General features: G+C 40.4%; 1 protein-coding gene across 1 annotated transcript; it reads right to left on the bottom strand.

Annotated features, from left to right (window-relative positions):
• Positions 1–3275: 3275 nt before the first annotated feature.
• LOC126457093 (thioredoxin reductase-like selenoprotein T homolog CG3887) lies at positions 3276–33434 on the bottom strand. The gene is given in 4 exon segments (XM_050093123.1): positions 3276–4049; positions 20783–20978; positions 32723–32852; positions 33025–33434. Coding segments are annotated over 4 exon segments (561 nt in total). The 5' UTR covers positions 33159–33434; the 3' UTR covers positions 3276–3948.
• Between the last annotated feature and the right edge of the window lie 27514 nt (positions 33435–60948).

Genomic DNA, 60948 nt, shown 5'->3' with positions numbered 1-60948 from the left:
GGTTAGAAGTCCTTCCTAAAGTGTATAATCCAGGAGAAAATGCGACTGCTGATGAGCAGCTGGTAACATTTAGAGGCCGCTCTTCATTCATGCAGTACATCCCAAGCAAACCGGCAAAATATGAGATCAAGATGAGGACTCTGTGTGACAGCAAATCTTCATATGTGCTGAAAGCCCAAATTTATACAGGAAAAGACAGTGGACTGCAGAGAAAAAAAAAAAAAAAAAAAAACACGGAATGAGAATAGTTGCTGATTTGCAAGGTCGGAATGTAACGTGACCTTTTTTTTTTGTTTTACATCATACAATGTGACAATGTTAGGAACCATACATAAAAATAAGCCGGAGCTTCCACAAAATATGACCAACAAGGAGGTTCATAGCTCTTTATTTTACTTCACAAATGACACTACAGTGGTCAGTTATATTTGTAAGAGAAATAATTATGTTGTACTAATGAGCACTCTCAACGATGGTGGGGAAATAAGTGACAGGGCTGATAAGAAGCCAAGAATTATTTTAAATTGTAATTCAACCGAAGGGGCTGTAGACACACTACACTATCAGTTAACAGGTACTAGTACATATACAAGCAAATGTAAAATCAATAGATGGCCCATGATAGTTTTCTACAATATTCTTGACGTTGCTGCTGCTGATGATGTGTGTCTAGTTGACTTTGACCTTAACTGGAATGCAAGAAAATTGACTAGAAGGAGAATATTTGTGGAAGAACTTGGAAAGTCGCTGGTTGCAGTGCACATTGCATCAAGGGAGCATTTTCCAAGAATAGAAGATTCTTTGAAAATGGTCAGAAGCATCCAAGACACTGAAGGAGTGGCAGGTGTGGCCAAGTCAGTAACAAGACAAACATGGAATGTGGAAAAGTAATAAACATTTATGCAAAACACACGTCACCTAATTGTGTCCAAACTGCAGACTGAGAAGGAAAGAAAGTGATAGGGGCAGGCAGTTAGGTGTTAAGAATGACTTTGGTGGAAATGTCTGCTGTTCCTAATATACCCTGCATGAATATTAAAATAATAAATTTTCTTCAGTGAAGTGTGTATTATTACTACTGCTACTACGATTGCTATGATGATTAACAACATACTGCAATATAACTACAATGTCGGTTTACAACGGTAAGAAGAATAAGTGTGAGTAGTTTTTCTCTACATTTTATTATGGCGGGTTGTATTTACCCGAACAGTACATTTGTACAGTAAAAGTGAACAGAACAACAGGGTCAAATATCTCGGCATAACATTACAATGCGATATGAGGTGGAACGAGCACGTGAGAACTGTAGTAGGGAAGGTGAGTGGTTGACTTCAGTTTATTGGGAAAGTTTTGGAAAGAGTCGCATGTGAAGGAGACTGCACCTAGGACATTGTTGCAACCTATCCTTGAGTACTGCTAGAGTGTTTTGGATCCACACTAGGTCAGTTAGCGAAACGATTTAGAGGTGGACTGCTAGATTTGTAACTGGTAGGTTCGAACACCATGCAAGTGTTACGGAAATGCTTCAGGAACTCAAATAGGAATCTCTACATGAAATGTGATGTTCTTTTCAAAAAACACTATTTAGAGATCTGGCATTTGAAGCTGACTGCCGAACAATTCTGCTGCCAATATATATTGTGTGTACGGACCAAGAAGTACAAGAACTTAAGGCTCATATGGAGGCATATATAGTCTCTTTTTCCCTCGCCTGTAACAGGAAAGGAAATGACAAGTAGGGGTATAGGACACCCTCTGCCATGCACTGTACAGTGGCTTGTGGAGTATCTATGTAGGTGTAGATGTATTACCTCATTACACATTTACCACTACTCACAGTCTTAAATCCCCTCAATGAGACACAAACACTCCTGTGCCACACACCACGTAATTGCAAAATCAGAGCAATGTTGAGGTTGTGGAGTAATGAGTGTAGTGTATCTTGGGCTGAGACCAAATCATGAATATATCAATGAACCTGAAACAGAGCATGGGTTTGGTGAGGCTATGACAATTTCCTCTAGTTGGCCCATGAAAAAATTGGCACAGGAGAGTGCCACACCAGTGCCCATGGCTGTGTATATTATGATCAAATTTTTTGCTGACAAGTGATTTCTTCTTTTTCCAAGACATTTGTGTGGCATTATGTTCCAGCTGAAACAGTTGGCACAAATAGTTGTCCACTTTACCATCAAATCTAACAAAATTATAATTCTTAATGTGAAAATATTTCTACTGAAGCATTTTTAAGTTTTTAATGAGTTATTTTTTGTTTATAGTAGTGGTTCAGTATAAATTCAAATCCAAAGCACCACTTTTCCTAATGCAGAAACTGATGTGCCAGTTTTGACAAAAAATCTTCTATTTGTAAAAATGAATATTATAAATTGTGGTTTCTTGCGGCAATCCATTTTCTTCCACTCATACGAGGTTTACCTCGCAGGTGCAAATATCATTCCTGTGCGCCACTTTTCAATGGAAACAAGACAAAAAATATAGTGCTCTGATTAGTTGATAGCAACAGAAAATGACAGCATGAAGTATGTCCCAAACCCCAAGCAGCAACATATGACATGTGATCAAACAGTACTGGGAATTTTTGTTTTCTTAAAGAATATATTTATACATCAGCATCAACTTTGTTCCCTTCAAAGTAACCCTCCTGAGATACAATACACTTGTGCCAGCACTTCCTTCAATTTTGGAAGCATTTATGGAACTCGCTTTAAGTTATGGTGTTCAACTCATTCATCAATTTCATTTTTATCTCATCAATTTTGGCAAAACGACGTCCTCACCAGCGGTGCCAAAACAATGTCCTGTCATGGTTCTCTTCAGCCTCAGGAATAGAAAGATGCAAGGTACCATGTCTGGTGAATAGGGTGACTGTGGCGACATAAGTTGTTTTTTTGCCAAAAAATCATGAAAAAGCATTAAGGATGAGCAGGTGCATTATGGTTAAAATTTCCTGGAGTGATTTTCCCACATTCTTGCTGTTTTCTTCGGGTTGCTTCATACAAATGGCACATAACTTCCTTATTGACTGTGCGACAATAAGGCAGGAACTCTTGAGGCTCTATCCCACTTTTGCTGAAGAAAATGGTGAGAAGAAACTCCACATCTGATAGAACTTCTAAAATTTTTTTTTTGGTCTTCTCTCTTCAGGCAGTTTCCAGTGGTAAAACTATTAAAGTACCTCACTCTGTGCTTTATGTGCTATGTTTTAAATATACTGTTCATATAAATAATGAAAATATCAACAACGAAAAATCTGTATTTTAATCCACTTTACTTTGATACGCGTGAACATCTTTCCATTTTCCCCCTCTTCCACTTCAAATCACGGGAAGTTAAGGATGGTGTGATTCTTTTTATACTTGAATGATTTTGGAGAGTGATATTGAACTTCAACTACACTGGTTTCGCCCACGTTTTTGCCTAAAAAGCAATATTTGTTAAACACTTCTTCTAAACTGAAAGTTATTGTAAAAATCCAAGTTTTATGAAGAATGAAACTGCATAAAAAGGAAAGCATACAACCTTTACACTAGTTTTTGGGAAACCAATGGTATTTCCTATACATTTCAATATACATAACATAAGATACAGAAAGTAATACTGTAAATACAGCTTTACATGAGCAACAATGGAAGTTCTCACCTTACAAATATCCAAAATAACAAATTTCCAATAAAACATAGTATTACACATTTAAAACAAGACATACTGGTAAACATTTATTCTAGCACAAGCACTAATCATTCACTTCAACAAATGTGTGTACATCTGCTTAAAAACTTCTGGCAACTTCCTGCAGGTATTTCCCACTTTATGAAGAAGCCTTCATACTGTAGCAAATGTAAACACATTTATCTCAGTGAAAAGAATAAACAAATTAACCAGACATATTGTTAAACAAATTCAAACCAATATTTTACACCTTAATTACGACTGGCGACCAAAATGGAGGTGATTATCAATGATTTGGAATAATTCTGGTGGCTGTGGTATCCTGCCCGTTTCCAGTTTTGACCAAATAGGAACATCTGTAATACAAATAAATAATATTAATTTACACGCAGAAACTCTGAAAAATAATATGGCACGATCAAAATGAGAAATTAAGTGTTATTAACAACAACTTATTCTGGAAATAACAGTATTGCACAGCTAAGGAAAGAAATTTTCCTACAAGAAGAATGGCAACAGTATATATAAAATGGACTAAAGAATTTAAATTACAGGAAACTTCTCTAATATATCCTATACAGATGAAATAATGGGACTCAATGTTGGTTCTAGAACCGTCTAAATCAAGTGATGTTTTTCTAACAGGTAGCAATTACTCTTAAGGCTGTGCCTTCAAATGCCAGTTACCTCCAGGTAGCAGAAGTTTGGAGAAGGAGGGGGGGTGTTGTGTTGGCTTCTGCAGAGAACAGCTCTTATGGACCTCCAAAAGATTCAATTCATGCAGCCTAAGGGCATCATACCAACCTCCACACGATTTTCACATTCCCCTGCTCCTAATGAAAGGGAAACAAAGGAGTGGCTGAACCTCTGCTGTCAAATCTGTCTCTGTATATGTCTGTTATGCTTTGATGCGTCATTCATTGATGTTGAATATTAATGTTTTGATAGCGTTAAATACTGATATTTATTTCTGTCATTAGCAGTTCTATCTATTGTAGGAAAGTCTGTAATGTCTTTCTACAGAGCAGTAGAATACAGAAACCTTTTATGAATGAGTAGAGAAAATATACATGTGAAACATGTCTACATGTCCTGTTACCATCAGTTGCCAAGAATTTCCTTACTTCTGACAGCATTTGTGGGATGTGCACTATACACAAATTTCTTTTTGTGCATGTATTGTGCCCAAATTCCTGTAAGCCTTATTTTCTTGTAAATAACTTTAGCATACCATGAATCAAACAGCACAATATGAATTCAGTGTACATTTTATTAGGCAAACACTTGGAAGATGAGCTTAGAGCAACAGTGGAAGCAAATTATGCACCCACTCATTAATCAATCGAGAACGAAAACAGTCCAAATTCAGGCAAGGATATGTACATAATTTCAATGGAACGATATGGCTGTATAGTAACATGTTTTGTGACTGATGTTACATTATGCAACACTTTTTCACAACAAACCATACTAAAACTGATGCTTTCTGGGAACATCTTTAATGGGGTGAATCACTTAAATTGCATATTTTTATGATAGGCACATATAAATATGTAAACTAACAAATATAGCATATTAGCCTCACAAACACTTAAGTTCACATAAGGGCTACTCTGTTTTTGTCAACCAGAACACATGAACATACATACACTATGTGATCAAAAGTATCCGGATACCTAGCTGAAAATGACAAGTTCGTGGCACCTTACATTGGTAATGCTGGAATTAAATATGGTGTTGGCGCACCCTTAACCTAGATGACAGCTTCCACTCTCACAGGCATACTTTCAGTCGCACTGAGGAGAGGTATCAATGTCTGTCTGTGAGGCCTGGCACGAAGTCAGCGTTCCAAACCATCCCAAAGGAGTTCTACAGGATTCAGGCCAGAACTCTGTGCCGGTCAGAACTCTGTGCAGGCCAGCCCATTACAGGGACGTTATTGTCATGTAACCACTCCGCCACAGGCCGTGCATTATGGACAGGTGCTCGACAGTGTTGAAAGCTGCAATCGCCATCCCTGAATTGCTCTTCAACAGTGGGGAGCAAGAAGGTGCTTACAACATTAATGAAGGTCTATGCTGTGATAGTGCCATGCAAAACAACAAGAGGTGCAAGCCCCCTCCATGAAAAACACGACCACACCGTAACACCTCTGCCTCCAAATTTTACTGTTGGCACTACACATGCTGGCAGAGGACGTTCACTGGGCATTCGCTATACCCACACCCTGCCATCTGATTGCCACATTGTATACTGTGACTCAGCACTACACGTTTTTCCACTGTTCAATCGTCCAATGTTTACACTCCTTACACCAAGCGAGGCATTGTTTGGCATTTATCAGCGTGATGTGTGGCTTACAAGCAGCTGCTTGACCATGAAATCCAAGTTTTCTCACCTCCTGCCTAACTGTCATAGTCCGTACAGTGGAACCTGATGCAGTTTGCAATTCCTGTGCGATGGTCTGGATTGATGTCTACCTACTGCACATTATGACCCTCTTCAACTGTCGACAGTCTCCATCAAGTGAACAGACGAGGCCGACCTGTACGCTTTTGTGTTGTATGCATCCCTTCACGTTTCCACTTCACTATCACATCAGTAACAGTGGACCTATAGATGTTTAAGAGTGTGGTAATCTCACGTACAGACATATGACAAGTGGCACCCAATCACCTGACCACATTCAATGTCTTTGAGTTCTGCAGAGTGCCCCATTCTGCTCTCTCAGGATGTCTAATGACTACTGAGGTCGCTGACATGGAGTACCTGGCAGCACAATGCACCTAATATGAAAAATGTATTTTTCTGGGGGTGTCCGGATACTTTTGATCACATAGTGTGTATCTCCTATCCTTACCTTTAAGTTTGATTTTCTCTTTTTCACGGTTCATTTAAAAAAAAAAAAAAAATAGAATTTGATTACTTCTGTGACATAACACCAAAGTGTTTGTTAGTTCTCATCTAACATGCGTTATAGGCCTGTATAATAACGTTCATCTACTGAATGCAACAACTGAAGTAGTTTCAATTGGGACTGCTTCGTTCACCACCTCCTGTCACTTACAATTAAATTTAACATCGAGAAGTAACCTCTCCACATCCGCACTATTGCAGGTGGCCAAATTGCAGATAAAGTAGCTCTTACAAATCCACTGTATTTAAGCTTTTCACAGAGTAGAAGCTGCACTATACCAGGCTTCTCATAATGTTCCAAACAGTTAACAAGGTGTTGATGGAATGATGAATATGCTTTAAAGCAAGTGTCAGATGGAATACTTTCTAACAGTGTAATTTTTTTACTATATTAACAGCAGCAAAATCATTCAAATACAGTGTTACATCACAAACTGCAAGGTTGGAGACATTGTGAATGCTTTTGCAAAAAATGTTAGTTGTGTCTGGTGGTGTGTGTTTACATAGCTTTTGTAAACTATTCATACCCGCAGATCTGAGATAATTTTTTGCAGATGCTTTCTATGCTAATTTCTGAGTATGCATAACAATAGTGCTTGTTGGAAAACAACCTTCAGAATTTCTTTTCAATAGTAATTTGATTAAAGTCCTTCCCATAACAAATGTACGAATGGATAAGTTGTATCGTCTAGTGTTGTAATTAAACTCACAATGCAGGCACATGTGTCACTTACAAATATGCTTTGTAAGAAGAATAAATGTGATACAGCTTCATGTATTAAATGAGCAAGAATGACCTCAACAGCAGCATTTTTGTTGTGCAATTGTCTGAAAACTTTGATGATTGCTGGTAACTGCAAATCCAAGTATTACATGGCATGGAACCAGCAATTACTTCTTTTGATTATCGGATCACAAAAATTTTTCTTCACAGATGAGGAAATTTCCTTGAAGGAACTGAAGGTATAGACTTTTCATTTTGCGAGATTAAGAAGTCTGGTCCCTTCAATCCCACAAACCAACCAACCGAAATTAAGAAATGCGACGTTCACCTTACTGACAGCAGAATTTAGTTTCTTTAGTTCTTTCACAAAGATGTCACCTGCTAATTTAATTGTGTGTGATCTCCAATCACTATCTGAAGCTGTCAGAGCCTGATACTAAATCCACAACATTTTCATATTTAATGTTTTAGTCTTTTAGGGTATCTACTGTGGCATGGGCACAAGTACTTCTGTTAGCAATATCTAAAAGTTACAGGAAGCCAGATACAGTTTCTGGTCTGATTTTGCAGTTGTCGTACAAAATAAAACTGCAAAAGTGGGTGTTCTTTGCCAAAAGTTTTGTCAGCAATAACCACAATAGGAACATCCTTCATAGCATCTTTCATTTCGTCACTACACTAACTGACATATTCTCATTTAAGTTTATCTGAACTGGGTATACAACCAGCAGCAGCGACATGTTTATTCAAAAGTGACCTAACTTCAATGTTATCTACATTTGCCAATGGGATGTCTGCCTTTAAACACATTTCAACTATATTGTGGTGCACAGATTAAGTTTCTCTCTCTCTCTCCCCATTGTGTAGAATCTCACCAATAGCAACCTGCCTTCTAGATAAAGTGGTGGAAAAAGTCTCGATAATATTTTATTCAGTCTGCTCCTGGCCATCTGGCAGCTGTACAAATGAGAATAGCACCTATCACCTCCTACTTCAGTACAGAAAAACTGAAGAAAGGAGAGTACAAACAGTACAAGGAAAGGAAGAGTACACAATAAAGTCAAGGAACCCCTTCCTGTCTTGCCGCATTATGATGACAATGTCGGTTTTATTGCTGGTTTGTTTGTCCCCCAAACCTGGAATGCAGTGACCTTTCCAGAGTATTTCGTGCAAACTCCAAAACAATTTAAGAGGTTATTGTTTCTACTGGAGAGTGGCTACTATAATTAGTGTCCTTTCCAGTGTAAACAATGAAGTGCCATATATACCCGGAGCTGCTTCCATAAAATTGATGCCGAATTTGTTGCGCCTTGATGGAATTAATTGCTTCTAGTCAAGTCATCCTTCCCAGAGTGATGATTTGTCAATGGTGGTGTTCCCCTCTACAATAGAAAACTGATCTGAATCTGTGCCACAAATGCTCCCTAATTGGGTGAATTTTGAATAGTTTTCTGCTGATAGTGCTTAGTGGCATGGTACGAGGTATCGTCAGCAAAGTGGCGGTATATCAATAAAAGATGAAACCGTTTTTCACTCAACAGCTTCCCCATTTGTCATATGATTCTCTCTTTGAAGAGTATGTCTTGTGCTCTCGTTTGTGATGAATTCATTGAAATATGAGCATTCCAGTAAGTGTTTTTTACCTCCTCTCTTGTAGTATCCCGCAAACTGCAAAGCCTGGGGCATGCCGCTAAACTGTAATGAGAAGCTATGAACTGTTGTGGATATAAATTCATCTGTTCAGCAGTATTTTGCACAAAGCATCATACACAAAACACACAAAACAATTCATCACATCATACTGTTTTAGAGGCACAGCTGTACCACTACAACCACTGAACGAATATTGATCACGAATTGAACTAGCACACACAAATGCGCTAGTTTGGTTGGTTGGATTAAAATGGAGGGGGGGGGGGGGTCATCAATCCCTTGTTCCGAATAAAACAATGCCACAAGTGTGAGAATAAAACGAACGAGACTGACAACACAAGAATGGAATAAAGGGAAAATAATCACAAGAACGATGAAGGGCAACTAATGTGTAAATGGACAAAAGGTGGACAAGAAAACCATAGAAACACAAGAAATGGGATGAAGAGAGTAAAACAACAAAGCAGATGACCATGGCTGGCTGACCATGAGAATAAAAATAAGCCAGCCACCCTGCAACACATTAAAACTTCCACCCTAAAAGCACTAGGTTAGAGGACACAGAGAGATAAAGGACATGCGCTAAAACTTAGATCAAATGATAAAACCCACCATCACAAACAAAACATAAAACTAAATCAGCCAATGAGGCATTGTCAGATAAAATTAGTGGCAGCGGGTCCGGCAACCCAAGACTCCGTCGCTGGGCAGTCAAAGTGGGGCAATGCACCAAAACATAGGCCACTGTCAATTGGGTGCCACACCAACACTGAAGCGGGTCTTCATGGTCAGGTTCAGTGATGCCCATCTCCAGAAGTTGTTTCCGCGTAGCCTGCTTGGCCAGCCTTTCGGCAAGTTCGTTGCCTGGTATTCCGATGTGACCTGAGGTTCAGACAAACACCACTAAACAATTAGACCATTCCTGGATGGTCACTACCAAAGGATGACAGGAGAAATGAGTCTTCTGGGCATGAGCGGATGTGCTCAAGAGAAAGAAATATGGCTCCCAGTTCTGCAGTGAAAACATTGCAGCCATTGGGCAAGGAGTGCTGTTCTATATGTCCTCCATGAACATAGGCAAAGTCAACGTGACCATCTGCCATCAGGCCATCCGTATAAACCACTTCATGGGCCTGGTACAAGTCGAGAATCTGGAGGAAGTGACAGCGGAGAGTCGCAGGGTTAACTGAGTCCTTAGGGCCATGTGAAATGTCCAGGCAAAGCCATGGCCTAGGTGTACTCCATGGATGTGTACGTAAATGGACCTCAAGTATAGGTGGTAAAGGGAATGACTCCAGTTCAGACAGAAGGAATTGCACGCAAACCGCAATCATTAGCCCTGACCTGGGCCGCTAATGCGGGAGACAGGCTGACACAGGTGGGAAAAGGAGACAGTAATTTGGATGCGCAAGAGAACTAGGAACGTGTGCAATGTAACTGACGAGCAGTTGTGCATGCCTAACCTTCAATGGAGGGACTCCGGCCTCCACCACGACACTGGTCACCAGACTCATTCTAAAAGAACCTGTCCCTAGGCGAACGTCACAGTGGTGCACTGCGTCAAGTAAACGCAATGCTGAGGGCACCGCCGAACCATAAACCACACTCCAGTAGTTAAGGTGGGATTGAACAAGGGCTCTGTAGAGCTGCAGAAGCGTAGAGCGATCTGCACCCCATTTGGTGTTGCTCAGGCAGCGGAGGGCATTGAGGTGCTGCCAACATTTCTGCTTAAGCTGACGAAGGTGAGGTAGCCAAGTCGATTGGGCATCGAAAACTGGTCCTAATAATCGATATGCCTCCACTACAGTGAGGGGTTCATCATTAAGATAAAGATCTGGTTCTCGATGAACGGTGCGATGCTGACAGAAATGCATGACACACGGCTTCGTGGCTGAAAACTGGAAGACGTGGGCTAGAGCCCATTACTGCGTCTTGTGAATGGCTCCCTGTAGGCACCGCTCAGCAACACTAGTACTGGAAGAGCAGCACGAAATATAGAAGTCATCCACATACAGCCCTACAGCTACTGATAGACTGTTAATAGCCACTAAAAAGAGAGAGACTCAATACATAGCCCTGTGGAATGCCATTCTCCTGAATACGCGGGTGGGGGTTGAGGGGGGGCGGGGGGCGACTATTGGAGGCACCGACTTGGACAGGGAAAGTATGGAGCAACAATAAGTTTTGGATAAAAATCAGGAGCGGCCCCGGAGACCCCACTCATACAATGTGGCAAGGATATGATGTCGCCAGGTCGTGTCATACGCTTTTTGTAAATAAAAAACTGGTGTTTGTGTCTGGAAAAGGCTGTTTGGATAACAAACTCTAAGGACGAAAGATTATCAGTAGCAGAGCAACCCTGGCGGAAGTCGCCCTGCACGAAGCCAGTAGGCCACATGACTCCACGACCCAACCCAACTGTTGACACACCATACTTTCCAGCAGCTTACAAATAACTTTGGTGAAGCTGATGGGCCGATAGCTATCCACATCAAGCAGGTTTTTACTTGGTTTGAGCACCGGAATGATAGTGCTGTCCCAACACTGTGATGGAAATATGCCATCGCACCAGATCCGGTTGAAGAGGACGACATGTCGCTTGTAGTCAGATGAGAGATGTTCTATCATCTGACTGTGGATCTGAACTGGCCCAGGAGCTGTGTTGGGGCAATGTGTCAGGGCACTGAGGAGCTCCCACTCTGTAAATGGGGCCTTATAAGATTGACTGTTGCATGTAGTGAATGAAATCACTTTCCCTTCCAGCCACCGTTTGAGCGTGCTAAAGGCAGGGGGTAATGCTGCGACACATCGATAGATAACATGCCATTTATGTAACACCTGTTGGGGTCTGGTACCCGAAAACATGTTTGATTTTGCCCAGACTTGGGAAGGTGATGTATGCCACCCAATAGTCGAGACATATCTCTTCTAACACTCCTGTTTCCGTCATTTGATAAGATGGCGAATGCAGGCACGGAGCCGTTTAAAGGCTATGAGGTGCTCCAGGGAAGGGTGCTGCTTATGCAGCTGTAGAGCTTGCCAATAATCCTTAATTGCTTCAGCGACTTCATGCGACCACCAAGGGACTGCCTTTCGCTGCAGGCACCCTAAAGAGTGAGGGATTGTGTTTTCTGCCGCAGAAACGATAGTTACAGTCACATGCTCAACCATCACATCGAAGTTACTGTGTGGGGGAGATTCAACAGTGACAACGGGTGAAAGTTTCCCAGTCTGCCTTGTTTAAAGCCCACCTGGGCAGGAGTCCGTGGGCCTGATTCCGCGGCAGTGACAGGAAGATTAGGAAGCGGTCACTACCACACAGGTCGTCATGTGCTCGTCAGTGTATAGATGGGAGAAGGCCAGGACTGCAAACCGAGAGATCAATGGCCGAATATGTGCCATGTGCCACACTGAAATGTGTGGGGGCACTCGTATTTAAGAGGCAGAGGTCGAGTTGTGACAGTAAATTTTCAATATCTCTGCCTCGGCCAGTAAGCACAGTGCCACCCCACAACAGATGGCAAGCGTTAAAATCTCCCAAAAGTAGGAAAGGTTTAGGGAGTTAATCAATCAGTGCAGCCAATGCGTTCAGGGGCACTGCGCCATCTGGAGGAATATAAATGTTGCAGTCAGTTATTTACTGCATCACCCTTCTCCTGACAGCCATAGCTTCATGAGGGGTTTGAAGGGGCACAGGTTCACTGCATACTGAGTTCAGGACATAGACGCAAACTTCACCTGACACTATTATAGTCATTAAGGTTCCTGTAATATCGCTTATAGCTGTGGAGGGCATGGTTCCACACTGCCAGAAACCAGGTTTCCTGGAAGGCAATGCAGAAAGCAGGTGTACAGCTTAACAGTTGCCGTAACTCAGCCAGGCGGTGGAAAGACCGCCACAATTCCACTGGAGGATGACATGATCGTGAGGCTGTGAAGACATGGAATATTCAATGAGGCAGTTCATGCCTCATTGCCACGGATTTATTTCCTGACCAGTCTGTATCCATGGTGTCTGAGGGTCTGGCGAGATCTAGGTCCTTAGCGGATGCCAGAATCTCCACCTCATCCTCAGAAGCAAAGCTTGTGTGGGTGCCACCCCAAGTCCCTTGGTCTTGGGGGTCTTCTTTCAGATTTCTCTCGCTGGGTTTCTCTGGCTGGGAGGGCTTGACTGACTCTCCAGAACTGAGGATGGTCGTGAAGCTCTACAACCAGCTACTTTTGGGCGCTTCAGCCACTTGCTGGAGTCATCTTTACCACTAGCAGAAGCCTGGGAAGGGAGTGACCCAAGGGACCCTTTCCTAGCGAGAGGTGCCGAAGAAGACTTATGTTTCTCCGGCTGAGAAGTGGGGAATGGTGTCCCTGATGGTTGGGGGAGGGGTGGGGGGTGGGAGGAGGAGCAGTGCTCCCAAGATAGGTGGTGTGGGAGCAACAGGGATGGAATTGCCCCCACCATCAAGGGGGCAGATGTAGTCTTCCGACTAGGAGAGCTGACCGCAATTCGCGGAACAGATGGGGCTACAACTGCTCTCGTACCGGCAGCTTGGCGGCTTAAGAGGAAATCATAACCACAGGATGTAGATGCTTAAATTTCCTCTTAGCCTCAGTGTAGGTCAGTTGGTCCAGTGTCTTGTGTTCTATAATTTTCCTTTCGCGCTGTAAAATCCTGCAGTCTGGTAAACAAGGGGAGTGATGCTCTCCGCAGCTGACACAGATGGTAGGCAGGGCATGTGGAGTATTGGGATATGACACTGGAATTACAGCGGGAAGACATATGGCCGAACTTCCAGCACTTTAAGCACTGCATAGGGTGAGAGATATATGCCTTTACATCACAGCAGTAGACCATCAATTTGACCTTCTCGGGCAATGTGTCATCCTCGAAGGCCAAGATGAAGGCACTGGTGGCAATCTTATTATCCCTCGGACCCCGAAGGACACACCAGACGGAATGGACACCTCGGCACTTTAAATTGGCACGCAGCTCGTCGTCAGATTGCAAAAGAAGGTGTCCCTGTGGAATATAATACCCTGGACCATAATTAGACTCTTATGGGGCGTGATGGTAACAAACATCCCCCAGCTTGTCGCAAGCGAGTAATTTCCGTGACTGGGCAGATGATTCTGGTTTTATCAAGATTGAGCCTGACAGCATTTTGGAAAAGCCCTCCATCTCCCCAAACTTGTCCTCCAAATGGACTGCAAAAAAACTGTGGCTTCATCGAAACAGAGGAGCCTCCATCAGTTCTTGTATGTATGAGGTACCGGGGTGAATAAGGTTCGCTGTCATCCTTAGCCTGGCATTCCTCCCATGATATGGCCAGGGAGGGGAATGGTTAGGGTCGTACTTCCTTGCACTGTACTGAGACTTAGAACACTTAGACACTGCTGGTGTTTGATCACCAGCAAGCGATGACGTGATACGTCTCATCGTGCATCATCCGCCCTGATGCTATCCACTACAACCAGGGGCCATCCCCATGGGCGCCACCCAGCCGCAGGAAAGGCCACCTGGCAGGATGGTCATTGCAGGGATTCCCGATGTTCGAGGAACACAGGTATCTACTCCTTGGCACACATGGGGAGTTAACGGTGCAGGCATCAGCAGAGTGATCCCTGTGCTGTCGGGGCTACAACCAATACGATATATGGCAGCCCCACCACAACTGGCTACTGTGCTGGATATCAGGTGCAAGCAAGTCCATGGTCATCGTCTGTGCAGAGAGCGACACTGCATAGTGCATGGTGGAAAGTGCACACAGAAACGTGTCCTCCCCAAGAGATGGAGAATGAGTGGGACTGCAATGCGATGATGAGAAAGCAGGCTACAGATCTCAAGGCACAATGGACCATGAAAGGTGCCCTTCCCCAACTGGCTCGGTCTTCGGAAAGATTCTGAAGAGCGGAGGTCAAATTCTACAGGGGACCATCACATAAAGGCCGAAACATGTGAGACTCCTTTTAGTCACCTCTTGCGACAGGCAGGAATAACTCGGGCCTATTCTTACCCCAGGGCCCGCAGGGGGGAACGCGCTAGGTACTATTTGCTACAGTAGTGTCTCATTGTCAGGTGTTTCCCAATCAAAGTTGCTTTCACTAGCCTCAACATCCATATCTTGAAAACTTTCAGAATTGTCGCTGAAATTATGGTAACTTTCTGAAAGCAGTTGCTCTATCTTCGAATCTGATAAATGACTTCTTTTCACCACTGAAAAAGATCACTCACCAATGCAGCGGTAAACGTGGACGAAAAAGACATGCTTCTGCAACTGTTTCAAAGGTCACATACTGTTGACTCGCACTTGAGCTGAAAATGTTCTAACTATCCCAGAACACACAGTGTTGCCTGAAAAAAGCTGCCATCTAGTGGCTGAAGCTCAACTAATATCACAGTTTCAATGCCAGACTGACAACTCGCCATTCCCATTAGCTACTAGCCACAGAATACAATGGACAGCTATATCCATCCAACCCACTATGAATTAGCAGAGCATGGATGGAACTTAAATAGTGGCAACACTGATGTGGAGACACTATGCAATGGAATGTACTATTGTTGCTGATAGCACATGTTGTTGACATACCTACCTTACCTCTGAGCAAATGGACTCTCCCGTCCCACATCACCAGCATGCACACAAGCAAGGGAAAAACAGTCATTTGTGAGCGAGCGGTCTAACGTAACGGTGTCACTATGTTTTGAAACAGGAATGAGTTGGATCAAGATTGAATGTGTCAGAGGTCATACAGCACAACAGTGTCAAGGTCTTCAAGAGGCATGTGGGGAATCTGCATTGCCGTACAGAACAGTGGCACATTGGGTAAAAGCCTTCAACAAAGGTCGGCAAACTGTAGCATCCTAACGCATTACATTCCTCCGTAGCAGACTGTCAATGCACAGTATTACTGTTCATTTTTGGAACATCACCTGTGATCAAGCTTTGCGAAAGAAGCGGCAACACTTTCGGCGCAACCCACCCATCATTTTGCACGACAATGCATGGGCGTATACAGCGTAAGCTGTGGCTGCTCTGTTTAGTCGATGGGACTGGGCAGTACTGTACCATCCACCATACTCCCCTGACTTAAGTCCTTGTGACTCTGATTTGATTCCGAAGATGAAGAACCACTTCGTGGCATTCGCTTCAGAACTGTTCCAGACATTCGACAGCCAGTAGACTGCTCCATTCGCACCATCAAGAGAACAGGCTGTAACGGTATACTACGCCTTCCACATCTATGGCAACAAGTTCTACACAATGCTGGTGACTACAATGAATGACAGTAACCGGTGGAAACATGTAACTCTTTTGTATCAGTTGTGAATAAATAGTTGCCACTATTTAAGTTCCAACCCTTGTACCTTAGGCCCAATCAGGTTTTCTTTTGTATATTCCGCTGCATGACATGCTTTTAACAAATACTTCCATATGTACCACTAGGAAGTGTAGCCTGCTAATAAATTGATTAATTTTTTGGTCCACGTCTGAATTTAACCAAGTGGTTTTTAGGGAGTCATCAGACAGGAAGCAGTAAACATCAGAAAAATACTGAGAAGGGCCTGGTGAAGCCAATTCATGAGCATGTGTTGAGATTTTAGAGAGAAGATCTGAGACTGTCTTTCTCATAGCTTCAGATAATAATGACATTAATAAATCAGAGAGTTTTGAAGTGTTTAGTGGGTGGGCTGGATTGCTGTAGCTGCCTGTTTTACAGATTGGGGTAAGAAACCTAAGTATGGGTATCCATGGCAGTCTACTGATTAGATTTTAGTTTTCTTTCAGAAGAGAGGTAGTTTTGGGTCAAAATGTGCCGGGCCTAAATACATATTTGGAAGGAGGAGGATATAGTGTGAAGTTACTGTTCCATGGCAGCAGGGCCACTGATGTTTCTGTGCAGTGATACAGATATTATGCTTAAGAGTAAGAGTTATAATAACTGAACACGAAATGTGAAAGACAGTGACAGAGTGAACAGCCTCTCGAATTTTGTGTCTGTTGCCAATGATTTTTTTTTTTTTTTGTATTTTTCATTTAAATGACACATAGCTCAAGGTTTCCATACTGGGAAAGGCTGTGACAATTGCTGATCAGAACTAAGGTGCCAGGGCACTATAAAAAATTGCAGACTCATTCAAAAGTGACACTTTTGGAGAGAGATATAGCGCAGCGAGTGTTAGCTTTCCTCCATGCTAAATGTTTTTCATGTTTTCAATTCCAGGTGTGAGACATTTTGTATTTTTAGAGTGCGTTCAATCTGCAGTGATGTTCTGTGACATTATGGTTCATGTCTAGAGATGCGTGAAATTCGAATGTCCTAAAAAAGTGAAATGTTTTGAAAGTATAAGAAATTTATTTCAACAGTAGCAGGGTATAGGGTGTCATGTTTTCAGTTGATTTCAAAGAGTAATAAAATGCAAAAATTGGTATATTTAAGCAATTTTTTTGAAAATATTTATATTTCAGCAACGTTTATTACTTAAATGGTAAAACGTCTGAATAAACAGGCGCTAGAGTTGTAATGTTTTAAATATATGCATGATTATATGTGAAATCTCCAAATAAATATGACAAAAGAGTGAAAATTATGATTATACAGAAATATTTCTTGTGTAGCTACATATGTGCTACAAACGACATTCTGCTAACCTGTCCAAAACAAACACACACACACACACACACACACACACACACACACACACACGTACAAAGTGGTGGGGTAGCGCCACTTAAATGGCGAAGACTAAAAAGGCAGTGCCCCATACGCAACTCAGAATGACCTCCTGTCAGCGGGAGGACCAAGAGGTGGTCATCCAAGCCGCCAGGAATGGCTTAAAAATCTGAAGCTTATTCCATGAAGGGAGGACCAATGGCAATACTGAAGTGACCCCACCTCCTGATGGAGGGCAACAGAGATCATTGGAGGGAATATAGGAACTAGCAGGCTGCAGCCTTGGCAGCAGCGTCAGCTACATTTCCTGGCAGACCGACATGACCAGGAACCCACAAACATCACAGTGGCTCCATCAAGTGTGAGCAAGTGACAGTTTCTTGGACCCATTGCACTAAGGGATGGGCAGTGTACTGCACACAGAGACTCTGAAGGGTGCTGAGAGTGTCTGAGCAGAGGACACAATTGAAAAGCCTGTGTCGTCAGACGTACTCCGTGGCCCGATACAGGGCAAAGAGCTCGGCTGTAAATACTGAGCAGTGTGCCGGAAGCCGATACAAAAAACTGTCGGTGCCAATGATGAAGGCACACCCGACACCACAGTCAGTCCGAGAGCCATCAGTGTACACCAAGGTACTATCCCTAAGTTCCATAAGGTCGTGAACCAGTGGTAGAACGAGGCTGGAGTAGTGTCCTTACAAACTGAATGAAGGCCAAGGTGAACACAGGCCATCGCATGAAGCCAAGATGGTGAAGGGTTTACACCCACCAGGAAAGTTGCAAGGAGCGTCAAGTTAAGCTGCCGGAGCAAGAGCCGAATGTAAACTCCAGGAGGTAACAGATGAGAGGGTTGCGACCCATACTGGCGAGCAAAGGAGTCATCGAAGAAAGTGGCATAGGATGGGTGGCCACGCATAGCAGACAAATGGCATGCATACCTACTGAGGAAAAAGTCACGATGGTAGGACAGTGGTAGTTCAGCAGCTTCTCATACTCTCAACCGGGCTAGTGTATAAACAAAGCACACACCGTCTAGTTTTGAATGGACAAAGGACCAGTACAGACAGAGAAGGATGCTTCGATCTGCACCCCAGGAAGTACCACTGAGGACATGTAGGACATTGAGAAACTGCGTACGGCAGGCTGCAGGTAAGACACATGGGAGGACCAAGGGAGTTTCCTATCAAGCATGAGCCCCAGGAATTTTGTAGTTTCAATGAATGTAAGAGCAACAGGCCCACAAAGTAAAGATGGTGGGAGAAGCCAATTGAGAAATTCATACTGACAGTTTTGTCAGTGGAAAAACGAAAACCATTGACTTGTTAGACACTGCATGCTGCATATGTTCCGTACAAGAAGCACAGAGGCAAACAAGGCAGAATGAGCTTTGTGATTAGTCTTGTCGAACAGGTGGTCTTATCTTCACTAAGAAAAGGGACATCAGTAAGAAGCCAACCTAGAACATCAAAAGCAACATGCCTTACAGCCAGGCCTTTTCCAGACCTTCTGCTACCTACAACAAAGAAAGGCCAACAAGAAGGTGTGTGCCATGTATGAGGAAAAAACTTCGTAAATTGACTTCATACTGGTGTGCAGAATGCCAAGTTTCCTTATGTACAGGACGTTGCTTTAAAATGTTTCACACTGAAAACAACATCAAGCAAATAAATTTATTAGCTTCTGCAATATATTTTATTAATTCCCATCCGATACCAATTTAAATTAAAAAATGAAAACATGGAGGACAACTTTTATGTGAGTGAAAAGTACTGTGTGACACTGTACCAGGGCACACTGGCGCAAATTACCCGCTGAGAAATGAAATTCTCAGATGGTCATTATCCCATTCTGTTCTTTGAATAGATGATTAACTATGCACAACTGGAGACAGTCAAGACTTTTGGGTTAATGAGCTTATGTGAAGCTTTGAACTGTTCAGGATAAATACAAAAATAACCATAGGAACAGTCTCTACAAAACCACAGCTTCTTGCAAACACTGAAATTCACTACAGTTTTTTCATTTACTACTATCACGTATTTATTTTCTTCACCACCCTCAAGAATGTGCAAATAAAAGCAAGAACTATTTATCATCTGACTATTACTCATGTTTACGCAGCTGACTCTCTCTTAAGAAGTGTCATTTAACAAAAACTGCTGAGCCCTGTCCATGGCCACACATAGTTGGCAACAACATATTCAGACAGTGTTGGCAACCCACACACTGAATCTTAAACAGGATTACCTATTCCTCAGCTTTGTGTCACATGAATTGCTCTGAATTTTCCTGGGCCCAGTTTCAATGACATTTAATGTCAAATGCTTTTATCTCTTTGCTTCCAAAGAATCCTTTTGTTGTTAAATTTTGCCTTTTATTTCCAATTTCAGAAATGACGTAAGTAAAAATGCCTCGCTCCTCACATTGCTCAATTTACTAATCCTACTTATTCCAATGTCAACGATGTCAAATACTACCCCATTAACCATTGTCCTGAGTAGATTTATTTTGTCTTCTCTGCCTGATCCATACATGCTAATTCTCAAACATTACTAAGTATTTCTTATGACTAAATATTGTACTACTTATATTCCATAAACCAGCTTCTTTAAAAAAAAAAATCCACCTTGGATGGAACACCCCTCAATTTGATGTACAATAACCACAATATGGCTCATTTCAGAGCCTTCATTTAATATACTTTGCTGGCCTTTAAGCTGCTTCCAACTTTGTGCTCTTAATCCCTTTTCATTTCTGCACCGTACAGTCATTTCATGCAGATAAACAATAAACAGTAACTTTTACTCATCAAAGTTTCTTACCTTGTTTTCTGCTATCCTCTACTACTTTAACCTCTCTCGATTTACCATTTTCCTCATGTCACTTACCTATCTATGAACTTGTTTCACTCTAATGGATTATAACTTGCTAATGCTTTTATCCAGTAACACTTCATTAATTTCTTGAGAATTTCTGATAGGTATGACACCATCCAGCTTCGACATGTTTCTTCAAATTATTGACTACAATATGGCATATATTCCAGTATCATTCAGCAGCAGTACACTAGGCACTTGAATATTTAACACTGATAATATTTTGAAAAGAGAGAGAATAAAAACCAACCATTGAAAGAAATTTCAAACGCTCCAGTTGAAACCAGTTGACCCTCAACTGCATTGCACACAAAAAAAGTCATCATACAGGAGTATATTTTGTTGTTGATGCACCAAGTCCACCATGGAGGTTGCTCTTGACCAAACAAATTAAATATATTCATTCCACTTAATATGCAACCAATTAACAACATTTTTGCAACTCCCTGTAAAATGAAAACAAGTTTTAAGAAAAACAAGGAAATAATCCCAAACAACTAATTTAAATTACAAATAACCATATTAAACTTAGTGTGTCACTATGGTATTGTGAACATTCCAAAAGGACATTGAAGATTCCCTGGCAGTACCACTTATTCTGAATCAAGCCAGCAATAACAAACTAACTTAAGTTTCTCCTTAAAATACTCCATTAATTCAGCATTTATATACTTCTTTGCTTTTTTCAGCTTTTCTGTGACACTCCTGTACATCAGACAAACTTGTCACCATATGTATTGCCCTCCCTGTCCATGTCACATTTGCCTTTAAACCTAATTTGTATGGGTTCCAAACACTTCAGCAATATTCTAGGATTGGCCACACAAGAGTTTTGTAACCAATCCCCTCTGTAAACTGACTACATTTTCTCACTATCCTACCAACAAACAGAAGTTTATCACATGCTTTATCTATACTTGATCTTAAATATGATCATGCAATTTGATATCATCAACATGGTTACATCCAGATAATTGTACAAGTTTATTGCGTAAAATTACAACTCACGTTTTAATCATAGGATACTGTGCTTCTATATTTGTGAAGTGAATGGTTTTAGATTTCTGGACATTTAAGACAAGTTGCCAATCTTAGCACCACTTTGAAATCTCACCATTTTCTGACTGGATATTTTTGCAGTTTTCTTCAGATGGTAAATTTTATATAACTGGATCATCTACAAAAAGTCTGTGGATACTATTAATATTGTCTGGAAGACATTTTAGTAATGTCAATCTAGTCCATCATGAGAAGTTTGCTAGGTTTCAAGTCTGGAGGTGCTTTCTGATCCCGAGGTTTTTTTTGTTATGGTTTTAGGGCGCAAAACTGCTACGGTCATTAGCGCCTGGTCTGTGACTTAGGAAAAGGTAAAAAAAAAAAAAAAAAAACGATACTTTAAACCAGCAACAATGGGAGCGAAACTCAAAAAAGTGGGGAAACCACAAAAAAAAGAGGGAAAGCTTAAAAACCACTACAGAAGGGGGATTATTTGTCCCCAAAAAGAGCTTCAAATGGCTGACGTCATCTCACTGGCACTAATGAACTCGCGAACGCAATCGGATGGGTGCGTGTCATCTGCTAAAATGGAAGATATATCAGGCGACAGCTGTAGACGGGCGCGTAACGGAGTAAAATAGGGGCACTCAAGTAAGAGGTGTCTCACCGTCCACAGTTGAGAGCAGTGGGGACAGAGTGGGGGAGGATCGCCGCTTAAAAGGTGTCGATGACTAAAGATCCTGGCATTGAGGAAGCGTATCAGTGAGTGTGAGTGTGTACATAAACTGATGATATGCTTCCTCAATACCAGGATCAGCAAGGACCTGCAGACTAAACCCAACAACCTTCTCACGATGTACTACATACTGAGGCTGATATTACTAAAATGCCCATCAGGGAAGAAGTGTTAGCTGTTTGTTTTGCGTATAAAGTTAAGGAACCACAAGTTTGTTCTGCCTGTTTAACTGGCACAAAGTTTGCTTTCTCCTGTGTATTGCCATATAAAGGATGATATATAAATTAGAATTTAACGTTTCACTGACACACCAGAACAAAAGAAACACAATGTGCAGTTGGGCAAACAAATGTATAGAAATCATCCTAGCCTGTTTGAGAAACCAACCCCAATTTGCCTCAAGTGACTAGAGTAATCAAAGGAAACAATGAGTGGTAACAGAGTTAAATGACATTTTCCAAATTTATGTTCACTGCCTGAAACACAGTCATCTCAGCTGCTCCAAGACAAAAGCTGGAAAGCAACTGTATCAGACTATTACTGTGTTTCATTTGAAAATATACCATATGCAATTCTGCAAACAACTAAAATGCATGCCCGAGGGTGCTTCCCATTTTACCAGTTGTTAGGATCCTTCCTGTTTGATTCATGTATGGAGCATGGAAAGAACTGACTGTTTAAATGCCTCTGAACATTCTATAATTAATTGAATCTTGTCCTTATAATTCTTATGTGAGCCATATGCAGAGGGTTTTAGTATATTTCTAAGATTTGTGTTTTAAAGCTGGTCCTTTAAGTTTTGCCAGTGGGCTTCATCAGTATAGTTTGTAGTTATCTCTAAGTTTCTGTCAGTACAGTTTCTTCACCATCTCTGCGACATTCACGTGTCAAACACATGACTGTTCATGCTGCCCTTCTCTTTGTACATTGAATATCCTTCTTAGTCCTACTTTGTAAATTTGACCACCTGTCGAAAGTCTGAATAACAACCTCTTGCAGTGCAGGAAGTGTGTCAATGAGGTTGTGGAAGGCACTGACAGGAATGTGGAGTCACACTCACTCTAGTGCAATGGCCAGTTGCACTAGATTTCTTGGTTGAGGATCCATGGTGTGAACAGCCTGATCAAGGTGGTCAGACATTCTTGATCAGGTTTAAATCCAAGGAGTTTGGTGGCTAGTCGAGTACAGTAAACACATCCTGGTGCTCTTCAAACCATGCAGGAACACTATGAGCTGTGCAGCATGTTACATTTTCCTGCTAATAGATATGCTGAGGAAAAACAAACTGTGCCTGTAGCACATCCCTATCTATGTGATGTGTCTTTATCCATTATGCCTTCCAGAATGACAAGATCATCCAGGAAGTGCCACGAAAGCATTTCCAAGACCATAATACTCCCTCCAGGTTGCAAGATGTTTGCTTTCAGACATCTCATACCATAAAAAAATCAACATCTGCCCAACAGAGCACAGAATAAGATTCATCTGAAAAGACCACCTGACATCAAGTTACGGTACTGCTGAACACCAGTCAGCATGGATGCATGTACCACATACCTGCTACAGAGATCTGTAAGCAGCAATGTTCACTGAAACTGTCATTGGCGAGATAGTGTTGGTAGCCCCTTGGCTGTTGACTGTTCATCTGCACAGTCAGTTCGTAAATAGTTTCATGTCTATTTGCCTGCACACATCTCCACAGCAGTCATTCATGCATATCATCTATGGCCTGTGGTGGACCACAGTTGCCTAGATGCCAGTTTTGGACAGCACCACTTTACCATACATTGTTCACTTCAATCATAGAGGCATGCCAACAGTTTACATACTTAGCTGTTTCATAAATGCTTCCACCCTTGGCCTGAAAGCCAATGATCATGCCCCTTTCAATGTCAGATAAATTGCTCCATTCCTGCATTACGACAATGACTGCACTGTTTTCCATATCCTCCCGACACCATTTACATGCCCTCTACTGCTAGTGCTGCCACCTGCTCTTTGTGAATGGTTATTGCATGTCGATATCTAACATAAGCTATGGTCACATTAACGTGACCAGACTATATAGTATGAGCTGACCAAATTGAGACATACTGATATTATAGTCACAGGTTACCAGGTTTTTTTCCCATTTTGTGAAGTACATCTTTTTATGTTTCTTAACATTTATAGCAAGTTGTCAATCACTTCCAAACCTTATCAAGATCTGACAATATTTGAGCAGATTTTCTCAGACAGAACTTCATTATAAGTAGCTGCATCACTTGTGAAAAGTCTAAGATTGCTATTAAATTTTCTGCAAGTTCATTAATATACAAAGTGAACAGCAATGGTCCCAACAAACTATTCTGTTGCATACCTGAAGTTACTTACACATCTGCAGATGATTCTCCATCCAAGATAACATGTTGCACATCCTCCCTACCAAGAAATCCTCAATCAATCCAGTCACAAATTTGAGTAAAATTCTATCCAAATATCGAAAAATAGGGTGAGATGTGTGATTTGTGTTTCACATTATCAATGTTTCAGAATCCATTCTGTTTGTTGCGGAGGAGGCCATTCTTTTTGAGATACATTTTAACTCAAAGTATGTATAGGAGTCTACAACAAAATGGAGATCAAGGATATCTGACAGTACTTTTGTGGGTCACTTCTGCTCCCCTTCATCTAGACAGATGTGGCTTGGCTCTCTTCCAACTACTGGGCTTGATTATATTAGAAGATTAGCAATTATATGAAGAGCAATTAGAATCAATGCCTCACAAAAACAAATTGACAACAGCAGGTGCACTAGACTCTTGCTAATCCGGCCGTTCCTTGTCCATATGGGTGCTGGATTAGCGAAAGTGCCGGATTATTGGCAGTGTCAAATTCAGTGTAAACATGTAGGGATTATATTTTGTTAAATCCAAAGAGACATTCATTTTCATAGAAAACTTAATCCCTGAGTGTGTGTATAAATACAATAGTATCACTCACTATGAAATCTGTCCCAAATTTTTAGTTGCAAAAATATGTTATGGCAGTATGTTTTATCACACTACAGCTTTACAAGCCTTACATTAAGGCTGCATGTTTCTGATTGTTGCATAATCTACTCCAGGAAGATGCCTCAGCACCAGCAGTGAGAGGTATCTTCATGTTCTCTTATCTACATCTTCTTCTTAACTACTTTCATCATAATTTTAGTATACACTTTTGATTATCTCTTCATCTAATAAAGTTTGGTCACACAGTTGCTCATCCAACACTACTCAGCTGCAATGGGTTTTCGTAAAGAACCTCAGTTCTACTAACTTCTTATTTCAAGTTACTGTTTGACGTCTAGCATGATGTGTTCCCCTTTAGATGCTATGACATTGAACCATAAAGAAAGCCATAATTTCAAACATGTACAGTATTGTAATTAACTAACAACATTGCTGCACATGAGAATTCATTACTATATGCGTCATCTCAGCTTGAGCAACTAGAGGCTGGATGCAGACTGGATTACTGAGAGGCCAGACTAGTGGGGGCCAGATTAACGAGATTTAGTGTATTTCCTAAACCCTTGAGTACCACAGTTCCATGATAAAGTCATAACTAGCAAGAGTTCTTATATTTATATCATATCGAAACAAGGCCCTGGGAGTAGACAACATTGCATTAGAACTACTGATAGCCTTGGGAGAGCCAGCCTAGACAAAACTGTACCACCTGGTGAGCAAGATGTATGATACCAGCAAAATACCCTCCGACTTCAAGAAGAATATAATAATTCCAATCCCAAAGGAAGCAAGCTTTGACAGGTGTGAAAATTACCTAACTACCAGCTTAATAAGTTACACCTGCAAAATACTAACAAATTCTTTACAGGTGAATGGAAAAACTGGTAGAAGCAGACCTCGAGGAAATGAGTTTGGATTCCGTAGAACTGTCTGAACTTGAGGCAATACTGACTCTACAACTTATCTTGGAAAACAGATTAAGGAAAGGCAAATCTACATTCCTACCATTTGTAGACTTAGAGAAAGCTTTTGACAATGTTGACTAGAATAAACTCTAAAGGTGGCAGGGATCAAATACAGAGGACGAAAGACTATTTACAATTTGTACAGAACCCAGATGGCAGTTGTAAGAGTTGAGGGGCACGAAAGGGAAGCAGTTGTTGGAAAGGAGTGAGACAGGGTTGTAGCCTATGCCTGATGTTATTCAATCTGTGTATTGAGCAAGCAGTAAATGAAATAAAAGAAAAATTCGGAGTAGGAATTAATATTCATGGAGAAGAAATAAAAATGTTGAGGTTTGCCGATGACATTGTAATTCTATAGACGGCAAAGAGCAGTTCAACAGAATGTCTTGAAAGGAGGATATAAGATGAACATCAACAAAAGAAAAACGAAGATAATGGAATGTAGTCTAATTAAATCAGGTGATGCTGAGAGAATTACATTAGGAAATGAGACACAAAGTAGTAGATGAGTTTTGTAACTTGGGGAGCAAAATAACTGATGACAGTCAAAGCACAGGCGATATAAAATGTAGACTGGCAATGGCAAGAAAAGCATTTCTGAAGAACAGAAATTTGTTGACAAGTATAGATTTAAGTGTCAGGAAGTCTGTCTTTTCTGAAAGTGAAACATGGACGATAAATATTTTAGACAAGAAGAGAATGCAACCTTTCAAACTGTGGTGCTACAGAAGAATGCTGAAGATCAGATGGGTAGTAGATATACTGAATAGAATTGGGGAGAAGAGGAATTTGCGGCACAGCTTGACTAGAAAAAGGGATTGTTTGGTAGGACATGTTCTGAGGCATCAAGGGATCACCAATTTAGTACTGGAGGGTAGTGTAGAGCGTAAAAATCATAGAGGGAGACCAAGAGATTCAGAAGGATGTAAGTTGCTGCAGTTACTTGGAGATGAAGAGACCTGCACAGGATAGAGTAGCATGGAGAGTTGTATCAAACCAGTCTCTGGACTGAAGACAACAACAACCGTAGGTACAGAAAGGTTTATGGGAAGTACTAACTGCTGTGAAAAGTCAATGACAAAATAATATACAGTGCACATAATACAACCACAGCAGTGTGGGGAAGTCATTAAAAAGTACACATGGGCAAAAAAAGTTGTAATAATATACTGACAAGGGAGAGGTTTAAGCACTAAAGGATCCACAACACCAGCAAACTGTGTAAATTAGCATTTTTCAGTAACTGCAGAGAAATGATGACAAAAATTTCCAAAGGTAGATGTATCACTTTAAATAATTATGCACTAAGAACAATGATGTTACTGCCAGCAACACAGCATGAAGTCAGTAAAACTTAAAAAAAGAAGAAAAGAAAATTTCCATAGACTTACATGAAGAACCAACAGATATCCTGGAACAATGTATACAGCTCCCATAACAAACATAATAAATGAATAATTCACAGCAAGGAAATTTCCAGAGTATTTAAAAGCACAGGAGGAGGAGGAGGAGGGGGAGGAGGAGGGTATTAGTGTTTATGTCCCGTCGACAACGAGGTCATTAGAGACAGAGCACAAGCTCGGGTGAGGGAAGGATGGGGAAGGAAATCGGCCGTGCCCTTTCAAAGGAACCATCCCGGCATTTGCCTGAAGCGATTTAGGGAAATCACGGAAAACCTAAATCAGGATGGCCGGAGACGGGATTGAACCTTCGTCCTCCCGAATGCGAGCCCAGTGTGCTAACCACTGCGACACCTCGCTCGGTGCACAGGAGGTTTACTTCTTGTAAAGAAAGGTAATGCAAAAGACAAACCTACTGGCCCATTTCTCTTCTGCCATCATTATCAAAAGTAAAAGAATCTTGAAAGGCAGATTACTGATCTACTTCACAAAGTCAACCTTTTACGGGAATCGATTCAGTTCCCAAAGTGGTAGATGTACAGAATTAGTCATAGTAGATTAACAAAAGTGGTACTAAAGGCACTTGATAAAGATGAGTGTGCCACAACATACATTTAGAGCATTAAAGAGCTTTTGATATTGTTGACATAAGGTTCTACTAAATAAACTAGAAACATTAGGAACAACAGGTATAGCTGATGAACGATTCAGATCATACCTACGAAACAGGGTATAAAGAATAGAGATAACATACCTCAAATGCATCTAAACTTTTTACTGAAACACTTATCAGAAGAAATAATCATTAATACAAAGATTTAATCAGAATATTAGGGCAGATTCTGTTCCTGATCTACATCAACGACTTTCAACAGAAAATCCAGGGTGGAATGTAACTATTATGAGAAGGAAAAATGCCAGTCCCAATATAGCAGAGCTGCTGCGTCACAGATAGGCACAAAACAAAACACTTAACGCTTTCGACCAAAGGCCTTTGTCAAAAACACACACACACACACACACACACACACACACACACACACACACACACACACACACCCTGTGGTTTCAGTTGCCCGAGACTGCACTCGTGTGTGAGTTGCGTTTGCGTGCGCGCGCAAACGCAACTCACACACGAGTGCAGTCTCGGGCAACTGAAACCACAGGGTGTGTGTGTGTGTGTGTGTGTGTGTGTGTGTGTGTGTGTGTGTGTATTGTTAACAAAGGCCATTGGCTGAAAGCTCTAAGTGTGAAAATCTTTTTGTTGTGCCCAACTGTGACTCAGCATCTCGGCTATATGGTGAGTAGCAACTTTCCTTCTTGTAATATTGTTCCTTTCTCGACAGTGTTAGCCATAGAGAGAAAAAAGCTCCTCCCTGACAACAGCAACATTATACTCGTTGACAAAACACAGAAACTCTTTGAAAAGAAAGCAAATGAAATCTTCAAGGAAGTTTGCAATTGATCAATACCCAATAAAGTGATATTTAACATAAACAAGTAACATGAATTTCATTTTGACAAAGGAAAATGACACTATTTAATTCTCCATATAGCGGGGATGCTGGGTAGCAGACAGGGGAAATAAAAAAGCTGTTACAAAATAAGCTTTCGGCCAACAAGGTCTTTGTAAAAACTAACCCCCCCCCCCCCCCCCACCACACGACCACAGTCTCAAGCAGCTGAAGCCAGATTAGAAGCAGCAGTGCATTATGGGAGATGCAATGGAGTGTGTGTGTGTGTGTGTGTGTGTGTGTGTGTGTGTGTGTGTGTGTGTGGGGTCGAGGGGGCTTTGACAAACGCCTTGTTGGCCGAAAGTTTGTGACAGTCTTTTTGTAGCATCACCCCTATATGGTGAGTAGCTACTATTCTTTCCATAAGATTGTTGCATTCTATCCTGGCTCTTCCATGGTTTGACACTGTTTAATTCAATGCAGACGGCACCTCTGAAAACTGCTGACTCCAAGATGCATGCTACTCTTAATATTACGATGCCACAGGAAGGTTTCAGATTGTGGCTGGTGATATGTGTAGAACAGATGCAGCAACAACTTGCATAGCTGTGCACAAAACATTGGCCAGCATTGCTTCACTGAAGAAACAATTTATCAAATTGCCTATGGAAGAAAATGAAGTCAAAACACAATGTGATTTTTATCAAATATGGGTAGCATGTTTACCTGGTGATTTAGGTGCTACTCACTGTACCCATATCCTAGCACTGTACCCATATCCCTTTCAAATTTCCTTTTTTTGACAAAGTGCACACACACTTAGGAATTGTCACGGATAATTTTCGTTAACTGCACAAGTGATCTCAGATGCTAAGGTTAATCAGGATGTATTAAAATGTGCACATGGCATGAAAATCTGTCTGAAGAAATTACAGTGCCAACAGAAAAATAAGCTCACAGGAGTCACAATGCAAGAAGAGCAGAATTTATTAGTAATGTATTTATATGAAAACAGTTATTCCTTTTTCTTATTGGCTGTAGTATCTATCAAGTATTTTTGTGTGTTCTATTTTGTCTATTTGCCCAACATGATTTAAAGCAACAAATATTTTAATATAGGGACAAGTTTGAAGATATCTGTTTTGTTTTCCGTTTATTTTCCTCCATCTTTATAATACAATATCTTCGATTATAAATACTGTTTACCTACATTGTATGGTTAGTGTGTGTTCGAACTGTGATAATTATGTCAATAGCTGATTTTAGTGGTGTTGTTAAGCATGTTTTGTGCTTACTTAGATCAATAGTGGGGATAAATTGAGTGTTCTATAATATAGCTGTGTCCTTAATGAACTAATGTCAACACTGACCTCAAGTCTGCAATGTTTATAAAATCAGCCCTTACAAATCCTATCATCAGTTTGTAACAGCCAGTGTCTTAATTACAAATTGTTCATATGTACTCTCAGCTATTCACTACGGACTTTTTTCTGTGGCAGTAGTGGTGGTGGTAACAAATGCATAAAATATAACAATGGTTTTCAAAGAACAGTAAAGAACCATACAAATAACCAAAAACAGTAGTGGAGCTCATTGTAAAGTTATGATCAAAACAAAGGGGATTTTAACCCTTCCACCGAAAAGTACATTTGCCAAACAGTTAAGTAGATCGAAAATAGCCCCGAACAGTGACAATCATCAAAAATAACATTGATAATCACTGCATAAACAGCTCTGTCCATGACCACTGAACAAGATCTAAACTGAACTTCTATTAGCATGTGAAAACACACAAGACTCAAAACAGCATTTTATGTTGAGGAATAAAACAGTACAATCACCAGCCAAAGGAGATTCAAATGACCACTAAAACTTATTTAATAAGACAGGTAAAAAGTAGCCTAACTGTCGATTAATACAGTCTATGAATTGATGAACTGCTTGGATAACGCAGCAGTGGTTTAGTAAAAAAGATTAATAATAATAATAAATAATAATATAATATTTCGTACCACGTAACACTTCCACACTTTTTTCCCCCTTTGGGTTTCCTTTCTAGTAAAGCTTATTCCCAAAGTTAGTCAATGCATAATACGAAAATCTTATCCTCTTTCTGAACTCAACATCTCACATGTAGAGGGATGATATAATTTTTGAGGTTAGCAGGTGGGATGTTGCCATACTCAAAATTCAAACAAGATATCATCATTATGGTCCTGACATCGGTGGAGACTGTGTGTAGTGTTGCATTGTGAAAGTGTGTATAGTGTGTACAGTGACTAGGTGTGAGAAATGAACAAACAGTACAGCACTAGCTGTATTTAATATTAAATAACCTCTTCGCAAAACTGTATAAACCGAATAAAGCAGAATCATTTTAAACAGATTGGCCTCGTTTTTGTGAGGGAGGAGCTTCCTATCTTCATCCAGCCGTGCTGATTTAGGTTTTCCATGGTTTCCCTAAATTATGGTTCACAGCCCACCACCTGTCTCATTCTTGAGAAACTAGACCCGTAACTATGTAAATACCTCTAAATATGAATCACTTTATTTCTGTCATTCTTAAATTTTAAAAGCACATGATGTCCAATATCTTTGTAAAAGTGATCTATTGATGAGTAAAAAAACAAGCAGCTGTTGCCAACATGAAACTTCGAGATTAACAGAATCCTTCAATACTGCTTTGCAAACTCAGAACAAAATCTTATCTTTCTTCTTAACTCATATGCCTAGTTATGCTACAGATCAATCTGTCACCACAATCAACAATCTAATTATGTAGACACAAAAAAATGTATTTTTCATTCTCTTCCTGTCTGATGGAGTTTGATGTCACACACCACACGAAGCCAATTTCCGATAAATGCATGGATAGCCCTTAGCAAACTTTTAATGATTACCAACTGTTAGTGTAGTATTCATCTAACATAGCTCCACATATATACAAATGAAATGAAATGTTGTGTGGCTAAGGCCCCCCCGTCGGGTAGACCATTCGCCTGGTGCAGGTCTTTCGATTTGATGCCACTTCGGAGACCTGCGCGTCGATGGGAATGAAATAATGATGATTAGGACAACACAACACCCAGTCCCTGAGCGGAGAAAATCTCTGACCCAGCCGAGAATCGAACCCGGGACCTTAGGATTGACATTCCGTCACGCTGACCACTCGGCTACCGGGGCCGGACAATATATACTGAAATCTTATGAATAAAAAGGCACAAATTAAGAAAACTTTGTTCCCAAATTTCAGTTACTCCACTGTCCACCACTCCTGCAAGTAAATTTGGAGAGTTATATTTGCATTGATTACACCATGACATTTATCTGGGAATTTCTATATCCAGTAAGCACACTCAAAAGAACTTTCTTAACTGATCCTGTAGATTTCCTAATGTTTTATCTCTAACTACGAAAAAATTATCAATCGTCTTAACTGCTTATAGAAACATTAACAGACACACTTCCAACACTGAAGACTTTGAGAAACACTATTTTTCACTTCCAGCAGTACAAATACCTGAAATGGACTCTTTCTACTATTAAAAGTTACGGCTTAAAATTACTTCTTCACATCAACGCACTAAAATAGCTGAATATTTAACGACAGTTAATTGGATCAAAAAACTAATATAACTTTACTTACCAATGCTTGAGCTAGGAAAATATTGATGTTTGGAGGTGGATATAGGTCGCCCTCTACCATTATCTCGGGATACTTTTGACGCAGTATGGCTGCATACTGCTCAAAAAGCCCCCTGTAGCCTCACGAATAGCTAAGGGGGGGAAGTTTCATAATTAGATATGCCAAACACCAAAATGAAAATCTGTTTATCAGCTACAGGTTAGAAGGTAAGACAGTTATTATAAAATTTTATATATTTGATGCACGAGGTTACATTTTGCAACAGGAGATACAATCTACTGAAATCTCGATACCAAACTTACCAATACAAAAATTTCAAAGTGGGTCCCAAGTACGAATTCATCGTTAACTTGGTTGTCGGTATTTCTTTATCGCGCCCATGGACACTTGCCAGAGCAATACATAAAACAACAGACATGAATCCAATACGCGACATAATGGCGTTACGTCTCTTTACACTGTTGCCATAAATTAATGTCAATTTAACCTCGTGCAGTCATTACACAACACTTCACCATCACAACTCACTCTACCAGAGATGTTTCACTTGACAACAACTTTGCCAAATCGATCTTTGTTTAACAACCGAAGAAGTAGGATGTTAGTTTGTGAACGCAAGATTCTGTTCAGATTTTAATGGAATTAATTATTATCAACAGTAATTCTTTCGGAAAAGGAAGCAATTTAAAAATGTGAGTACTGCCACAGTCTTAGGCTGTGGTACTGCAAAGCGCAGATGCCCTTCTCACAATGAATATGAAAGTCGATCATATTGCTTGAATTGCTACCAAGCTGCTGTGTATCTGACGGTTGCAGTGACTTAAGCGGAGCCTTTCAAGAACTTAACTAAAGTACCTGAAATGAAGATAATACCTATGAAATATGACTAATGAAATGGGACACATACACACTGTCTACCAAATAGGTTGTTTGACAAAATCTGTAATATACTTTGTCAGAGGGCGAATACTGTGACCCCGAAAAAGTATTTTTATTTATCATTAAAAAAAAATCTCTAACGTAAGCCGTGATACCGTGAATGTAGCATCGAGAATGATGAAGTCTTTCTAAATTTTTAATTTTAAGAAACATAACAGACACATATTCGCTGTTCTTTACTTCCATGGAAATTTGTTGAGCTTTTTCTTTTGAGAAAAAGAATTTCAGAGCTTGTGCTATTCACTTCGTGCCTACTGTACTGATGCAAGCATCTAATGAGTTTGTTTTCATTCTGACGTGACCACGAGGGCGTTTGAGTTCTTCGCAATTTTCTTTCGGCGTTTGTAATGTGGATCTATTGGCCCAGAAGCAAATATGATACCTACATTCTCCTATCAACAGCGCTGCATTCTCATCGGATCAGTCCATAGCCCACGCAATTCATGTCGTCAGAATAAAACATAGACAAGAGAGGACGAAAGTTTTCCATACCGCTAGCGCCGAAGCAAACAGCAATCTAAGTTCCTCTGATGGTTCGTAACAGACCGACAACGAACACTAGGTATCACAAGCGAATGCCAACCGAACACGACCAATGCCGTTCACTCATGCACACCACAGAGAATCCTCGTTGGCATTCCACATTCGCTTGTGTTCGTTGTGTGCTTTTTGTAGCCTCACAAACGACTTGGCTTCCACTTACAATCACTTTCCGCCAAGCCTGTACACAATGAAGAAGAACAGAAATACTATACAGAGCAAAGTATTTGCGTCTTCAGCAGAGACAATGGCTGGTGTATATTTAGTAAAATTAATAAAAATGAACTTATAAAATTATGTAAAATACGTCAACATTATTTTAAGTATGTACGTAGAATAAAAATATTTAAGTATCAAATAATAATTTTTTGTGACTATAGATTCATATGAATTTGGTTTTGAGTAAAGGAAGATAACGATGCCTACTGGTACCGTAGGGTTTCTAGTGTGTAATTGGCTTGATTACAACATACAACGAGTGGTTCCAGGACCTTGAAACCAACGAAATCTTCGGAGGAGTTCAAGGAATACACTTAACAACGAGGCGAGTGCATCAGTTACTTGCAACAGAGGTTCTTTGTGTTGACATGGATACAGTTTTGTTTATGGATGCAGTTTTGTTTAGGAGTGGATAGGAAACAAATATGAGCTGTGTTAACGAATTTTTAATTCGTAAAGGAAGTTTTAAATCACATAAAGGCATAAAATATAATGAACCATGACTATTGTGAACACTATTACAACGACTGACATAGAGCAAAATGGTAGTGATGTTAAGTTAATGAAGAAACACAATTGAACGCTTCACTTAATGTACATCAGAAGTTTGAATTTGTTAATCTGCTAATTGTAATAAAAGAAGATAGTGGCATCTGCAATTTAGATTCGACATTACATAGTTCTATGCCAGTAGTTCGTCACAAAACGAGAACGAGTTGGCAATGATTTCCTTTTGAAAATGTTGCAAGAAATTGAAAAGCTTGATCAGAAAATGGAGAAATCTTGTCAGAAAGTGATTCAAGTAAATGAAAAATTTTGGCAAGCAATAAAAGGGGACTGAATGACGGTTTCAACAAATTATACTATGCACTTGATATATTCAAATTGAGTTTACTAATATGTCTAATCAGAAATATGGACCTGAAACTGCAACTCAAGTCTTGAAGACACACAAACAGCAACAAAACTATCAAAGTACTGTGATGAATGTAGGAATGTGGAGACACTGAACATAGTTAATTTAAATGCAATTATTTCATGTAATAACTGTGCAGAAATGGACAAATTGCGCCAGGAAGCTAATCTTTTGCAGAATCCAAAGAAATTCTGGTTGTACTTAAAGGCTGCTAGTGGCACCAAAGTTACTGTCCAGTCACCCATGGGTGAGACTGGTACTGAAATTGAGAGCAGCAAAGCAAAAGCAGAAACGCTGAACTTGATTTTCAAATGTTCTTTTGCAAAGGAAAACGCAGTAAGTCTGTCCCGACTTAATTCTCGTACCACTGAAAAGACGAGTGAAACAGATTTAGTGTGAGTGATGTCGAGAAACAGTTGAAATCGTTAAAATTGCACAAAATCCCAGGGCTTAGTGGAATTCCTATCAGATTCTATATCCAGTTCACATCTGAGTTAGCTCCTCTGTTAACTATAATCTATCATAGGTCTCTCAAACAAAAATTTGTGCACAGTAGTTGAAAGAAAGCGCAGGTCATACCTGTCTACAAGAAGGGTAGCAGAAGTTATCCACAAAACCATTGTCCAATGTCTCTCACATCAATTTCATGGTAGAATCTTAGAACATATTCTGAGATGAAACGCAATAAGGTATCTCAAACAGAATGACCTTCTCCATGACAACCAACATGGATTTCGAAAACATAGATAATGTGAAACCTAATTCACATTCTTCTCACACAACACCCTGAAAGCCATGGATCAAGGCAGTCAGGTAGGTGCAACATATCTCTATTTCCGAAAAGCATTTGACTTAGTACCCCACTTACACATATTATCAAAAGTACGATCATATGGGGGATCAGACGCAATAATGTGAATTGATTGAGGATTTCTTTGTCGCTAGATTCAGCGTGTTATCTTGAATGGTGACTCAGAAGTTACTTCAGGTGTACCCCAGGGAAGTGTGTTCGATTCCTTGCTGTTCCTGTTGCATGAGGGTGAGTCAAATGAAAACCTTAAGTTTGTAATAACAAATCGAAATTTCGCGCTGTTATCCTGTGAGTTGGTAAGCGTGCTACAAACAGCAAGTAGAATGGCCTGTAGGTGGCAGCATAGTGCAGATGCACACATACCGTCGCAGTATCAGTACAAAGATGGCCACCCCTCTTGCGACTTGCACCAGGAAAGAACAGCGTTCTGTTATTCGGGATTTTGCATAGTGAAGGTGTGAAACCTATTGAAATTCATCGACGAATGAAGGTTCAGTACGGTGATGCATGTTTGTTACAGCAGCAAGTCTTCGAATGGAGTAGGAAGTTCACAAATGGCATGACTTGAATGGAAGATGCTCCTCGTCCAGGTCAGGCACAACGAGTTGTGGCTCCACAGAACATTGCAGCAGTTGAAGCCATAGTGAAGGAAAACCGCCGACTGACACTGAATGAACATTGCAGCATGTTTGCAGATTAGTCATGGGTCAGCACACCACACTGTGCATGATGTGTTCCAGTTTCACAAAGTGTCTGCAAGATGGGTGCCACGGCAGCTGACTCCTGAAATGAGAGAATGTGTTGATGCTTGTGAAGAACTTCTTAGGTGCTTTGAATGAGAAGGTGATGGCTTCCTTTCAAGAATCGTTACTGGGGATGAAACCTGGGTTCACTTCCACCAACCGGAAACGAAGAGAGTGAGCAAGGAATGGCGCCATTCCTCATCACCAAAACCAAAGAAGTTTCAAACAGAACCATCAGCACGGAAGGTTATGCTGACTCTCTTTTGGGACGAAAAAGCCATCGTTTTGAGGCACTACATGTCTAGAGGGACAATTTTCACCAGTGTATCACACACAGATCTCCTAAAAAATCATCTGTGGCCTGTAATCAAATCAAAGTGACGTGGACTGCTGTCAGCAGGTGTCCTTTTGCAACATGACAATGCAAGGCCCCATACTGCCTGTACAACAGTTGCAACAATCACAGACCTGCATTTTGAGTGTCTTCCTCATCCACCATACTCACCAAACCTTGCAGCAAGTGATTTTCATATGTTTGGACCATTCAAACACGCAATGGGAGGAAAGAAGTTCCGTTCTGATGAAGAGGTACGCCACACGGTGCATGAGTGGTTGCGCAGACTACCAAAAGAATTTTTTTCTAAAGGAATTTATGCACTTTGTAAGTGCTGGAGGACTTGCAATGAGCGTTGGGGAGATTATGTTGAAAAGTGATACAGCTTTGTACCACTTCTCCACAATAAATTACATATAAAAATATTTAAGGTTTTCATTTGACTCACCCTTGTGATTTAACCCAATAACGTCTCTCATTGTCATGTGGTGTGCATGACTCTACTAAATATTTTTCTATGTATTCGGATTTCAAGATAGACTGGCGGGGAGCATTTCCTACAATGCAGAGAGGAATGCAGAGCTCAACAATATGGTCATTGTTGGTTTCCATATATCTGTTGTTGTGGTACTATCAAAGTAAGACTATTGATGGATACTGCAAGAAACATGAATGTGCACATCGAGCAAGTTATTATTGAGAATAAAATTTTTTTTTTTTTTGGAAATGTATTATGTAGTGGTGTTACAGATACACTGCTGAATATGATCAGATCTTGATAAGATTTCAAAGTGCTACATTGATTGACAACTTGCTTTAAATGTTCAAAAATTTAAAATTGTGCACTTCATAAAACAAAGCAAAAAAACGTAATACCATACAAATATAATATTAATGAGTTACAGTTGGAGTTCTCTGCCTCGTGATGACTGGGTGCTGTGTGATGTCCTTAGGTTAGTTAGGTTTAAGTAGTTCTAAGTTCTAGGGGACTGATGACCATAGATGTTAAGTCCCATAGTGCTCAGAGCCATTTGAATTTTTGAACAGTTGGAGTCTGTAAACTCAGGCAAATACTTGATGGATGGGAACTATCCTGAGAGACTGTGCTATCAAAGTTTCCAGAAATGGCTTTAAATGATGACTGAAGGAATATACTACTAACTCCCACATATTGCTCGCATAGTGATAGCGAGGAAAAGATTAGATTAATTGAAGAATGCATAGAGGCATTTTAACAATCATTTTCCCGCACTCCATATGTGAATGGAATAGGAAAAAGCCCTAATAACTGGTACAGTGGGATGTACACTCTGCTATGCAGAATATAGATGTAGATGTTGAAATGGTATCCAAGTTGTAAAAGGTAGATAGACTTTCAACGAAATGTACTGAAAGCTTCTCGAAAGCTATTTCATGTGGGAAGCTTGTTTGGCAAATGTTACTTGAATCGAGTAAAACTACTTCTGTATGAGAAAGACTATCAAAGTTTTGTCATCAAATGCAACTGAACATGAAGACATACTTGATGGAATTCTGCAAACAATTTAAAAACAATGTTAAAAATCATCGTGGTAGTGTAGTGAATAACATTGACTCGTCTGACACATGTAATTGCAATAATGAATTACAAAAATTTATCTTCGATTTCATCACGAAAAGATGCAACAGAAGTGCATGAAAGTAATGTTTTTCTCTATGCAGGAAATGGACAGTTTTTATTTGAAAGTACCTGTGAGAAGAAGACTTGCAGTGAAATGTAGGACCAGAACTATGTTCAGTATCACAGAAAAGGATATTAAATGAGCAGCCATGGAAACCTGCTGGGACACCTTTATGCTGTAACCCACAGAAAACAAAAGTGATGCTTTACTGTGATCTCAAGGTAATCGACAATAGTAGGCAGGGCAAGAGCCCTTTTACTAAAATCTTTTTTTCTATGTAAAATTATGTGTATGCTTATTCAAAGGAACATGTAATTAATATTTTGGTTGAGGACCAAAGAGTTCGTATGCCAATATTTATACTACATGTACAAATAACAGAGGGTGTGGCCTTCAGTTTTTTTGAGGGCTTCCAGGAGATATCTGGCTGTTCACTTTTGTCTGTTACCATCCTGATCTTGTTGTGTCAGCAATGTTGTCTGTAGCTCTGAATAATTTCTAATATACTGAACTAACTTTCATTCAAAACGTATTAGAATAGTTTATTACAAAATCAGTCCACAAATTTATGTAAATAATCATTGTGCTGCTAGTTCAATTCTTTGACTTTTTGTGGAAGAGACACAACATTTCGACACAGCACCGATCCACCATTGGCCTGGCTTTGGCACTAATTTTCAGTATCTATTTGTTCTTCTTGTACAATCTGAACCTGCAGTAATACAAAGAAGAAGTCCGAGAATTTTAACTAATTTCACAGCATAGAGCAGTTATCAAAACTTCCACTAGCCCACATCTTTAGTTGCGCTGCTCCCAACACCAGTTACAGTGTACATTACTTGAGTGCTTTGGTACTTATTTTAGGGAATAGAGGTGGACACTAAATCACAGATACTACTGTAATTGTTTATGTGACTGCAATAGTTAGCTACAGAAAACTGGTGACAATTATTAATTCAAGTGCTAAGGTCACACTTCTGGACAGTGTCTTTGCTAGAAGCTGGTCAGAGCTATGGAGGTATGGTGGAAGTGTGGCAGGGGTTTCAGATTGCAAATATTTATTTTATCATAACTTTAGATAAACGAATTTTTTCTTTTTTTAGCGATCGTGTGATAGGCGCTCGCTTCTTGGACTGGACTGATATTTGCTTTGGGTCACATGTGACCTGCAGGCTGTGGGCTGGACACGCCTGATGTAAACTGATTACTCCAAGACAGGTAAAGTGTGATGCCTGTAATTACTGGTAAAAGTAATTACAAAGACATACACTTAACAAAGAACATTTATCACAAATATAAAGTTTCCATGAACTGCTACGTAAAGGAAAGAGGCCATTTTATCTCTCTCTTATTGCTTGTCTTTTTCATCTTTTTGGTTAGCTCTTGTCTTGTCTCGTGTTCATGGTTCTGTATGCCATTTGGCGTATAGTGGCTTGCTGCCTATTCATGTAAGTTAAATTTAAAAACTTGGTCTTGCTTTGAAACAGTAAGCTTTTTCACTCTTTACCATTTATTTAAATGTGGACTATGCTTTGTATAGGTCAAAGCTCATGTGGTATTTTAATTTATTTCCAAAAGTAGCTTAAAATTAGTTTTATTTCATTTCTCGCACTCTACTTTCTGAACAACCTGCATTTTAATGTTACTTATGAAGTCTGATTTTCAGTTAACACAACACAGTTATCTTTGGTTGTTGAACATTTATCTTTAGATAACACCACATTAACAGAAGCTTACATTAACTTTGATTTGAGCCTGACAAAGTAATATTTCAGAATTAAAAACATTTACAATTTATTTCAGGTTAGTAAGAACATACTTAATATTCATACCAGAAATAATTATTTGTAGCAGTAAAATATATCTATGATATTAGAATAATAATTCCTAACATCACGAAATATTCACTTTATATAAAGATATATTTGAAGTGCAGTTTCCATTATTAAATGTAGGAAGAGAAGTTCATAATAATAACTTTAGAGACAAATTTTCTCAATTTCCTATAACAAAAATCGCTGAAGTCATTAGAAAGCACAGGTAGGATCTAGTTTAAATTGGCTACCATGACAGGATCATTTCAGATTGTAGATGCAATAACTGTACAATTTTGTAATTTTTGTGTATTTTCTTTATTATGTACAGCGAGTCTGGAGGACAGATGGAAAGTAGTACTTTTGTCGACAATTGGTGAGTTTCCTGGAACTAGCTGCACCTGGCTATAAAAGATAAGTACATCGATCTTGGAATTTCATATTTCAACCAATTGCACTTCATAAAGTGAAAACAAATGATCCTAATTTCATATTAATAGTGCGAAATAATTGGTTAATAAGTTCTGAAATGCAACATGTGAACAAGATGGCAAATGGTGACTGCAGTTTGTTTTACGAACATGGCATCAAAGCACAATAATTTCTCATGCTAAAAGCCATTTTCGTGAGTTGAAATTTGATAAGATATCAGTGTTAAATAATTGAGTGTGAAGAATTGGGATAATTATACAGTAATTACAGGTTATGGTAAAGTCTGGCGAATTTGTGAAAATGTCTTTATCTGACGAAAGTGAACATGATCGAGTTACAGACCAAGCAATTCACGAGAATTTAGAGCAGGAATGACGATATGATGAGAACGACAGAGTGAAGGAAAATGAAGAAAACTGTCAAGTAGATGTAGCCTCGAGACGAGACTGTCAGTGAAGATAATGATCGATTCGTCAGTGCAAGGAGGACCGAGAAATGCGTGAGAAGAAGTGATTTGCATTTTTCTTCGCAAAAAGCATTCAACCAACTTTTCATGGCGTATCAGATTATTGTCGAGTCAGCTTTCAGACTACGAGTCACGTATGCGCATTCATTCTGATGACTACCATTAGTTTGTGGCACACAGATTTTCCTTTCCATGTCACATGGATTTCTTTACAGCTCAAACATTTTCAGCCTTTGAGCATATGACTGACCTCAGCATTTAAACATTATGGTAAAGGCAGCAGACAACAGTGACCAAGCAAAGCCATACTGGCTTTTAGCCTTCGCTTTACCTTGAGGGGCAGAGTTGTATACCAACAAGCAGAAGAAGGGAGGAGGTGAGGTGGCCTGGATCCTGTCCTCAGGAGCACATGAAATGGGACATAAAGGCTGGATCATCGCTTCAGCCACATGTGCATGGAAGCAACACTGTTACCACCTGTACTTGCACAATTACTGTGACCTTCCAATGCCCAGAAAAATTGGTCCTGAGATTATATTTATAACGTTGATCTGTGAATTGTAATGATAATAAGTGTAAATGTTCCACACATTATCATTTCTTAACTACTTCATTACTTTTTTGGTGTTCAGTGTGTGGGGATCTTATTAGAACTCAAATTTATGAATAGTTTTATTACATTTTGGACGCCCGTGTTGGATGAGTTGCATATCAGTCCCTCTGTCCTTCCAATTCACTACAGTATTTTTCAGAGGAGGTTTTCAGTGATGCTTTATAGGATGCCTTATGGTGGTCACCATTTGTAAAATCGTAATTTTCTCAGTTGATTGTTGTATAATGGATCAAAGTACGAGCATGTTTTTAGCCTTGATGATGTGGGAGCAGAAATCCATAAACCCTATATGCAAGGAATTTAGGATTCCATTCGATATTCTTTTCGAATCACTAGAATGATGAATGAAAAATGAAGTGGTATTCGCGTATAAAAGATTCGCTCTCTCTCGACTGGTCAAGCAAGCAACTGGATATGAAAAGGTATTATGATGTTATCATTTATATATGAATAGGCCCTAAATGACGCATGGTGAACTTATCTGTGTCAGCATATGTGAATGATTTCGTATAACACAGTCATTAATGTCAAAGATCAATAATTAATTAACGATTTGCAGCAATTGAAACACAGTAATGACAGTTATGTTAGTCGACTTTATAGTGTGTGACACATTATGATTCCATCTGTCTACCCAACGGGAGGCCCTCGTCACACAACATTTTTTTTTTTATCTGGTGATTTCAATTATTAAGTCAGGATACAACCATTAATTTTATTTTGCGACATTGAACTTGCACTTTGGAGTAGATTTTTCTTTCCAAAGTTTAACTTCATTTTCGGATTATTACCATTGTAGGACAAGTATCACACAAATGAACATGATATTCTGCTTGGTCAGTAGTGGTACATTATAGTTGGATGGTTAAAGACATTTTCAATTATTACATTATAGCTGGATGGTTAAAGACGTTTTCAATTATTACACTAAGTTTGGGGATCATTCATGGTAGAAGCATGAGGTTTTCTCGAAACTTTTCAGTTACATCTGGGGTTAAGTCTGATGGCCAATAGTTAATGATTGATACAGATATTAGTGCAAGAGGTGTTTAGAAACAGCCAAATTGTTGAAGCTAAAATGCTCCAGTGCCCAATGGGATACCAGCCAAATTCTATGCATATTTTGTAACTGTGTTAGGTCCCGTTCTAACGAGAAAATGTCATACATGCCTTGAACAAAAAACCGTGCCCAGTGACTGGAGAAAAAGCACTGGTCATACCCATATACAAGTATGATAACAGAAGTGATACATAAAACTACTATCTGATCTCACTATTGTTCATCTGTTCTAGAACCTTAGAACACATTATAAGGTCAAACGTAATTCTATATCTCGAACGGAACGACATCATTGATATGAACCAACATGAGTTCTGAAAACCTTACTTGCCTTGCTGAAACTCATGAATAAAGGCAGTCAAGTAGTGGCAGTATGTTTTGACTTCTAGAAAGCGTTTGTCTCAGTACTTTTGCTATCGAAAGTAGGTTGGTACAGGGCATCAGACGAAATTTATGACTGGAATGAGGATTTACTGATAGGAAGGACATAGCTTGTTATATTGGATGGAGAATAACAGAGAGATGCAGAAATAACTTCTATTGTGCCGCAGTGTAGTCTATGGGGACCCTTGTGCCGATGTTGTATTCTTATGACCTTGCAGACCATAGTAACCTCAGTCATTTTGCGTATGATGCAGTAGTATATAGCCAAATAATGTCTAAAACTCCTGCACAGTATCCAGTAACATTGTGATAAGACATTAAAGTGGTACAGACATTGGCAATTTGTTGTAAATGTTAAGAAAGGTTTTAATTGTGCACTGCACGAAATGAGTACTCTTAGCATCCTGTTGTTGTTGTGGTCTTCAATCCGAAGACTTCTTTGATACAGCTCTGCAGGCTACTCAATCCTGTCCAAGCTTCTTCATCTCTGAGTAACTACTGCAATTTCATCCTTCTGAATCTGCTTACTGTATCCATCTCTTGGTTTCCTTATACGATTTTTACCTCCCAAACTGGCCCCATTATTAAACTGGTGATCCCTTGATGTTCAACCAGTCCCTACTTCTAGCCAGGTTGTGCCACAAATTACCTTTCTCCTTAATTCTGTTCACTAGTTTCTCATTAGTTGCATGATCTACCAGTCTGTCTTGAGCATTCTTCTGTGGCACCACATTTCAAAAGCTTCTAATCACTTCTTGTGTAGACTGTTTCTCGTCCACATTTCACTTCCATATGTGGCTACACTCCGTACAAATATTTTAAGAAACGACTTCCAGTTACTTAAATAAATAATCGATGTTAACAAACTACTCTTGTCCAGGAACGCTTTCCTTGCAATTGCCAATATACGAGGGTTATTCCAAAAGTAAGGTCCGATCGGTCGCGAAATGGAAACGACTATGAAAATCCGATAAAGCTTTGCACGGATGTGTTGGGTAGTGTCTCTAGTATAACCCCAGTTAGCATCACGTCGCTCTTCTCATTTCTGAGCTCGCAGTGAGTGCGTAAAGATGTCTAGAAAATAGTGTCTACCGCCAAGTACGAGGGCCTGGTGAGAAATTTCGCCTGAAGCTATGCAGCCAACATTACATAACTGTCGTGCTGTTTCGTCTTCACGACAATTCTCAGCCGCATTCTGCAGGGGCAATGAAGATGCTCCTGCATCGTTTTCAAATGGAAATGTTAGATTACCCACAATACAGTCCGCAATTGTCTCCCCCTGAGTTTCATCTCTGGTCACATGAACCGCTGTCTTTGAAGACAACATTTTGACACAGACAACGAGGTGTAGGCCAGCGTGGAGAATTGGCGGAAAGCACTGGCGGCTGCCTTCTATGATGAGGCTATTGAAAAGTTGGTACAACGCTATGACAAAAGTCTAAGTCAGAACGGCGACTACGTAGAGAAGTAGCTGAAAGGTGTAGCTAATTGTTACAAGTAAAACATTTCTGATGTTCACTGTGGTTTCAATTTGGCAATCAATCGGACCTTACTTTTGGAATAACCCTCGTACGTTTTATATTCTCCCTACTTCGACCATCATCAGTTATTTTGCTGCCCAAAAAGCACAACCCATCTACTACTCTCAGAGTCTCGTTCCTTCATCAGCATTATTTGACTCAATTAGACTACATTCCATTATCCTTGTTTTCCTTTCTTTGATGATCATCTTATAACTTCCTTTCAAGACACTGTGCATTCCATTCAACTGCCCTTTCAAGTCTTTTGCTGTCTCTGACAGAACAACAATGTTATTGGCAAAGCTCAAAATTTTTATTTCTTCTCCATGAACTTTAATTTCTATTCTAATTTTTTCTTTGGTTTCCTTTACTGCTTGCTCAGTGAGCAGACTGAATAACATTGGGGATAGGCTACAGCTCTGTTTCACTCCCTTTGAAAGTATCATTGATGAGATTTTTCTAAATTAATTATTCAGCAAACCTGCATCTGACTGCGTCTGTGAACTTGTTTCTTGCACTCCTCCATTTTGCCAGAAATGCAACATGTATTTGACTCAACAATAAAATTTAAGAGAATAATGCCGTTTGTGCAATGGCATTAAGATGGTACTGGAAAATTAACTTTTGGCCCTGATGTTTACTTGTTCTTTCATTGGTGGGTAGCTTTACTCTACTACTCATTTTCATATTCAATTTAAGCAAAGGATTTGGATAATGATTCAAGCTGTTTGATTTAAACACAATGTTTATCTCAATATATATAGTGTTAAAATTTTAAGTCATACACAAAACTTACTGTAGCACGAAACAATCTTACAAAAAATTTTACCAAATGCTTACTGCGTCAAACCTTGGACATACAAATCCTAACTCTGAATATTATCTAACAAAACCAATTTGAAATCATTATATATCTTGTCTCATTTACGTGCTAAAGATTGGTCAGCGGCAGCGACCTACCTTAACACTGTCACTAATGTCTGCTTCCTCCGGGCACCTAGCTGTGAGTCCTCCCTTAAAGCTGTCTGCACACGTCTGCTTTCTCTGGGCACCTACCTGCGACTCCCCGGTTTTTCTACTGCACGTGCCCGGCTCTCTTAACCATCAAAGAGCCTCCTACTCAAAGATATTATACTCGTTCCACCTTGCAGTTGGCAACTACCGACTATTTTCTGGAGCTACCCTGATCAGACCTTAGCACATACCTTTCACCTTCGCAACCACTGCTTCCCTTTCATGCCCTTCGACTATTAAAACTGCCATCTGGTTTCTGTACAAGTTGTAAAGTGCCTTCCACTCCTTGTATTTTACCCTTGATACCTTCACAATCTGAAAGAGAGTATTCCAATCAACATTGTTAAAAGCTTTTTCTAAGTCTACAAATGCTATAAACGTAGGGCTGCCTTTGTTACTATGTCTTCTATGATAATTTGTAGGTTCAGTATTGCCTCACATGTTCCTGCATTTGTCCAGAATCCAAGCTCATCTTCCCCGATGGCGGCCTCTACCAATTTTTCCACTCTCTGTAATGAATTCGTGTTAGTATTTTGCAGCCATCACTTATTAAACTGATAGTTCGGTAATTTTCACACCTGTCAGCACCTGCTTCCTTTGGAATTGGAATTATTATATTCTTCTTGAAGTCTGAGGGTATTTCGCCTTCTCATATATCTTGATCACTAGATCGCTTTCCCAAATCTATCAATAGCTCTGACAGAATGTTGTCTACTCCAAGGGCATTGTTTTGACTTAAATATTTAAGTGCTCTGTCAAATTCTTCCCACATTATCATATCACCCACCTGAAGTTCATCTACGTCATCTTCCATTTCTATAATACTACCTTCAGGTTCACCTTCCTTGAATAGACCCCTCTACATACTCCTTCCATCTTTTAGCTTTTCTTTCTTTGCTTAGGACAGGTTTTCTATCTGAATTCTTGTTATTCATACAGTTGCTACTCTCTTCTCCAAAGACCTCTTTCATTTTGCTGAAGGCAGTGTCTATCTTTCCCCTAGTGACATATGCTACTAAATCCTCACATTTGTCCTCGAGCCATTCTTGCTTATCCATTTTGCACTTCATGTCATTCTAATTTTGTAGACGTTTGTATTCCCATTCACTGTCTTCATTTGCCACATTTTTATATTTCTCCTTTCATCAATGAAACCCAGTATCTCCTGTGTTTTCCAAGAATTTCTACTAGACCTTGTCTTTTTAACTGTTCGACACTCAATTGCTTTCAGTATTCTCTGACTACAATATCAGCAGTAAAGAGGTGGGATTAGTCAATTAATTCAAATACCTGGGTGTAGAGATATGAAAAGGAATGATCAGTTCAATGACAGGATACTGGGAAAATGCAATTATTCTGCAAAGGAGGCTGTTTAAAATCGCTTGTGCTACCAAGTTCACAGTACTGTTCAAGTATGTGGGAACCAGACCAAATACAACTAACAGGAAATATCGAACATATCAAAGAAGGGCAGCACAAATGGTCACAGGTTTGATTGACTCATGAAACAACGCCAACACCATGGAAATGTTGAAAAAGCTGAACTGATAGGATGTTGAAGATAGAAGCAAATTATTCTACAAAAGACTACTTATAAAATTTCAAGAACTAGTATGAAGTAAAGAATCTGAAGTTTCCCTACTCATGATTCCTTAGGGTTGAAAAGGAAGAAACCCTTCCATGTAGTGTCATGCTAAGAACCATCTACAAAGCACTTTACAGGAATTGCAGGGTATGTGTGAAGAGACTTCAAAAGGAAAGTTACAGTTTATCATGGCAGCCCAAGCGACTTTTATTGTATTGTATTGTATTTTATTGATCCAAGTAATCATAATATTGTACACACAAGTAATTTGTAGAATTATAATGTTAAAATTTTAATTGTTTCATCAAAGTTTGTTCAATTTTTTTATTACAAGAAGGTAAGACATTACATTGTACATTCACTTGTTCATACTTGAAGGAAACATGCATTATAATCAGGCCTTAGTGATCAATTATTAAGAAATTTGTTAATTTTTACTACCTTTTTGAAAAAATCATTTACTGTGTAAAAGTTTTGCTCCAAAAGAAATTGCTTAGTTTATATGTGAAAACTCTTGGTATTTCGTTTTTTTTTTAAATTCAGCGAGATAGGTTATTATACATCTGTATCCCAGCATGCAGGACTTTTTTTGGTAGCAAGTTTTTCTGGACTGAAACATATGTAGGTCAGAATGCTGACATGTTTTGTAACTATGAATGTGTTGATTTAATATTAACAGACTATCTTTGCTTAATGGGTAGGTTTCAACAAATGAGATAATACTATAAATGTAAACAGATCACAGTGTCATAATGCCAAGTTTCTTGAAATGTTGCCTGCATTTAAATGTTACGCTACACATAGATACATAACACTGTTCTTCATCATAGTCACCAAGTCTCTTCAAACAACACTCGGAGCATAGTACCAATCATCCGATTCCTCGATGATAGACATAGGCCCCTTTCTCGCGGAGCCATTCGAGAATTGCTGAGTGAAAGTCCTCATTGTTGGGAAATCTTTCCCCACCCCTTCCCCAGAAGTTTTTCCAGCCTGCTGGAAAGATGTTCACTACTGGCCACTAAAATTGCTACACCAAGAAGAAATGCAGATGATAAACGGGTATTCATTGGACAAATATATTATACTAGAACTGACATGTGATTATATTTTCAAGCAATTTTGGTGCATAGATCCTCAGAAATCAGTACCCAGAACAACCACCTCTGGCTGTAATAACGGCCTTGATACACCTGGGCTTTGAGTCAAACAGAGCCTGGATGGCGTGTACAGGTACAGCTGCTCGTGCAGCTTCAACACGATACCACCGTTCATCAAGAGTAGTGACTGGCGTATTGTGACGAGCCAGTGTCGCCACCATTGACGAGACGTTTTCAATTGGCGAGAGATCTGGAGAATGAGCTGGCCAGGGCAGTCGAACATTTTCCGTATCCAGAAAGGCCCGTACAGACCTGCAACATGCGGTCGTACATTATCCTGCTGAAATGTAGGGTTTCGGAGGGATCGAATGAAGGGTAGAGCCACGGGTCGTAAAACATCTGAAATGCAACGTCCACTGTTCAAAGTGCCATCAATGTGAACAAGAGGTGAACGAGACGTGTAACCAATGGCACCCCATACCATCACTCTGGGTGATACGCCAGTATGGTGATGACGAATACACGCTTCCGGTGTCGGCAAACACGGATGCGACCATCATGAAGCTGTAAACAGAACCTATATTCATCCGAAAAAATTACGTTTTACCATTCGTGCACCCAGGTTCTTTGTTGAGTACACCATCGCAGGCCCTCCTGTCTGTGATGCAGCTGCAAGGGTAACCACAGCCATGGTCTTCGAGCTGATAGTCCATGCTGCTGCAAACGTCGTCGAACTGTTCGTGCAGATGGTTGTTGTCTTTCAAACGTCCCCATCTGTTGACTCAGGGATCGAGACGTGGCTGCACGATCCGTTACAGCCATGCAGACAAGATGCCTTCATTTCGACTGTTAGTGATACGAAGCCGTTGGGATCCAGCACGGCGTTCCGTAGTACCCTCCTGAACCCACCGATTGCATATTCTGCTAACAATCATTGAATCTCGACCAACGCGATCAGCAATGTCGAGATACGATAAACCACAATCGCGATAGGCTACAATCCGACCTTTATAAAATTCGGAAACGTGATGGTACGCATTTCTCCTCCTTACACGAAGTTTCACAACAACGTTTCACCAGGCAACGCCGGTCAAATGCTGTTTGTGTATGAGAAATCGGTTGGAAACTTTCCACATGTCAGCACGTCAGCACGTTGTAGGTGTCGCCACCGGCGCCAACTTTGTATGAATGCTCTGAAAAGCTAATCATTTGCATATCACAACATCTTCTTCCTGTCAGTTAAATTTCGCGTCTGTAGCACGTCATGTTCGTGGTGTAGCAATTTTAATGGCCAGTAGTGTAAATCATATGGTCCAAGATCTGGACTGTATGGTGGATCAGCATCACTCACGCCAGTGTGGCCTCCGTCGGACTGTTGTCACAATTTCACTACAGCTGGACGCGACATTACATTCGGTCCATATACTGGTATAATTTCACGGTCAGTCTGTGTGCAATGTAGACGTTGTGCCCGCAAGAATCGTACTGTCCCCCTTATTTCAGCTTTGGAGTGCGTTTCTAGTTGCCGCGCACACCGTGAACCACTTATTATGAGTACTTCAGTAAAACTACGTTTGCAGGACGTCCGAAACAGGTACACTCTTCTGAAAAGCGTAACTCTTGATGCGCAGTCGTCTTAGTATGGGACGACATGTGTAACTTAGTTTTTTAAGTCGTTTCACACGCAGATGTAAATGTAGAACTGTTCCACTAGGTATGTATCTGCCCAGTGCGTGGTTGACTACTTTTCTAAACTTGAGATTCAGTTCCTCTATCACCTCCCGCTAGATAAACGTTTTGAATCCCTTTTGAAGTGTAACTCGCTTTTATCTAGCTTACGACACTGAAGAGCCAAAGAAATTGGTGCACCTGCCTAATATCGTGTAGGGACCTCGCGAGCACGCAGAACTGCCGCAGCACGACGTGATATGGACTCGACTATTGTCTGAAGTAGTGGTGAGGGATCTGACACCATGAATCCTGCAGGACTGCCCATAAATCCGTAAGAGAACAAACGGATGGAGACCTCTTCTGAACATCACGTTACAAGGCATCACAGATATGCCCAATAGTGTTCATGTCTGGGGAGTTTGGTGGCCAGCGGAAGTGTTTAAACATAGAAGAGTGTTCCTGGAGCAATTATGGACCTGAGGGATGTCACGTTGTCCTGCTGGAATTGCTCAAGTCCGTCGGAATGCACAATGTACATTGTATCTAGACGTATCAGGGGTCGCATATCACTCCAACTCCACACGCCTCACACCATTACAGAGCCTCCACCAGCTTAAACAGTCCTCTGCTGACAAGCAGGGTCCATGGATTCATGGGGTTGTCTCCATATCCATACGCGTCCATCTGCTCGATGCAGTTTGAAACGAGACTCGTCCGACCAGGCAACATGTTTCCAGTCATCAACAGTCCAGTGTCTGTGTTGACGGCTCCAGGCAAAGCATAAAGGTTTACGTCGTGCAGTGATCAAGGGTACGCGAGTGGGCATTCGGCTCCGAAAGCCCATATCGATGATGTTTCGTTGAATGGTTCGCACGCTGACACTTGTTGATGTCCCAGCATTGAAATCTGCAGCAGTTTGCGGAAGGTTTGCAATTCTGTCACGTTGAACGATTCTCTTCAGTCGTCGTTGGTCCCGTTCTTACAGGATCTTTTTCAGGCTGCAGCGATGTCGGAGATATGATGTTTTACCGGATTCCTGATATTCACAGTACACTCATGGAATGGCCATACGGAAAAATCCTCACTTCATCTCTACCTCGGAGACACTATATCCCATCGCTAGCAGACTATAACCCTATAACACCACGTTCAGACACCTTAAATCTTGACAACTTGCCATTGTAGCAACAGTAAACGCTCTAACAACTGCGCCTGACACTTGCTGTCTTATACAGGCGTTGCCGATTGCAGCGGCGTATTCTGCCTGTTTACTTATATCTGTATTTGAATATGCATGCCTACACCAGTTTCTTTGGCGCTTCAGGGAATATAAAATAATGAGTGAGCAGTCTATTTTTGACGAGAAGACTAGTATGGTTACCTGAACTGGACATTTTTAATAATATCTGTAGTATATTGAGACAAATGCTTGGATCACAAGAGAAAATGGTTTATGCACACGAAGCGATATTACTCTAGTTTTGAGGGAATATTGACACTTTTTCTAAAACGGCATACTGCTTAGCTGTTTCTTTGTGAGAGTATACAATATAGACGCAGATGAAACGGAGGCGTTCGTGAAACGAAAGCGTAATCTCGGCCAGTGTATTACTGCGAATCGAGAGACATGCACTGCTTTCCAAAAGCGCTAATGCCGCCAGCAGCTGCACCAGGGCGACGAATTCAAGTACTCCTGCCATTCATTTGTACCGTAAGTTCTTATTACGCAAGTCCACGAGTTGGTAGAAAAAGTCACTGTAGTGATATTTTTCCCAGAGTGCTTCACCGTAAATCCAATACTGAAATTACCTGTATTATCGGTAATAATATTAATGGGCAAAGTGGAAATGAAGGCGCTCTGAAGAAACTGCTCAACACTGTCGCTTTATGAGTATAAAAGGGTATGTAAACAAGCAAACGAGAAACATTGTGTGCGTGCTCAGGCATTTTACTCATAACAGATAAGAGGAATAATAAAAAGCGGTTTGTGCAGGTGTAATCCAGTGTGTGCAAAAGTGTAGGAAAAGATCTTTACAGTCATAAGTTAATGTAATGCGTATACGACACTCCTGTAAATTTTATAATACTCAACAAACAGTAACAGGGTAGTTCATAAACAGATGTCACATCTGGATCCGCGGTCACAGTATAGTTTAAATTACTACAATAACAAACAGGTGTAAATGTGATCGTGACTATTGTGATAGCACAAGTGCTATCATTTGGAAAGGTACACGAACGATATGAACTGCAGTTCGTCTGAGTTCTATGCAGCCCAAAGAACGAAGCTTTCTTGTGGTATTTCTTACCATTTTTCGATGAATATTTGATTAACAGAGCCCATAACGTTACACTCGAGTGCGAATTTTCCACAGCATATAAAGTAACTTCACATGTACGTCAAGGAAGCCTAATAGACCTCTAACGACCTCAGTAAACACCACTCGCCATTAATATTGCAAAACTAGCAAATACAGAAAATTTCCTTTTGTGCCTTTACAGTACACTAGGGAAACAAAAACGTGATTACCTTTTAAGTGATTTGTGAGTGTGTAGGGTACGAACTTTACAGCAAAGAGCTGCTTCCTCTGGTAGGAACAATCATTCTAAGACGGATGGTCTTCGATTCGTAATGTCACTATATATCTGTTACAGGTACATCATTTGATGCTCCTTCATCTCTACACCAAATTCATCGATCATAGTGGGTAGCAGGTGACAGCTTGCGAGCCACATACAGCCTATTATCAGATATTAGTAGTAGGCAACCTTCATATGGCCCCACTCTCCATTGTAGCTAAATTCATTCAAGATGGCGGATCCAAGATGGTGGCGGTAGATATGGCAAAATCACAATGAGGTCATGGTAGGAAGTTCAAATTTTGGCTGGAAAATAGGTAAATTGAGCTACCTCCACTAACCTAACCCCCTCTCTCCTCCTTCCCTCTCCTCTCCCTCAGAAAATGGCAGGAAGTTCAAATTTTGGCAGGGGAAAAAGGTCAATTGAGTTACCTCCACTAACATAAGAAAATGGCGGGAAAAAAGGTCACTTGGCCTACCTCCAATAAGCTAAGTCGTCCGACCGCCAACTCTTCCGTGAAATTGGTGGGAAAAAGACTCAGCCTGTCCTGGGCTGCTGGATACGATGGACATAAGTCTTTATTTTGCAGGCAGTCTTATTTAAACAATTTGAGGCAGTAGCTCCATCCAGTGCGTTCACCATGAGGTCTGGAGTCCAACTGACCTAGTACACAGTACTGCCACCAGAGGGCGCTTTCATACCTCCTGTGACATAATCCAAGATGGCGGTCTGGGGGGGAAAATGGCAGGAGCCAACAGGAACCCTTAATCTAGTCTGGTGTTAGACTTCAGCCAGTAGGATGGCGGTATCTGGAGGGGGTATAGGGCAGGCTCAGCAGCTCTGGGACCTCAGTCTCACTCAGCAGCCAGCAGCAGCAGCGGAAGAAGAAGAACCATGAAGTGTCAACAGCAGTCGCAATCCAACACAGCCCTGCAGAACAGGAAGAAGTGGAAAAGTACCCCATATCAAACCTCTGTCTATGGTTAGCGTTATTATTATTATTATTATTGGTTGTTTTCGCATCTTTGTCCATATGCAATTCTTCCTTGCCTTTTTTCAGCAGTAGCCCTGGACGCGTCCAAGCCCAGCAACATGCCAACCTATGCTGTGTCTGGACCTGTAGCAACCTCTACTGCCATTTTCTCGAGACCTGCACCGACCTCTGGACCTGCGGCAGCAACAACTTCCAGCATGTCTGATCCAGTAGCGACGACGTGGGATCCTATAGCGCACAGATCCGACTTGCTGGAGCAGGACAAGGAGCTTTTGTTGTCTGTACCACTCATTGGTTAGTGTGATGAGGACATGTGATCTGCTCCTAATGCATCAAATGCTTTTGGTAGTCCTAAACAATAGCAAAATGGAGGACAGTACTGGTCACCAACATATGACCCATCCCAGTAGAACATTCCAGTGCTAGTGCAGGCACAGAGTGTAGATGCTGTGGATAAGAAGGCATCAAGAGTACCCATGCTTTTCAGTTCTACATATAACAACTCCCAGTGGAACGAAACGTGTAAACGTTGGTATAGAAGCACATCATGTCTGAGGCTTACATGCAAGAATAGAAATTGAAAATGCATCGAAGGGTGTTGAGGTGCCAATTTCTGAGTTCGACTGGGACGAAATATGCCGTGCAGAGCGCTATATCAATCAGCAGATGACTACAGAGTATTATCCAATTCGTTCTCCCCCAGACATTCATCTTACTGGTGTGACACTATCTATTACAACAGTGTATGATGACTGTGCACTATGTGTGAAATTGGGTGACAAGAGTGTTTTTCTAAGGCACGCCTCCGTTATGAACTTATACGATCTAGATACTGCGCTACATCTTGCAATGGAGAGATTGAATCGTTGGTTGCCGAGCATAGACTCTGCATACAATTGTGTTGTAAACTTTGTACATGTGCATAATGCTCATGTTGATGATTTGGAGCAGTACCTATGTTTGCATATGAACGCTGAACCAAAAGAGAAGCAGCTTAAATGTGCGTGTGAAAAATCGGAGTACTGTGGTATCCATTAGCTTGAGGGAGATACGCGCGGAATTTATTGTACATCAAACAGCTTTTCTTGGGAAATACTGTACAGGTGCGAAGAAGAAGATAGAGTCTGATGATTTTTTTTTTAAATTCTGCATCCCATGCTGTTATTGTTGCTGTGGTCTTCAGTCCAGAGACTGGTTTGATGCAGCTCTCCAAGCTACTCTATCCTTTGCAAGCTTCTTCATCTCCCAGTACCTACTGCAACCTACATCCTCCTGTATCTGTTTAGTGTATTCATCTCTTGGTCTCTCTCTACGATTTTTACCCCCCACGCTGTCCTCCAATACTAAATTGGTGATCCCTTGATGCCTCAGAATATGCCCTACCAACCGATCCCTTCTTCTAGTCAAGTTGTGCCACAAATTTCTCTTCTCTTCAGTTCTACTCAATACCTCCTCATTATTTATGTGAACTACCCATCTAATCTTCAGCATTCTTCTGTAGCACCACATTTCAAAAGCTTCTATTCTCTTCTTGTCTAAACTATTTATCGTCCGTGTTTCACTTTCGTACATGACTACACTCCATACAAATACTTTCAGAAACGACTTCCTGACACTTAAATCTATACTCGATATTAACAAACTTCTCTACTTCAGAAACACTTTCCTTGACATTGCCTTTCTACATTTTATATCCTCTCTACTTCGATCATCATCAGTTATTTTGCTCCTCAAATAGCACAACTAATTTACTACTTTAAGCGTCTCGTTTCCTGAACTAATTCCCACAGCATCACCTAATTTAATTCAACTACATTCCATTATCCTCGTTTTGCTTTTGTTGATGTTAGTCTTATAACCTCCTTTCAACACACTGTCCATTCTGTTCAGCTGCTCTTCCAAGTCCTTTGCTGTCTCTGACAGAATTATAATGTCATCGGCGAACCTCAAAGTTTTTGTTTCTTCTCCATGTATTTTAATTCCTACTCCGAATTTTTCTTTTGTTTCCTTTACTGCTTGCTCAGTATACAGATTGAACAACATAGGGGATAGGCTACAACCCTGTCTCACTCCCTTCCCAACAACTACTTCCCTCTCATGCCCCTCGACTCTTATAACAGCCATCTGGTTTCTGTACAAATTGCAAATAGCCTTTCGCTCCCTGTATTTCACCCCTGCCACCTTCAGAATTTGAAAGAGGGTATTCCAATCAACATTGTCAAAAGCTTTTTCTACGTCTACAAATGCTAGAAACGTAGGTTTGTCTTCCCTTAATCTATTTTCTAAGATAAGTCATAGGGTCAGTATTGCCTCACGTGTTCCAACATTTCTACGGAATCAAACTTATCTTCCCCGAGGTCGGCTTCTACCAGTTTTTCCATTCGGCTGTAAAGAATTCGTGTTAGTATTTTGCAGCAGTGGCTTATCAAACTGATAGTTCGGTAATTTTCACATCTGTCAACACCTGCTTTCTTTGGGATTGGAATTATTATATTCTTCTTGAAGTCTGAGGGTATTTCGCCTGTTTCCTATATCTTGCTCACTAGATGGTAGAGTTTCGTTAGCCCCGGCTCTCCCAAGGCTGTCAGTAGTTCTAATGGAATGTTGTCTACTCCCAGGGCTTTGTTTCAACTTAGGTCTTTCAGTGCTCTGTTCAAACTCTTCACACAGTATCATATCTTCTATTTCATCTTCATATACATTCTCTTCCATTTCTATAATATTGTCCTCAAGAACATCGCCCTTGTATAGACCCTCTATAAACTCCTTCCACTTTTCTGATTTCCCTTCTTTGCTTAGAACTGGGTTTCCATCTGAGCTCTTGATATTCATGCAAGTGGTTCTCTTTTCTCCAAAGGTCTCTTTAATTTTCCTGTAGGCATTATCTATCTTACCCCTAGTATGCGCCTCTACATCCTTACATTTGTCCTCTAGAAATCCCTGCTTAGCGATTTTGCACTTCCTGTCGATCTCATTTTTGAGACGTTTGTATTCCTTTTTCCCTGCTTCATTTACTACATCTTTGTATTTTCTCCTTTCATCAATTAAATTCAATATCTCTTCTGTTACCAAGGATTTCTATTAGCCCTCGTCTTTTTACCTACTTGACGCTCTGCTACCTTCACTATTTCATCTCTCAAATCTACCCATTCTTCTTCTACTGTATTTCTTTCCCCCCTCCTTGTCAATGGTTCCCTAACGCTCTCCCTGAAGATCTCTACAACATCTGGTTCTTTCGGTTTATCCAGGTCCCATCTCCTCAAATTCCCACCTTTTTGCAGTTTCTTCAGTTTTAATCTACAGTTCATAACCAATAGATTGTGGTCAGAGTCCACATCTGCCACTGGAAATGTCTTACAATTTAAAACCTGGTTCCTGAATCTCTGTCTTACCATTATACATCTATCTGAGAACTTCCAGTATCTCCAGGCTTCTTCCAAGTGTACAACCTTCTTTCAAGATTCTTGAACCAAGTGTTAGCTATGGTTAAGTTATGCTCTGTGCAAAATTCTACCAGGCGGCTTCCTCTTTCATTCCTCACTCCCATTCCATATTCACCTGCTACGTTTCCTTCTCTTTCTTTTCCTACTGTCGAATTTCAGTCACCCATGACTATTAAATTTTCGTCTCCCTTCACTACCTGAATAATTTCTTTTATGTCATCATACGTTTCATCAACTTCTTCATCATCATCTGCAGAGCTATTTGGCATATAAACTTGTACTACTGTGGTAGGCGTGGGCTTCGTTTCTATCTTGGCTACAATAATGCGTTCACTATGCTGTTTATAGTAGCTTACTCGTATTCCTATTTTCCTATTCATTATTAAACCTAATCCTGCATTAGCCCTATTTGATTTTGTATTTATAACCTTGTATTCACTTGACCAGAAGTCTTGTTTCTCCTGCCACCGAACTTCACTAATTCCCACTATATCTAACTTTAACCTATCCATTTCTCTTTTTAAATTTTCTAACCTACCTGCCAGATTAAGGGATCTGACATTCCACGCTCCGATCCGTAGAACGCCAGTGTTCTTTCTCCTGATAAAAACGTCCTCCTGAGTAGTCCTCGCCCGGATATTCGAATATGGGACTATTTTACCTCCGAAATATTTTACCCACGAGGACGCCATCACCATTTAACCATACAGTAAAGCTACATGTCCTCGGGAAAAATTACGGCTGTAGTTTCCCTTTGCTTTGAGCCGTTTGCAGTACCAGCACAGCAAGGCCGTTTTGGTTAATGTTACATGGCAGGATCAGTCAATCATCCAGACTGTTGCCTCTGCAACTACTGAAAAGGCTGCTGCCCCTTTTCAGGAACCACACTTTCGTCTGGCCTCTCAACAGATACTCCTCCGTTGTGATTGCTTCTATGGTACGGCTGTCTGTATCGCTGAGGCACACAAGCCTCCCCACCAACGGCAAGGTCCATGGTTCATGGGGGGGGGGGCATCCTATGTATGATATTTAAATAAATATGTATGTATATACAATCTCAAACCGTGTTTGTGTTTTATTTCACACCTCTCTCGTTATAGTAAAAGTATTACGCTTTTTAATATCATTATTTTTCAATGTTACACCTATAATGATGCAGCTTACAATTACCACAAAGAGTGCCACACCAGTTATTGACAAAATGAATGATAAAGTTACTCTTTATGGGTAAAATATATGTAGCTGATTTCTCTGTGTAGCCAATATAGCTCAGTCGGTTAAGTGATGGAGCTATAGTGGCTACATATACTATTACCGTACCTTCAAGTGTATCTTTCTATATATGCCAACTACTTGTCAGTACCTGGCGTAGTTAGTATCATGGCACGGTGAGTGAGACATCCTCATCACAAGGACTTTGTTTGGTCCTGTGAAGATGCAAAAGAAGACCTGAAGAAGAAGAAGAACGGAATTCTCCTTCCTGATAATATACAAGCAATTATTGTAGGTCCATCCAATTGTGGCAAGACTAATGTTCTCCTGACGCTGATAACGCATGTAGATGGAGTCCGATTTGAACATGTTTGTGTAGTCTCAAAAACACTGTTTCAGTCCAAGTATCAGCTATTACAGAAGATGTTGCATGGTGTAGATGGTGTTACATACTCGACATTCAGTGAAAGCAGTGATATCCCCCCAGCTGAAAAAGCAAAACCAAACACTGTCTTCATATTTGACGATGTTGCTGTGGAAAACCAAGATCAAATTCGAAAATATTTCTGTTTCGGTCGTCACATGGGTGCTGATGGATTTTATCTAAGCCCAACATATTCCAGAATCCCGAAACAGTTGGTTAGGCATAATGCAAACCTCATTATAGCCTTAAAACAAGACAATCTGAATTTAAAGCACGTTTACCAGGCACATGTAGGAACTGACATGCCGTTAAATGATTTTTTAAAGATTTGTACTGATTGCTGGTATCATTTACAGTATGGGTTTCTCGTTATTGATAAAACAAGAAAACTGAGTGATGGTACGTACAGGCGAAACTTTCAAGTGTGTCTGCATATATAACCCGATAAGAGAGGTTAGTACGTGAGTATATGCTACATCATGGACAAATTCGTGCATGTCTAGCTCCCAACCCGAGAGAATGGGTGCACACAGACAGAACATACGCCTGTACATGGATGAGAAAATTCAGGCTATTGTGCATAAAGTTTGGAGGTATGCGCAGGGAACTAGAGACGTATTACCAGACTCTTCTGAGAATGATCAATGCTAAATGAGTTAGTTAATGAAATCGGTAAGAAGGTAACCGACTTAACTGAAAGGTCGAGGCTATTGAGGGGAAAGTAGATGTTGAGTTCCTTGTTATTGAGAAGGGGGAGCAGGGACATAGTAAGGGTAAGAAGAAGAGTTGATATATAAAGCCTCACGCTGCGGAGACGTCTGATTAGTGTATACCGAAATGTCAACGAAGCAGAAAGTGATTCAAGCGCGGAAAGCGTTTCGAGAGAAATTACGGTTGCTAAGGTTAGGGCATTTGGGTCGACAGCAAACACTAAGGGAGACCTTTAAGCCAGTTACTGAATCTCTCAGGCAGCTCTCAGCAAAAACGAAACCACATGATAACGATGGTGTTGCCATTGACAAATTCATTATCCGTCACGCCCCTGGTCAAATAGATACCATGAAATACTGCATTTAAATGATGTACATAAGATACCAAAGAGCCTGAGCAACATGAATATAAAACCATTATAAAACCAGTACTTGATGGCGAAAACAGCAACAGCAGCAGCAGCAGCAGCAGCGGCTATGGTACTGACATTGCGCATAAAGCAGTGAACAATCGAATCCCACAGTATATATATTATGATGACCCCAACGAGCTAATAGATTGACTACGGCTGCTCATGGCATCAGCTGCTGCAGGTAATACAGCTCATTCGAATGAGGCTCTTTCAGTAATCTCTGAGCTTAGAGAGAGAGGTTCCATCGAATACATGTGGAGACAGTAGTTCGAGAACTGCTTAAACCAGCACGCAAAACGTACCCTTGTAGGCATGTTATGATTAAAGGGTTAGATGACTTATGGGAAGCTAATCTTGTAGATATGAGGGAATATTCACATGAGAATAATGGAATCAAATATATTTTTATGGTTGTTGATACATAATCCAAATTTGTCTGGGCATTACGTGTTAAAACAAAAACGGGTAGAAATGTCTCGGATGTGTTTGAGCGTTTGCTACAGACAGGGATGAATCGATGCTCAACCTCCAAACCGATCGAGGGGGAGAGTTTTACAATAGGTATTTCAAGACCGTGATGTAGTGGTATGGAATACATCACTACTCAACATTCACTCACACGAAGAC

The sequence above is a fragment of the Schistocerca serialis genome, chromosome 2 (genome assembly GCF_023864345.2).
Source record: "Schistocerca serialis cubense isolate TAMUIC-IGC-003099 chromosome 2, iqSchSeri2.2, whole genome shotgun sequence".
In the NCBI taxonomy this organism is placed as follows: domain Eukaryota; kingdom Metazoa; phylum Arthropoda; class Insecta; order Orthoptera; family Acrididae; genus Schistocerca; species Schistocerca serialis.
The sequence above is the reverse complement of the archived record's forward strand: the minus strand, read 5'-3'. Positions and strand labels throughout refer to the sequence as shown.